The sequence below is a fragment of the Garra rufa genome, chromosome 17 (genome assembly GCF_049309525.1).
Source record: "Garra rufa chromosome 17, GarRuf1.0, whole genome shotgun sequence".
Taxonomy (NCBI): domain Eukaryota; kingdom Metazoa; phylum Chordata; class Actinopteri; order Cypriniformes; family Cyprinidae; genus Garra; species Garra rufa.
The window spans coordinates 41,347,485-41,419,573 of NC_133377.1; the positions used below are offsets into that span (position 1 = coordinate 41,347,485).

The 72,089-nt window shown below is 34.5% G+C and overlaps 2 protein-coding genes across 2 annotated transcripts; both read right to left on the minus strand.

The window, feature by feature from the left end:
• Positions 1 to 3,991: 3,991 nt before the first annotated feature.
• Positions 3,992 to 15,290, minus strand: LOC141290194 (DNA-directed RNA polymerase I subunit RPA43-like). The gene is made up of 4 exons (XM_073822392.1): positions 14,992 to 15,290; positions 12,747 to 12,888; positions 5,759 to 5,967; positions 3,992 to 4,452 (listed from the first exon to the last, which is right to left on the minus strand). Exons 1-4 carry the CDS (start codon positions 15,288 to 15,290, stop codon positions 4,041 to 4,043), a joined length of 1,062 nt encoding a protein of 353 aa, XP_073678493.1. The 3' UTR covers positions 3,992 to 4,040.
• A 1,709-nt stretch (positions 15,291 to 16,999) lies between these two features.
• LOC141290299 (transmembrane protein 196-like) lies at positions 17,000 to 30,655 on the minus strand. Its single transcript, XM_073822479.1, has 4 exons — positions 30,339 to 30,655; positions 28,452 to 28,508; positions 21,447 to 21,716; positions 17,000 to 17,569 (listed from the first exon to the last, which is right to left on the minus strand). The coding sequence occupies exons 1-4, from the start codon at positions 30,501 to 30,503 to the stop codon at positions 17,501 to 17,503; spliced, it is 561 nt and encodes a 186-aa protein (XP_073678580.1). The 5' UTR covers positions 30,504 to 30,655; the 3' UTR covers positions 17,000 to 17,500.
• Positions 30,656 to 72,089: the final 41,434 nt, after the last annotated feature.

A 72,089-nucleotide genomic window follows, 5' to 3' on the forward strand; every position in this document is an offset into this window, starting at 1 on the left:
AGCGCGCACACATGCCATATGCGGGGAAAACACAAGCTCATTGAAGAGAGGATTGCGATGCATCGGAGAATCCTTTTTTTTACCCACCCTTAATGAAACCGGACAAACGTGCAGCGCTGCGTTAACGGATAACTTGCAGGTATCAAACACACACAGGACACGTTGTGTAGTTCAAGCAGAAATCTAAAACAGTTTATTTAATCACCAAACGGGCAAATGTTTACTTCAAGAATGATAAAAAAAGCGGCAAAGGTTAGATTAAAGAACAGATCAAACGGAAAGAGAAAGTGCGATCTATATCGTTAATTGCAGCCATTTCAGAAACAATTTATTTTATGTTATACATTTATTTTTAAATATTATTTGTTTTGTTTCAGTTTAATATGTTAATTACGAAAGAAGTTTGTGTAATTTGTAAATGTCATAAAGGACGTGGTATGAATTGGACGGCAATACATCGGGAGAATTGGAGAGGGTCAGACACAATTTTTGACCACTTCGTACGTTTTTATTTGTGGAAAATCCCTTCTTAAACGAATTTCGTTTTGTATAATTTTTATCTTAATTTTTAATAGATATTTTTGTTGATTTGTTATTAAAATAAAATAAGAACAGGAAAATGGCATTGTAAAATAAAGTGCGTAACTACCATGCTTCCGCTGCCTGACGAAAAGGCTAAAACATAAATTATAGCTCTATATGAAGCATACAGACATTATTAGAGCTACAGAAATAAAAAAAAAATATTTTGCTTAAATGCAAAATACTTATCTTCCAGCCCAGGGTCAACATTAACAATAATTTGGGACAGATCTGCAATCTGTAAAACTATGGCGCGCTGTGACTCGGCAGGATTCTGTGGCTGAATGAACACAGTTTGCTTTCTCACATCACGTCCTTAAATCTGCAACTTTGCTGGCTAAGAATATCACCAGCTGGATATAAATCAATACAAATATATGGTAACAATCCTGACATTAAACATTGGTCTGGGGCTTAACCTCTCATACACTATGACAGCGGAGCGGAGCGTGAGCCGCTTCAGCAAAGAACACAACCCGGGAAAACTATCGGCAAGGATTTTTGCCGATAACCGATAGGTCGGCCAATCAACTATCGGTGCCGATTAATCGGCAAAACCGATACATCGGTCGACCTCTAATCCCAGCTGACTAGAACTTGAACCGAGTCCAGATCGAGATGTTTCTCCTCACACCCTGACGTGCCGTGCCGCCGGACTCGAGGGCCGCTCTGGCTGAAGACCTCAGAAACCTTCAGCAGAGCTCTGTGATTTACTGTAAAGATGCTCATACATATTTCCCATAACACACAGTTACTCATGCAGGAGGAGAGCTTTCCCACACACACCTTGAGGTTTGGGATTGCAGGATGGATTCCCAGCAGTCCGGGACGTTACAGGAATCGAGCGGGACGCAGGCATCTTAAGCAGACCTGCTTTGGCCATTCAGCAATACCTGAGAATAAAAACAGGTCAAAGGTTCAATGAAATGTAAGAATGTCGAAACATCTAAAAATATGTAGTTTAAACACATGTGGTGACTTCTTAGAAAAACAATCTTGTTTCATGTGGTTTGGAAAAACCTTTGCACCATTTTCAGGAAATGTTTGGATTTATTAACTCTTCATGGAAAATCAAGTGGTGCAAACAAGTAAAAAAGCCATCATTTTATTTTCATATTGGAGAACTCTAATGTAAACAGCATTGGTTAATGTACTACTGAATACGTTGTTTTGCTAATTTAGATGGGGGAAAAAAAAAAACGTGTGGAAGCTGCTAAATCACATAGAGGGCTTAGTAAGCAGGAAATGGGCAATATTTTGAAAAACTACAGTAAATAGGTGTTAAAGATATGTACGAACAGTATTAATTAAGATATGAGCCTAATATTTCACCTACCTGATCGGAAATGATAAGAACAAACACGAATGTTGTCAAGATTCTTGCTCTGAAAATCCTGGTTCAGTTTGGCCAACCACACACGCCTTTTGTTCCACAGACAGTTGAGCTCTTCCCTTTGATTTGTTATACCTTTTGGTAGTCTATCATACTCCAAATGTTTTTTTTTCTGGTCTGACCGATAAGTGCAGCCCAAAACATGAAATAATTGTTCATTTTCAGCAGCAAAATATGCAAGTTTTGTTCGGTTCAGTGGCATAGTTTACGTTCTGTGCTGCCAATATAGCCAATTGATGACACAATGTGAAAACACTCAATAAACCTGCAAAACTTGCATGTGTGTTTGTATATATACAGTAGTCAACATTCGATCAACAACAAATCAAAGTTGTCCTAAAACCGAAACAATTCCCATTCTTGTTTTTGATGAATTTTTTTGATCCACTTCAAATGTTGACTACTATATAATACAGAGACAGAGCGACATACACCATAATCTGAAAACCACGCCCACCAGGGGGAAAACAACCCAATGCTCTCCATTGACTTTGTATTGCGGCAAACTGCCTCCTTGTCATTTCTGACTTATAACAATGAGTAATGAGTAAATGAGTAAAAAAAAAAAAAAAAATGCATTTTTATAAGCTGTCGACTCAAAAAACTTATATAATCTTCTTGATGTTTTAAAATAATATTATGTGAAATGAAATAATAAATGTGTTAATTTTAACCATGAGGGTGCTGCCATTCCTGGTTTCCTTTTTTGTCACATGACAAGAAAATGTTTTTAAACCTTCCTAAATAACAAAGAGGAATTATCACTGTTAAATACACTGACAATAAATCCAAGCAGAATGCATTGAAAGAAATTGAAAAATAACTTAAATATAGCAATTTTTAAAATTCAATTAAGCTTTAAAAAAAGGACTGTTTTAAGGATTTTAACTTTTTTTTTAAATGCCACAGAACTAGATATAATTCCACATTTGTGTAAATAAAACCTCATAATAAATATGAATACAGAAAGTTTGTTTTGCATGGAAATACCATGCATAATATGATATTCCTAAGCAGGTATTACTAGGTACAAAAAAAGTAATAAACTAAAGATAACGTAAAAAATATTTATTTTTATTATATTATAAAGACTTTTAGATTTCGATTTACAGCATCAAACGCAATATACAAATATATATATAATTTTAAAAAAATTACATTATGGAAATATTTATATTTAAAGCATTAAATGTAAGTGAAACCCTCAACTCTTACATTGGCTGGAACGTTGAGTCGTTACAAGTTACCAGTTTTGTTTTAATTTATCATCCTTAGTATTGAGACTGACTGTAATATAGTGGTTTAAAATCTTATGAACATTAAACAGCAATAGATAGTTTTAGGAATACTTAAGTTATAAATGTTTTATTATATGTGACCCTGGACCTCAAAACCAGTCACAAGGGTTATTTTTTTTTAAATTGACATTTCTACATCATCTGAGGGCTAAATATACAAGCTTTCCATTTATGTACATTTGTTAGGATAGGACAACATTTGGCTAAGAAACAACTATTTGAACATCAGAAATCTGAGGGTGCAAAAAAAAAAAAAAAAAAAAATCTAAATATTGAGAAAATTGCCTTTAAAGTTGTTCAAATTAAGTTCCTAGCAATGCATATTACTAATCAAAAATTAAGTTTTGATACATTTACTGTAGGAAATTTACAAAATATCTTTATGGAACATGATCTTTACTGAATATCCCAATGATTTTTGGCATAAAAGACCCCTACAATGTATTTGCTGGCTATTGCTAAAAATATACCTGTGCTACTTCAGACTGGTTTTAGTGGTCCAGGGTCACAAATGAGGAATCCTAATGGATTTTTCCCTGTTCAACACTGTTTAATGAGGAGAATTTGTGAAGTTTCAAGATTGTGTGTGGAACAGCAAAGGAAAAGGAAAGCATGCTGCCCTCTTCAGGTGAAAAAATAAAAGTGTGCAAACGCTCCAGATGACAAAAAAAAACATTTATTGTTATATTCTGTAAATATAAATCACACATAAAGTCAGTCACACTCAGCTCATCATTTATAGTTCATGACGCGTTCTGTGAGCAAAATCACTTGCTCTTTTTCTTCTTTTTGGCGGCGGGTGCATCCTGCAGGCCGTTGTCGCTCTCAGCAGCTCTCTTTTTGCTGATTTTATCGTTTATGTACCCGCTGGAGTCACTCGTTGAGAGGTCACAGGGCGAGATCTCATCCGCCTCCTGTCGTTTGTGTTTTTTCTTCTTTTTCTTCTCTTTGTGATGTCCGTTCTCGACTGTGTCGTCAGCGCTTTGGTGGTTTTCGGACGTTTGCTCCAGGCTGCTGTCGTTCAGAGACTCGTCCGCTGCAGACTCTTCTTCACGCTTGTCTTTCTTCTTTTTCTTCTTGGGTTTCGGACTGCCGATCGTATCTTCCGTGGATTCTGGTTCTGTGGTGGATTCTACAGTCGATTCCTTTTGTTCAAATTGGGCCACGAGCTCTTGCACTCTGAAAAATCAAGAAATTATTGTTAGGAGCAATACACTTACCTCCAAAAATCATTACTATTTTGGTACTTGGGTGCTGAACTGCTATCTATTGAAAAATTAAGAAATGCGATTCTACAAGAATTATTGCAATTAATGCAATATATTGTTTGCTTTTTTTAACACCACATAAAAGCTGTAAAAGATGGATTAGAGGAGTCATATTTACAAAAAAACAACAACAAATAAATCACATCTTTCTGAGTTATTTCAGGAGCGTCAAACAGTATTGCAGTATAAATTCAAAATCAATTCAAAATAAAGTATGTTTGCATACTGCATATTTGAAAAAAAAATTGTATGTATTTGCATGTAAATACTTGTATATAATTTATATTATATATAAAATATTTTACATATAAATTAAAAATGTACCTTAATATATACATGTGTGTGTATTTATACATACATAATAAATATACACAGTACACACATATGTGACCCTGGACCACAAAACCAGTCATAAGGTTAAATTTTACAAAACTGAGATGTATATATAATATGAAAGCTCAGTAAATAAACTTTCTATTGATGTATGGTTTGTTAGGTTAGGACAATATTTGGCTGAGATACATCTATTTGAAAATCTGGAATCTGAGGGTGCAAAAAAATCAAAATCCTGAGAAAATCACCTTTAAAGTTGTCCAAATTAGGTTCTTAACAATGCATTTTACAAATCAAAAATTACATTTTGATAGGTTTACGGTAGGAATTTTACAAAAAATCTTCATGGAACATGATCTTTACTTAATTTCCTAATGATTTTTGACATAAAAGAAAAAACAATAATTTTGACCCATACAATGTATTTTTGGCTATTGCTACAAATATACCCCAGCGACTTAAGACTGGTTTTGTGGTCCAGGGTCACAAATAACCAATCACAAGTAATCCACACCACTCCAGTTCATCAACTAATATCTTGAGAAGTGTAAAGCTGTGTGTTTGTAAGAAACAAATCCATTTTTTTTTCACTGGAGGAAGTGTTATTATGAATTATGAACTCATGATTTTAGGCAGAAGTGAAGCTAAATTGCCTAAATATTGTATTTTCTACCTACAAACAGTGTTGTTAACTAATGTTAACAGATGGACCGGAGTGGTGTGGATCACTTGTGGATTATTGTGATGTTTTTATCAGCTGTTTGGACTCGTTCTGACGGCACACATTTCTCAAAATCAGATAAAGACTTGCATGGCCTCAGAGTGAGGACATCTAGCAAATTCTCATTTTTCAGGCAAGCTATTCCTTGAATAGATCCATGTACCTGGACTTCTCCAGCCGTCCTCTGATCAGCAGAACTCCCGCAGAATCGGCGTCCAGCTGGAAGACCTCAAACTCCAGGTTTTGTCCGACACTCAGTCCAGAGTCCCTCCACTGCTCTGTGGTCAGCAGATTGGGCTTCAACACTGATGCGTTAAAGCAGCCGTGAACCAGACAGCCCACATGACCCACTCCCATTTTATTAATTACACCCTGAGTGGCACACATTAAACACCATCAGACAGAGCAAATATAAGAATTAAAGTGATAGTTCACCCAAATATGGAAATTTGACATTTTATCTGCTTACCCCAGGGCATACAAGATCTAGGTGACTTTGTTTCTTCAATAGAGAACGAAGAGTTTTAACTCAAACTGTCCTGCGGCTTGTGACGATACATTGAGGTCTTAACACATCAAACAATCAGTCTGTGCAAGAAACTCAACAGTATTTATATCTGTTGCGCGTATAACGTCACTCGTTGCAAGGTCATTTTCATAAATGAAAACTAAAACTAAGATGAAAACGACTGATCAGAAAACATTTTCGTAAACTGAAATAAAATAAAACGAAACAACTTTTATTGAAAACTTAAATTAAATTAAATCTAGGCTACTGCATCAATTTTAGGCAAAAGTATTTTTTTTTATGTAACAAGCAATAAATATCTCATCATAAACACCTACGACATTAATGTTGTCATATGCCATAGGAACACCTTTCAGACTGCAAAACCACAAAACAGAGAATGGCTGTTACATATTTCTGTTGAAATCTTTATTATTAAATGATGTTTGTGTAGAAGTTTTAGCTGAGTGCAATAGTTGACATTCATGATTTCAAAATATGGTCTGGGACAAAAGAGTGCTAAGATTAAACTAAATAGATTATAAACATTTAATCAAATCAGTTAATTAAAATGTGATTAAAATAAATACATTAATTAATTATTTAATACACATAAAAAATGGAACAATTCTGAAAACGTTCCAAAAGTCTCCCAAAATTTTTCAAAAGTGTCTAAACATTTCCTACCTATTCGCATCCAAAATAAAAATACATAAAAACGAATAATGTAAGGTGGTGGAAAACAAATAAATATTTTCCAAATAACGCAACTAGAAAAAATATGCAGATTTGTTAACTTTTTACCAAAATGTTTTCATTTAGCAAAAAAACAAAAATAACATTTAAGAATGAAAAGTTGTGTAAAACAAAACAACCTAGATTTGTAATATAATACATTTTAAAAATAAATAATAATTACGATTACATATAAATTATTAAAATAATTAGAAAAATAAAATTATAAAATAAATCCCATGTGATTTTTTTTCTTACGTCACTCATTGCAAGGTTATTTTCATAAACGAAAACATTTTTGTAAACTAACTAAAATAAAATAATAATTATCAAAAATAAGTAATCGTTTTTGCAATCAAGAGTTCTCTCTCTTATTTATTTTTTTATGGAACACAAGAAATGTAACCGTTAAAAAATGCATTTGTCGTTGAATAGAGAGATCTTCATTCAAAAACGCTGATCCATCCAGTAATGTTTTTATGAGTAAAGTCATTTAGGCTATGTCCACACTAATACGTTTTCGTTTGAAAACGCATCTTTTTCTCTCCGTTTTGGCCTTCCGTCCACACTGAGACGGCGTTTTTGTCACGGAAAACGGAGCTTTTTGAAAACGCTCTCCAAAGTGGATACATTTGAAAACGCCGTTTTCGCGTTGTAGTGTGGACTGTGAAAATGGAGGCTTTTGAAAACGATAACGCATATTTAGTCATGTGACGCATATTGTACCAATAGATATCTGTTTACACCGGTAATTGTGCCTGTGCTGTTCACTGCCACACTGCTGCTAGAGAAATTTACCTTGTAAGTTACATTCTTCAAATTACAGTCCTAAAATGATGACAGAAAATTTACTCACAGTCGCTGTCCTGCAAAACATGACGAAAACTGCTTTTCAGATAAAATATGAATGAGCGCGATATAGACGCGTCAGTGGATGACAAGATATTTCCGTAAATGATCCCGCCAGAAGAATTGTGTGAAAACTTATTATGCCTCTATAATTTTGGAGGCTTTACGCATGCGCAGTAAGGAGAATTCGATGTTTTCCTACGTTTCAGTGTGGATGAGAAACTTTTGGAAAACGCTTGGAAACGCTAGTGTGGACGGAGAGCGTTTTAAAACGAAAACTCCGTTTTCAAATGTATCCGGATTAATGTAGACGTAGCCTTATTCATTCAAACAAACCACTTTTTCAAAAATTTAATATTAAGGATTGGTGTATTAAACATATTATATTTTAAATTAGGGCTGTGCAATTAATCGCAATCGCAAAAAAAAATCGCGATTTAAGCACATGCTATTTCTAAACCGCACAAGGCTGCGATTTTATCTATCCCCCCAACGGCACCCCCGCCCCCCTTGAACGTCAAGTTCATTTTATTTTCGATATAGCGCCAGATCACAATAGAAGTCATGTAAGGTAATCTTTCCTATAGAACAGGTCTATACATAGTTCTTTTATTAAACATCCTAAATTGCCTTATGTTATTTATCTTATTTACACGAAGGCATGGCATTTCTGTCTCTTCATGGTCGCGTGATTACAATGTCTCCTCCAAGAAAACACGGACTGGATCGCGGACTCCATTCATAAAAACCTAATCTACTATAGCGCGGAATGCCACGTAATTCGTCGATTTCTGGATGAATAAATCAAAAGTTGGTCTGTCACTTAATTCAAATCGCGATATGGACTAGTGTCTGTGAAAACTGAAATGCAGAAAGACCGTTTTAATATGAATCCTGCATGTTTCGTTTGCTTCTGTATGTATGAATGGTGGGGAGCGTTTTATTTCTTTACTACATGCAGACTGAAGCACACGTGACGCTCCCGCTAATTTTTGGCATTTGCATCTCACATGAACAGATAAACTCAATCGCCAAATCGCTGCTGTGAGTTTCACTTTTACCGTTTCATTTGAGAAAGCTAGCATCATATACACACAGAAACTTCACTGCAACCTGTCAAAATAAAAGTACGGTTTAACATGTAACAGAAGAATATTAGTCCTGTATTACTTTTGTACAGTATAATGTAGGTGTTTATATATTCCTATTTAAATAATTTACATAAAACAATATATATGATAAAAAAAATATTACAACAAGATGAACCACTTAACTATTATTTAAACGTTTTAAACTGAATATAATTTTTGTTCCACGCATTGATTTTAACAGTACATTTCAGTTTGTTTGGCAAAAATGAAAAGGGTTTATTTTTCATTTGATTAAAAATAAATGTTTATGCTTTTTCATTATCAGAAAAATTAAAACACATAAGAATTTCAAAAAAAAAAAAGCAAAAGATTTTAGAACCCTCAAAATGTTAAAATAGAGAGTTTTGGACTTATTTTTCCACTGAAATTAATGTATTCGTTATTGCACAAAGTAGGCTAAAGTACCAGGGAAAAAAGTAAAATGGCTTATTTATTTTATGTTGTCTGTTTTAAAGACAATTTTACTACAGTTTTTTTTTTATTAAACTTAATACTGTTATTTCATGGTGAAATGTTTTGTTATGCACTTCTTGTGCACTGAATACATTTAGAATGTATGTAGCTTGTTTGAAAAAGCAAAAAAAAAAAAAAAAAAAAATCGCAATATTTGTTCTAAAAATCGCAATATGATTATTTTGTCCATGTTGCACAGCCCTATTTTAAATACAAATATCATGTATTAAATGATTAATAATTCATTCAAATTAATTAAACACTTTTAAATAGACTGCAGCAATTGATATTTTGTCTCACATTATTCTGCTTAGTTTAGAACTGCGAGGAAATCGTGAGCTCTATTTGATCTCTAAAAAACTAAAACTGAAACTAAACTATATAAAAACTAAATAGAAATGTGTTCACAAAATAAAAACTAAACTAAAACTAACAAAATTTTATTGCAAATTTGCAAACTATATATATATATTAGGGGTGTACCGGTACGCTAAAATCGTATTCGGTTCGGTACAGTGTCTTGGAGAGCTCGGTTCGGTTAATTTTCGGTACAAAAAAAATAAGAACTTACAAAATCTTTATTTTGAAAAGCTGCCAACACACAATAGAATTCTTGCATAAAATAAAAGCGACACATTTGGGTCATATTTTAAATAAATTGCACTCTTTATAAAGAAATACACATTTTTAAAATAAAAATTTAAATACTGCAACTAGTTAGGACCTGAAAACTTTTAACACTTCGGGTTGTTTAAATGCCGACGTTAGCGGTACTTGCACAAGGCTGCTTTTCTTCTTAGTAGAAGTGATATTCACATTCGGATGATGCCGTTTTAAGTGCGTTAACATGTTAGATGTGTTGCCTGCCACATACCCGATCTCCGTGGAACAATGTCGGCATACAACTTTGGATTTATCCACTCGTCTATCCCTGTTATGTATTTTAACAGGGAAGCCAAAGTGTTCCAAAACAGGAGACCGTAGTGAGGTGGGAGGGCTTCAAGCTCTGGCTTCTCTTTCGCTGTTGCCATGATGCCATTTCTCACGGCTACTCGTGCAGCTCTACTGTGCGTCACTCAATAGCGTCCGTGCGGAAACTCGCCTAGGAACATTGTTCCGCTGCGCTTAATATCACGCTAATAATAAATTTATATTATTTAATGAAAAAAATATACCGAAACGGTACGCAAGTGGACCGAACCGAACAGGCCGCACCGAAACGGTTCAATACATCCCCGTGAACAGTTACACCCCTAATATATATATATATACAGTGTTTCCCCTAGGTTTCCAGTGTTGGGGGGGGGGGGGGGGCTTAGGGGGTTGGGTGCCGGTAGCCAACGTTACTTTTTTTTTTCCCGGTACTTTACCCTACTTTGTGAAATAACGAAAACATTATTATAGACTTATTCAGAGGAAAAATAAGTCCAAAACTCTCTATTTTAACATTTTGAACAATAGGGCTCTACCAACTTTTGCTTTTTTTTTTTTTTTAATTCTTGTGTGTATTATTTTTTCTCATAATCAAATTAAAAGTATAAAAAATTATTTATTTTTAATCAAATGAAAAATAAACCCTTTTAATTTTTGGCAAACAAACAGAGGTTTACTGTTAAAATCAATAAATAATAATAATTTAACATTTAAATAATAATTGTAGTATTTTTTCTACAATTAAGTGGTTAATCTTGTTATATTTATTTTTATCATATATATTGTTTCATGTCAATTATTTAAATAGGAATATATAAACAACTACATTATACTGTACAAAAGTAATACAAGACTAATGTTCTGTTACATGTTACTTTTATTTTGACAGGTTGCCTTGAAGTTTCTGTGTGTGTACAGCATGTTATGATGCTAGTTTTCTCAAATGAAACGGTAAAAGTGACACTCACAGCAGCTTTGGATATTGAGTTTATCTGTTCATGCGAGATGCAAATGCCCAAAATTAGCGGGAGCGTCACGTGTGCTTCAGTATATGCGTGTAGTAAAAGCGCGTCTCCACCATTCATGTATACAGAGGCAAACGGAGCATGCAGGATTCATATTGAAACGGTCTTTTTGCATTTCAGTTTTCACAGACACTAGTCCATATCGCGATTTGAATGAAGTAACAGACCAACTTTTGATTTATTAATCCAAAAATCGACGAATTTACGTGGCATTTCGCGCTATAGTAGATTCGGTTTTTATGAATGGAGTCCGCGATCCCGTCTGTGTTTTCGCAGATGAGACATTGTAAACACGCGATCATGTAAAGACAGAAATGACATGCCTTCGTGTAAATAAGATAAATAACACAAGGCAATTTAGTTTGTTTAATAAAAGAACAATGTATAGCCCTGTTCTATAGGAAAGATAACCTTAATGACTTCTATTGTGATCTGACGCTATATCAAAAATAAAATGAACTTGACATTCAAGGGGGGCGGGGGGTGCCGTTGGGGGGGCGGGGCGCCCCCCTAAGATAATGGTAGGGGAAACACTGATATAAAAAAAAACTTTTTTAAACGAATAACCTTGAACCACTGTTTACACGGCGAGATCGTGGATACAACGGCTACTCAAAATGGTAATTACTTGTGCTTATTCTGATTGTTGCAACCAATTAAACACTAAAATATTACGGATGCGCAAACTCATCCGGGAGTGTTGAATTTGAACCTTTTCAACTTTTGATCCTTATCGACTGAAGTTATGGTTGCTGGCTGTTGTGAACGCGCTCAGGACAGTTGGACAATGCGGTGGATCAGAAGTAAAAAATTATATAAATACAGTTCAGTTTCTGGCACAGACTGATTGTTTGGTTTCTCAAGACCTGAATGTATCATAACTTTTTTTTTTGGACTCCTAAATCCGTGAAGCCCATCGACTGCCATTATATGACTGACAGACTGCAACAGTTTGAGTTAAAAACTTTAGTGTTCTACTGAAGTAACAAAGTCACCTACATCTCGGATGCCCTGGGGGTAAGCAGATAAACCTCCAGTTTTAATTTCTGGGTGAACTATCCCTTTAATTTATAATCACACACAGAATATGATCTGTAGCTCATAAAGATCTTTTAAAGGGATAGTTCACCCAAAAATGAAAATTTAATGTTTATCTGCTTACCCCGAGGGCATCCAAGATGTAGGTGACTTTGTTTCCTCAGCAGAACACAAACCAAGATTTTTAACGAAAACCGGTACACGTTTCGTGTCTTAGGACATCAATGTATCGTCACGAGTCGCAGGGTGCAATTTGGATTTGTCTGTGCATGTTTTTGTTTACTTTTAAAGGTTCGGTGCTCATCCACTCATATTATTTGTCTGGCAGACTGCACCGGTTTTAAATCTTTGTTTGTGTTTTTCTGAGGAAACAAAGTCACCTACATCTTGGATGCCCTGGGGGTAAGCAGATAAACATCAAATTTTCATTTTTGGGTGAACTATCCCTTTAAGACGTACCTCAAGCTTCAAACCTTTCTTAGGTTTGAAGACCACAAACGATGCCTCGATGTTGAAGTGAATGAATCCTTGATCGTCATAAATATCTCCATGCTGTCCTACAACTTTAATGTTGTCATACGCCATAGGAACACCTTTCAGACTGCAAAACCACAAAACAGAAAATGGCTGTTAGATATTTTATGTTGGAATCTTTATTAATAAATTATGTTTATATAGACGTTTCAGCTGAGCGCAATAGTTAATTATGATTTCAAACTGTGATCTGAGACAAAAAGAGTGCTAAGATGAAACCAAATAAAATATATTAGAAACATTTAAATCAAATCAGTTAATAAAATTTGATTTAAATAATTAAATACATACATAAATTGAAATACAAATAAATGGAATTTTCCAACTTTTTGCAATCCTAATAAAACACATAAAAAGTAATTATGTAAGGTAATAGAAAATAATTAAATAAAATATATATATTTTTAATATATTTTATGTTGTTTTGGTTAATATAAAGATTAACTAAAAATATATGATTAGATATAAATAAATATAAATAATTAATTAGAAAAATAAAATGATAAAACAAAATAAATCCCATGTTTTTTTTTGTTTTTTTTTTTGCTGTTAATCAATAGTAAGAAAATATTTAAAAGTAAAAAAAAAATAAAGGTCATTAATTATAAATTATAATTAACTAAAATGTAAAAAAGATTATTAAATATAAAAGATAAGTTCTTTGAAAATATCTAAATAAAAGCGTTAATTTGCTTGCATTTTTTCTTCAGTTTTTTTTATAAAAGCATCTATATTATTTACAATATTAATAGTAAAATAAATACTATAGTAATTAAATATAAATTACAATTAATGAAAAATATTTAAAAAGAAAAGGTAAAAAAAGAAAAAGGGAAAAGGAGTTAAATATTAAATAAGAAGAGTTTTAAACATCACATTTTTACTTATATAATTATGTTTTTACATCGATTCATTGTTGTAAACATTTTAACAGTGTGTGTACAAAAACAATTCACAACAGATTTTTTAAAACTAAGTAAAGTTTTTTTAAATAAGTAAGGAACACATTACAAACAGGTATATAAATTATATTTAAATATAAATATATAATGTATTATAAAATTAAATATAAATATATAATACTATAATTGTATTTATTAATTTATTTTTAAATATCTCTCTCTCTCTCTATATATATATATATATAACTAATTGTTATTTTATTTATTCATTATTTTTTAAATTAAATTACTTAACTTCCATTATTGATTTTTACTTTTAATTAATTTAATTTTTTATATATTAATTATTTATTTTTAAATCTGTCTATATATAAAAAACTTAATTGTTATTTTATTTATTGATAAATTTTTTAATCTCTCTCTCTCTATAAATTATTTTATTTATCTACTTAATTATGTTTATTTCTTTCTCTCTATATATACATTGTCTTTTTATTTCTCTCTCTATATAACTTAATTTTTTATTTATTCATAAATTTTTAAATCTCTCTCTATTACTTAACTCCTTTATTGATATATTTATTTTTAAAATCACACTTTTTCTATATATTTTTCAATATATAAAGAAAATTATTAATTAATTTATTTTTAAATGTCCCTCTCTCTCTCTCTACATATATATTAATTATTTGATTTATCTCTCTCTCTCTCTCTCTCTCTCTCTCTCTCTATATATATATATATATATATATATATAATTTTATTTTTTAATCTCTCTTTCTCTGTATAACTTAACTATTATTTTATATCTCAAATTAACTATTTTATTTATCTATTTATTTTAAATCTCTCTGTCTCTCTCTATACATGTACACACATTTTCTTTTGTAATCCTGCTGTTGTTGTAATTCATTCATTTCTGCCCATAAACTACATGCAAGTCACAATCAAACTAGTGCACTAGTCCTATTCTGTCTTTATAAGTTGACTGTAACGTTACCTGCATTAGATTCAACTGACTTTATGACAATATTACAAAGAGTACCATGGTATTACCGCACTTCTATATCAAATTTTACGCAGTAGCAGCAGCAAAACATACTGACAATTTTACAAAAAGTACTATAATGTTTTTTTAATGCATTATGGTTTTACTTACTGTATCATAATAGTGAAATACAAGCACTAGAAGCATAATAATCATGTATAAATAATACAGCAGCATACTGTTAGTATCTAAATTCCATTAATGATGATCTTTTCTTTACCTGCCGGAGTATTTGAGCAGCTCAGCGTTGAGTTCCTCCTGTATACCAGTGCGTTTCTTCCGCAGGTATACCGGCGGCAGTGAGATGTGTCTGCGGTGTTTGTCCAGAACTAGACACGAGTACCGCGCGTTTAGCAACTTTACCGCGTCCGCGAACGACGGGATGAGACACGGAACCGGCGCGGCGAATCCACCGGGTCTGACCGCGACATTTCCACTGGATGTCTGCGCCTCCGTCGACACATCCGTAGGGTTTGTGATGGGTTTAGGAGCTCCGTTCTCCTGCGTCCAGTTCGCCATGCCGAACACATGTGGAGGAGCACGTGGTGCGTTTGCTCGCGTGTTCGCATGTGAAATGTGCGGAGTGACGCGCGACCACTGGCGGACAGGAGGGGAACTACACATTAAAAAAAAAAAAATAAAATAAAAAAATAAAATATATATATATATATATATATATATATATATATATATATATATATATATATTGTTTCTTTCGTTAATAGTAAGGAACTATTTAAAAATTACAAATAATTTAAATGAAATGTATTCTCTTAATAATTATAATTATAAATAGGTCAAATAAAAATGTATAATTATGATAAAATATTAAATATTATATATAATATTAAATATAAAATTATTAATAATTAGAAAAATATTTTTTTTATGTTGCTTTGGTTAATAGTAAGGAACTATAAGTTAAAGGTAAATATAATTTAAATTAAATGTAATTTATTAATTTATGATTTACATTAATTATAATTAAAATTAACTATATTAATTCTAATTATAAATAACTAAAATTAATTTTATGGTCAAATATACATTTTAAATAATTAGAAAAACTAAATACTTTATGTTGTTTTGGGTTAAAAAAAATTTATTAACAAAAATAAATAAATAAAATAAATTAAATAAATTCACTTTATTAATTATAATTAATTAAAATAATATATATATACAATTATGATAAAATATAAACTATAAATAATTAATTAGAAAAATAAAATATAATAAAATAAATCTCTTGTGATTTAGTTTTGGAGAGGAGAGGAGAGAAGAGGAGGGGAACTACACAAAGAATAATAAAATAAAATAAAACTTGCATAATAAATAATTAAAATAAAAATATTTTCTGTTGTTTTGGTAAATAGTAAGGAACTTTAAATTGAATAAATTCACTTTATTAAAAAAAAATATGAAACAATAATTATTATAATTATAATATTTTTTTTAGTTTATTTATTTATTAACCAAAAATAAAATATAAAAATAAATTAAATAAATTCACTTTATAAATTATAATTAACTAAAACAAAAAAAATTGTAATTATGATAAAATATAAACTATAAATAATTAATTGTTTTGGAGAGGACGGGAACTACAAATAGAAAAATTAAATAAAATATATTAATAATTATAATAATTATAATTAACTAAAAAGAAAAAATAATTATTATCCTAAAATGTAAACTATAAATAATTAATTAGAAAAATAAAATTAAATATTTTTTATGTTGTTTTGGTTAATAGCAAGGAACTATTTAAAAGTAATTTTTTTTTAATTAAAATAACTTTATTAATTATAATTATAATGACCTAAATAAAAAAATAATAACTATGATAAAATAAAAATGATAAATAATGAATTAGAAAAATAAAATACAATAAAATAAATCTCTTGATTTTTTTTGCTGTTGTTTTCGTTAATAAGTAACTATTTAAAAGGTAAAATAATTAACTATTCGTTCTAATTATAATGAACTTATTTGCATCACTAGTAATACAGAAATATCTTAAAGTCAAATTAAAAATACAATTATCAAAAAATGAAATGTAAAATTATTAAATTAATAAGAAAGAGATCGTTAATTGAAAAATTTAATAAATCAAAAACAGTTGAAGAGAACAGTGATTGAAATAAAATACAGCACTTATGGACGTTTTTGTAGAGTGTCTAAATTAAGTGTTTTCGTGTGTTAATGGTTTAATCATCAGTCACAAATTACATTTGACATCTTTATTTCGTTTTCATATGAAGCCTCTATATAAAAATACTGTAAATTAATAAATATCTTTACAGGCATTTTACAGTGTGCATTTATACGATCAGGATAAAAGCATTCAGTATACCATACAATATCAGGATTACAATTTCAGATTCAACATTCCCTTTACTTAGATACCGGGAGAGAGAAAGAGATACAGAAAGAGAGAGAAAGATGGTTTGCATGCTTGTTTCGTACTCAAATGTCTGTTTTCTGTACGCTGGTCGTCAAGGTCATCAGCTCTGACCTCTCCTGAGGTCGTCAGGTAACTGGACACTGATTGGCTGTCTGTCTGCTCGATACTGTTATCTGACGCTCCGTCTACAGGATGTTCTGCCAACGCCGTCTGTGCTTCTACTGTCAGCTCCACTCAGCCAATCAGAGTGAAGAACTGTCAGCCTGACTCAGCCAATCAGGCGGAAGAACTGTGCTGTTAAGAGCGAGTGGGCAGCGAGCTGTCACGGCGAAGGGCTCCGTCCGCTGTAGGAGATTTGAGAGATGCCATTGCTGGTGTTATCCAAAACCTCCTGCAAACAGAAAAACACACTGCCGAGTTTGTGAGGATGTCTCGGTACGAGATGAACATTCAAACAGACAGGAGAGAGACAACTTCTATTTGTAGCTGCTGTATGAGTAAGATGTAGTTGAGTTTGTTTCTTCATCAGATTTGGCGAAATGTAGCATTGCATCACTTGCTCATCAATGGATGTGAATGGGTGCCGTCAAAATGAGTCCAAACAGCTGATGAAAACATCACAATAATCATTATTATAAGCGTTATTATGGATTATAGATTCGTATCTTAGCCAGAAGCAACAGTATGAAGATAAAAAAACGTCTTAAAGGGCGCATCGGATGCAAAACTCACTTTTCCATGTTGTTTGAACATTAATGTGTGTTGGCAGTTTGTGTCACAACCACCCTACAATGATAAAAATCCACCAAGTGGTGTTTTTTAGTCTTTAAAAGTAATATCCTCTTTTTAAAATCAGGTCATTCTCAGCTTCTTGTGGGTGTGACGACACACAGACAGAGGCCACTCCCACGATAGTTGATTGACACGAGCATCTTACCTTAGACCCGCCCTCATCGAGCTGAAACAGTCCGACTCTGATCGCCATTGTGAACCTCAGGTGCAGAGGAAGACATGAATGTCTACGATTGAGCGATTGAGGTGTTCTGTTGTTGGATGTAATAATGAACACAGCAGTCGTCATTTACTCCTGACATCTGAGCCGCTGAAGACGCAGAGGATTAACATTACTTTTGTTTTTGAAAGGAAAGCGACGATCCTGATCTACATATGCGTCTATGTTCGTGTGAATCATTCAAGATGCAGCTTCACCCACAGCAGAAGTGAGGATAAAGGTTTTTTATGCATCTTTGCAAATGGCCTTTCTTAAAGGGGTCATCGGATGCCCATTTTCCACAAGTTCATATGACTCTTTAGGGTCTTAATGACAAGTCAATAATATACTATGGTTAAACATTCTCAATAGTAGTTTAAAAAAACACCCTTTTACCTTGTCAAAATCAGCTCTGCAAAAAATCTACAAATTTTATTGCATGGTCCCTTTAAATGCAAATGAGCTCTGCTCGCCCCGACCCTCTCTGTGTTAAGCTGCATCAGGAACGATTCAAAGCAACATAGACGCATATGTAGATCATGATCAGCACTTTCCTTTTTAAAAACAAAAGTATCGTTATCCTCTGCGTCTTCAGCGGCTCAGATGTCGGGAGTGAATGAGGACTGCTTTGTTCATTATTACATCCAACAACAGAACACCTCAATCGCTCAATCGTAGACATTCATGTCTTCCTCTGCACCTGAGTCACACAATGGCCATCAGAGTCGGACTGTTTCAGCTCGATGAGGGCGGGGCTAAGGTAAGGCGCTCATGTCAATCAACCATCGTGGGAGCGGCCTCTGTCTGTGTGCCGTTGCACCGACAAGAAGCTGAGAATGACCTGCTGATTTTAAAAAGGGGATATTACTTTTAAAGATTAAAAAAATACCACTGGGTGGATTTTTGTCATTGTAGGGTTGTTGTGTACAGAAACTGCTAACACACATGTTCAAACAACATGTAGAAATCAGTTTTGCATGCGATGACTCCTTTAAAGGGCTCATCGGATGCCCATTTTCCACAAGTTCATAGGATTCTGTATGGTCTTAATGACAAGTCTATAATATACTTTGGTTAAAAATTCTCAATAGTAGTTTAAAAAAACACCCTTTTACCTTGTCAAAGTCAACTCATATAATTGAATGTCCCCTTTAAATGCTAATGAGCTCTGCTCGCCCCGCCCCTCTCTGATGTGGGATTATGAGCCATAATGTTTACTTTAGCCGCATTTAGCCGCAAAACTTGCCAACTAGCACATTATTTAAAAAGGCCATTTGCAAAGATGCATAAAAAACTCTTATACACTTCTGCTGTGGGTGAAGCTGCATTAGGATCGATTCTAAGGAACATAGACGCATATGTAGATCGGGATCGGCACTTTCCTTTTAAAAACGGAAGTAACATTATCCTCTGTGTCTTCAGCGGCTCAGATGTCGGGAGTAAATGACGACTGCTATGTTCATTATTACATCCAACAACAGAACACCTCAATCGCTCAATTAGAGTCTTCCTCTGCACCTGAGTCACACAATGGCGATCGGAGTCGGACTGTTTCAGTTCGGTGAGGGTGGGTCTAAGGTAAGACGCTCATGTCAATCAACTATCGTGGGAGTGGACACACTGACAAGAAGCTGAGAATGACCTGCTGATATAAAAAAGGAGATATTACTTTTAAAGATTAAAAAAATACCACTGGGTGGATTTGTATCATTGTAGGGTGGTTGTGTACACAAACTGACAACACACATTAATGTTCAAACAACATGTAAAAGTGAGTTTTGCATCCGATGACCCCTTTAAATATGTGCTAGTTGGCAAGTTTCGTGGCTTAATGCGGCTAAAGTAAACACTGCGGCTCCTCGTCCCACGGCAAGAATAGCTTGCTCTAAAAAGGGCTGATTTTGACAAGGTAAAAAGAGTGTTTTTTACACTACTATTGAGAAATTTTAACCAAAATATGTTATGGACATCTCATTAAGATCCTAAAGAATCGTATCAACTTGTGGAAAATGGGCATCCAATGAACCCTTTAATGATGGATTTGTTTCACACAAACACACAGTTTTTCACTTTACAAGATGTTAACTGATGGACTGGAGTGGTGTGGATTACTGGATTATTGTGATGTTTTTATCAGATGTTTGGACTCCTATGCTGACGGCATCCATTCACTGCAGCGATCCATTGGTCAGCAAGTGATGGAATGCTACATTTCTCCAATTCTGATGAAGAAACAAACTAATATATTAAAGGGTTAGTTCACCAAAAATGAAAATTAGCCCATGATTTACTCACCCTCCAGGCATCCAAGTTATATAAAGTTATATAAAAAATTATCCTGGCACTTCCAATCTTTATAATGGCATAGGCGGGTGTTTCTCTTCATCAGTCCAAAACAAGTCTAATAAAGTGCATCCATCCATAATAAAAAATGCCTTACATGACTCGGGTGGTCAATAAAGGCATCCTGTAGCAAATTGATGCATTTTTGTACGAAAAATATCCATATTTAACATGTAAGAATTACTTTAATCTAGCTTGCACCAACTGGTCAGGCAGCTGGAAGCAGCTTCAGGCGTTGCACATGTGCCGCACAGAAGGAACTAACGCGAATGCACCGTTGAGAGATCAAAACCAAAAAAAATGGTCACGAATTAGTAGTTTAAAACGAGGATTTGTAAAGAAAAATGTCAGAGGAATCCAGTATAAACAAACTGGGTTTCCTTTGCTCAAGTAAGTAAACTTTGCTTCCTTTGCTCCTGTAAACAAACATTGGTTTTCACAAGACTCACCAGACATACAACATCATCCGCCTGGAGCTGCTTCCAGGTATGACTTGGCGCAAGCTAGATTAAAGTAAATATTAGGTTTTAAATATGGATATTTTTATTACAAAAGGAGGCCTTTATTCACCCTCTGGAGCCACGTGAGGTACTTTTTATTATGGATGAATGCACTTTATTGGACTTGTTTTGGACTGATAAAGTGAAACACCCACCTATGCCTTTTTAAAGCTTGGAAGCGCCAGGATAAATTTTAATACAACTCTGATTGGATTTGTCTTAAAGAAGGAAGTCAAATACACTTAGGATGCCTGGAGGGTGAGTAAATCATGGGCTAATTTTTATTTTTGGGTGAACTAACCCTTTAACAAGAGAAAAAATGCTTGTATTTCTGTTTTGGAAATTTCTGTATTAAAATGGAAAAAGTCAGTTTTGATGTAATGGTGACTGTAAGTGTGTGAGATATGCCGGCACACACAGCCGCACAAACATACCAGCTCCTGGCGTACCTTCTCTGCCATTTCGTGTGAGTGATGTAACGAATGTTCTCTTTCCAGAAACATGCGCTGCTGTTCGCTGCTGGCCAGTCTGCAGGTCAGCCATGTGGACAGTGTGCAGCTGCTGATGCCCAGACACGCTAGAGACATGACGGCCAAATGAAGAGAGCGCATGGCATCTGGACGCTTGACCAGCGCACGGACAAACTGGAAGTTCAGGATTCCACCGATTAACCCACAAATGCAGCAAGAGGAAAATAATATCATCTGTGAAGAAAAAAACAAACATGCATTATGTTAGCTGTTTGTGTTTGTTTTTTACATGCATGTAACATTCAAATAATAATGCATATTGCATGCATATAACATTCAAATAATAACACAAATTGCATGTATATAAAATCAAAATAACAATGCGTATTGCAAGCAAACATAATTAAAATAATAATGCATATTGAATGCATACATCATTAACACAATGCGTATTGCATGCATATATCATTAAAATCATAATGCATACTGCATGCATACAACATTGAAATAATAATGCATATTGAATGCAAACATCATTAAAATAATAATGCATATTGCATGCACATAACATTAAAATATAACATATTGCATGCATACAACATTTAAATAATAACATATTGCATACATATAACATATAACATAAAAAACAATGCATATTGCATGCAAACTTCATTAAAATAATAATGCATCATTCAAATAATCTATATTGTATGCATACAATATTCAAATAATAATGCATATTGCATGCATACAATATCAAAATAATAATGCATATTGCAAGCATATAACATTAAAATAATAACATATTGCATGCACATAATATAAAATAATGCATATTGCATGCAAACTTCATTAAAATAATAATGTTTTTTGCATGCATACATCATTAAAATAATGTATATTGCATGCATACAACATTCAAATAATAATGCATATTGCATGCATACAATATCAAACTAATAATGCATATAGCATGCATACAATATTAAAATAAAGCATATTGCAAGCACATAATTTAAAATAATGCATATTGCATGCAAAATTCATTCAAATAATAATGCATACTGCATGCATACAATATCAATATAATAATGTATACTGCATGCAAACATTAAAATAATAATGCATATTGCATGCATTACAATATCAAAATAATAATGCATATTGCTTGCATACACCATTAAAATAATGCATATTGCAAGCATACGAAAGAATATTGTATATAACATGCATATAATATTCAAATAATAATGCATATTCTATGAATTCATCATTAAAATGATAATGCATATAGCATGCACACATTACTAAAATTTGAATGCACTATTACAAATGCTTTAATAGTTTAACTATTTCTTGTAGCCTAAAATGTAAATATCAGTTTAATAATCAAAGTGGTTTTTGCCTATGCAAAAATAATAACCAAAGTGCCACGGCATTTCCGGGGTGTTATTATGCAGTTCCTAAGGTGTTCTGATTGGTTTCCATGCTCATAAAGGTCACAGTATATTAATCAGGAAGCGTATAGCACAGCAGAAATACTGTAAACGGAGGAAGAAGATGAAACCTTTGTTTACTGGGAGAATGGATTGTGCTACTCTGTGATTTTATAATCGGTCAGACCACGTCCAGACAGTGACATTATCTGCCAGCAGAAAACTGCCACCTAAACACTTAAGGACAGATCTGACCTCAAGTTACACAAGAGACTTCTGACTCCAGCACAGTCGCACATTATCATGTTATCCTGATTCCTGGATGACACACCTCCTTTCAGTGCACTAGAACTGCTACTGTCATTGCTCGCTATTGTGCACTGCAGATATTTTAGGCTCTTATGATAAATTGCTTACAGTAATAAGAGTCTGCAAATAACTAAAAAGTTAATATACTGTTGGTAGACACTATGATCAAAACAGCATACTTCCATACTACTTGTTTTTGCAATATATGGTGCATTAGGAAGGCCTATAATAGAGAACGCATTTGCATTTCCATTTATATAAAAGGTTGCACGGATTATATTGAAAATATATACTATTTGATTCTTGTGATTTGTAATAAGACATTTATGGTAAGACACTACAGATAATGTAGTAAAAACATTTTAATGTAAAAATGTGACAATACTTTCCCCATTTAATTATTCACAATACTTTAAAGACAGTTGAAATGTTATGTATAAATATGCAAATAAGGCATCATTTGATTAAATATGCACTAATTTGCATACATTTCCAAATCAGAAATCTGAGCATTGGATTTTTTTGCTGTGTTCTTTGAGGCAATAAAAAGTTGACATCTGTCTTGTACTGTAATTTCCATATAAACATTGGATAAAAACAGGTTCAAAATTCTTGTTTCATTTTGTTCACATATTAGAGTTAAAGGTTTTTACAGAGGGTATTTTGGATTTCTCTTTTTATCACTCCGTATCAGAAAATACTGTTGACAACTAGAAAAATATACATTTTAACAATATTTGTGGTAATAAAACATTACAAAAAAGCAGGTGATTGATGTCCTGGACCACAAAACCAGTTTTAAGTAGCACAGGTATATTTGTAGCAATAGCCAAAAATACATTGTATGGGTCAAACTTATAAAACTTTCTTTTATGCCAAAAATCAACCAACTTTAAAAGATATGTACTGCAATTGAAATCTACAGATGCAAATAGATAAAGTCCAATAAAAAATCCAGGCAAATTATATATGAGGAAATCCTTCTATAAAAACCTTCAGAATAAAACTGTAAGTTTTGGTGGATGTAAGTGTTACTGAAGTGGAGAAACAAACTCATTTTGTGGACACGAATTGTAAAGATCTGCATTGTAATTGAATCTAAAGATCAGTCAGGTGAATTATATATGAACAAATACTTTTACAAAAACCTTCAGAATATAAATAGGAATAAAACTGTAAATTTTGGTGTATGTAAACGCAACTGAAGTAAAGGTGCAAACTCATTTTGAGAAACCGACTAACCGACTAATAGACAAAGTGCAATAGTAAAATGGTGACTTACCGATAAATAGATAAAGTGCATAATAAAATCAGGTAAATGATCCCTCAGTAAATATATATTTAGAATATAGATAGGAATAAAACTGTAAGTTTTGGGGCATGTATGTGTTACTGAAGTGGAGATGAAAACTAATTTTGAGAAACCGACTTTAAAGATACGCACTGTAACTGAAATAGATAAAGTGCAAAATAAAATAAGGTGAACAATGTATGCACAAACCCTTCAGTAAAATCTTTCAGAATATAAATAGGAATAAAACTGTAAGGTTTGGAGTATATAAGTGTTACTGAAGTTGAGATGAAAACTAATTTTGAGAAACCGACTTTGTATGCATTGTAACTCAAATAGATAAAGTGCAATAATAAAATCTGGTGAATGATGTATGAACAAACCGCTCAGTAAAATTCCTCAGAATATAAATAGAAATAAAACTGTAAGTTTTGGGCCATGTATGTGTTACTGAAGTTGAGATGAAAACTCATTTTGAGAAACTGACTTTATATGCATTGTAACTGAAACAGATAAAGTGCAAAAATAAAATAAGGTGAATGATGTATGGACAAACCCTTCAGTAAAATCCTCCAAAATATAGACAGGAATAAAACTGTAAGGTTTGGGGCATGTATGTGTTACTGAAGTGGAGATGAAAACTCATTTTGAGAAACTGACTTTATATGCATTGTAACTGAAACAGATAAAGTGCACAAATAAAATAAGGTGAATGATGTATGGAAAAACCCTTCAGTAAAATCCTTTAGAATATAAATAGGAATAAAACTGTACATTTTGGAATATGTAAGTGTTTAAAAGTGTAAAAGTTTTTGGAATAAAAAATGCATTGCATTGAAATTGCAGTCTACAGATGCAAATAGATAAAGTGCAAAAATAAAACCAGATGAAGGATGTATGAACAAATCCCTAAGTAAAAACCTTTAGAATATAGATAGGAATAAAACTGTAAATTCTGATGTACGTAAGTGCTGCTGAAGTGGAGATAAAACTTTTAAAAATATGCATTGTAATTGAAATCTACAGACGTAAAGTGAGATAAAGTGTAATAAATACTTAAATGTGTATTTTGTATGTTTTCTTTCCATTAGTCTGAAAGAACACGTTATGGAAGCAATATAGCCCTTCAATCACAAAACTGATTGCATAGAACCTCAACCTTATTTCTAAAATAATGTACTATTTGAACTACTACTATTCTGCCATTCTGTCATTGCCCTGAATCATTGCATTATCGATTCTGCTAAAACGGCATACCATCCCTCATATTATTTTACTGTTAACAAAAAAAAAAAGTATGCAGAACGTATACTCAGCATACTATTATGCTAGTATTCCATTCATACAGCAGCTGATATCACATTACACACTAAGGAGGAACAGCTAAAACACAGTTTTTACAGTATGTCCGCTGTTTAAGTATCTAAACCCTGCTGAGATGAGACTGCCCACTGGGACTAAAAGTCAATATGAGTTACAGATAAAATGCTTAAGTGTTCTTGAGTAGTTCCTGACGTTACCGTCAGGAATTCAGAACCATTACAGGCTGATGGGGAGGCTTTCCTTTTAGCCATACAATAACATTACAAGCAGTGCATAAAGGCCCGTGAAACAAAATCAATCAGCAGGAGAGAGCCAGAGATAAAACCAGAAACGGTAAAGCGTGTTTGCGAACAAAGTTGAAAGCTTGTATACAAGAAATCAAAGGTAAACAAGTAATGATATGAAAAGAGACAAGTGGAGAGTAGGATGGGAGAGACGTGAAACCTCTCAGACTAGCGTTTCACTTCGGTATGGATTTGTGATTAACACTCTCCGCTGGGGCGGCTCACTCCACTCAGAGGTGGCTAATTGGATCTCGTCTCTCCAGTGAAGTATCCTGGGATATTTACACACGCGCTCACTGTGAGCTGGAGCTCGGATGTGGACATTTGTCATAAAGAGAATGTGAGATAAGGACGCATTAACTAATTACATTTGCACTGATTTGCATTGATTTATAGAAATCTGAACATTTGTTAAAGCCAGGTTCAGGTTGACATATTAAAGTCTTTTTAGTATTCCGTAAATTGAATTTTGCATGTAATGTCATGTATTAAATCACAAAATTAGATGCAAATTCAAATTACAATGCAAAATGTAATATTTAATTGAAATCTACAGATACCAATAGACAAAGGTTAATAAACACTTAAAAGTGTATTTTGGATGTTTTCTTTCCACTAGTCTGAAAGAAGACATGTTATGGAAGAAATATAGCTCAAAAAATGCAATATATTAAGGTCATTTGACAGCAAACATGGCATACTACTATTTGAAAAATGCTGTATAATGTTGAACATACAATTATAAATTAAATTTCATTTTGGAGTTTTTATATTACATAGTGGATTTTTTTATCATTCCATAACTTTACTTTTGAAAATTACTTAAAATAGTTTAAAAACAGTCAAAATTATACAAATAAATAGTTGAAAATGTATACTGATAATTGTTTATATATCACAAAAATGGTTTATACAGCCACCCAAAACACACTATATATTAGAAATATGCATTTTAAGTGTTTTTTACACTCTATATTAAAAAAGCACAATAAATGTGTACTGTGTTATTATAGTAAAATGTTTTTAGAATTCTAAAGTTCATGTACTCGTATTTCTGTTCTACATTCTTAAAATTAAACCAAAAACCTGTTTACATTCCATTTGGAACACTTTATTCTTTATTATTTTGGTTTTTTTTTTTTTCCATTAGTCTGAAAGAAGACATGTTATAGAAGCAATATAGCTCAAAACAGCCAATATATTAAGGTCATTTGACATCAAACATTGCATACTACTATTTGCAAAATGCTGTATAATGTTGAACATACAATTATAAATTACATTTTTTTGTTTCATTTTGGAGTTTTTATTACATAGTGGATTTTTTTAGCATTCCATAACATTACTTTTGAAAATTACTTAAAATAGTGTAAAAATAGTCAATGTTATACAAATAATAGTTGAAAATAGTTGAACTGATAATTGTTTATATTTTACAAAAATGATTTATACAGCCACCCAAAACAAACTGTATATTAGAAATATGCATTTTATGTATGTTTTTACGTTCTACATTAAAAAAAGCACAATTAATGTGTAGAATTTTTAGAATTCTACAGTTCATGTACTTGTATTTCTGTTCTACATTCTTAAAATTTAACCAAAACCCTGTTTATTCTCATACTTTAAAGAACCCCAAACCTTAACACTGATCTGACAAACCTTGAAGATGTATTAAGCCTTTTCTAAGTTAATCGATAAAACACAGTGCGTTTGATAGTACAGAAAAGTATGTTCTAGAATCTAGAAGAATAACATATTGTATGTCTGCTAGTACATAGTACAGTATAGTACATGTGACCCTGGACCACAAAACCAATCTTAAGTAGCACGGGTATATTTGTAGCATTAGCCAAAAATACATTGTATAGGTCAAAATTATTGATTTTTCTTTTATGACAAAACTCATTTGTATAATAAGTTAAGATCATGTTCCATGAATATATTTTGTAAATTTCCTAGCATAAATATATCAAAACTTAATTTATGATTAGTCATATGCATTGCCAAAAACTTCATTTGGACATCTTCAATATTTAGATTTTTTTTGCACCCTCAGATTCCAGATTTTCAAATATTGTCCTATTCTAACAAACCATACATCGACAAAAAGCTTATTTATTCAGCTTTCAGATCATCTATAAATCTTAATTTCGAAAAATGTACCCTTATGACTGGTTTGTGGTCCAGGGTCACATATGAAGTACTGTGTACTGATTGTTTGCTGTACATTACAGGGTCTTGTTCTACAGTGGAGTAAGTGTACAGTAGAGATCTAGTACAGTGCACTTGTACAGTATATGAGAATACTGAAGTGTGTACTCACTATCAGTCCTGTCCTTTTCCGTGCACACAGCATGCCACACAGTCCACAGATCAGAAACTATGAGACAGAAAAACATGACAGTTGAGCATCTTACCAGAATGAAAAACATGCAGAGAACAGGGGGAAATGTGACACAATTATACTGAATTCAGATTACAGTAGAGTCACACCTTACAGTAACTGAACTGGACATGAACACACACAAATGAGTCAATGAAGAGCTCACATACACTCTGAAAATATCACAGCCACACAAAACACCACACAATATGTCTTATTTGGCATTTTGAGAGTTGTAGAGCAAACAGAAACAGTATTTATCTGTGAGGTAAACAATTTATGATGAATCATTAAACCATTCAAAGTTATTATTCTATGATATATAAATGCATTTTATAGTGGTTTCATGCTGTTTAATTGTATTGAATGTTGTAATTTACTTCAAGTCTTTACAGTATATTTGTTTATTATTTATTCTGGACCACAAAACCAGTCATAAGGGTCAATTTGTTAAATTGAGATTTATACAACATCTGAAAGCTAGAAAAATAAGCCTTCCATTGATATTGATGATATGGTTTGTTATGATAGGACAATCTGGCCGATATACAACTTTTAAAAAATTTGGAATCTGAGGGTGCAAACAAATCTAAATATTGAGAAAATCGCCAATATTGTCCAAATGAAGTTCTTAGCAATGCATTTTAAAAATAAAAAAATACGTTTTGATATATTTACAGTAAGAAATGTCCAAAATATCTTAATGGAACATGATCTTTACTTAATATCATAATTATTTCAATAATTTTGACCCATACAATGTATTTTTGGCTATAGCTACAAATATACCCGTGCTACTTTTATACTGGTTTTGTGGTCTAGGGTCACATTTTTAAACAACTGATTATAAGTTTATAAGTTAGTATATTTTAAATGTACTGAATTGCAATATTCGAAAGCACACTTTTCATATTTCAAAGACATAAGTATAAAATGACATAAACCGTACTTAAGACCTATTTAAGTGGGTCAAAAATGCATTTAATATTAATTTAAACTATAATACATTTTATTAAATGCAATTTACATGTAGTTAAGTATCACTACATTCAGTTTTGCACTTCTTTCAAAGCATATTAATTCCATAATAAGTACTCTTTTTAACAGTATGCTAAAGTCTACTTGTTTTAATTCACAAAGGTATGCTCCAAAACTGCTGAACGTTCCCCTAACATTCCCATATGGTTATTTTAGATGTTTTCTTTCCACTAGTCTGAAAGAAGACCTTATGGAAGGAATAAAGCTCAAAACATGCAATATATACTGTTGAACATACAATTATATATATACTTTTTATCTTTTTTTACTTTAAGGGAATTTTTATCACTCCATAACTTTCAATAATTACTTAAAATAGTTGTCAAATAGAAAAAATGATACAAATAAATAGCTTACAATGGGAAAATGAAAATAGTTTACTGATAATAGTTTATATTTTACAAAAATGGTTTATACAGCCACTCAAAACAAACTGTAAATATCTATTTTAAGCGTGTTTTTACATTCTATATTAAAAAAGCACAAACAATGTTAGTACAGTAGAATGTTTTTAGAATCCTACAGTTCATGCTACATTCTAAAAACGGTTTCCTGTTCACATTCCATTTGGAACATTTTATTCTTTTAAAATGGGAACGTTGTTTTTGTAGCCTAACCAAAAACTAACCTTCTCAGAACGTTCTGGGAACCAAAAATTGTTAGCTGGGTAGTACCATGTTACTACTTATCTGACAAGAAAACATACTGCACAAACATTAAATGCCTGAGAGTTTTGATAGAGTCTGATCAGTTATTCACGCTGAAGAAGACTAGAAAAGAGAGACGTACACACACTCCGCTCCATACCGGAGAAGCGTCGCCCTGCTGGGTCTTGTGCTCCGCTTTCGCCCGGCAGATGCCCACCGCGCCCAGGGCGATGCTGGACACCCCGAGCCCTATCTCCAACACCGACAGAACCAACAAACTCCAGATGATCTTCCGGCTGGTGCACATCTTCGCTCGGGCATCCTTCCTGGCCGGTGCGCAAAACGCCTCACTCCATGTCTTCACAGATAAACCAAACGCATACAATCCAGGAAAAGTGTGCAGATGAACATCAGCCTAAGTGATTTCTCCAAAACAGATGTATCAGTGCGCAAAGATGATCTCCATGATGGGTAAACGCCAGCAGTTAAACTTTACCCTCCTCCTCACTGTGTTTACCATGCTTCTGCTCCTGCCCCATGCGATTTCTCTCAGTTGGAGAAAAAGCTCCGCCCACTGTCAGTCATCATCGAATTTCTTTACAGTGCTGCAGTGGAATGGCTCTGAAAGTGTTCTATAATCTTTGTTTTAATACATTTGACGTAATCTGTTAGAACGGCAACTGTTACAAAATCTAACCTGGCGGGAAAAGTTGCGATTCTGTCAAACAGCTGAGCAGGTGTCCTGACGCGCGCACGCGCACGGTTATGCGCAATGGTGCCTAAAAGCGCTGATTGTGGTAAATGCGCCTCGGTCAGTTTATTGCATAAAACCAGTGAGTTGGACACCTAACGGCACATGTCAGCACAGCGCATTAACACATTCAATCACATTTTATTAGATCCAAATCCATAGTCGTGCGTGCGCGTAAAAGTCCATACACAGGATGCTGAAACAAAAAGCATGCTTTCTGTGGCGTTTGGATGCTCTGTGATTATATTTGCGCAAGTTCCTGTGCAATTGATTCCTAAAAACATTTACAGCCACAAATACAGAGAAGAAACATGAGCGGCGAACTCTTTGTAAAAGCTAATGGAAACTGCTGAGCAATGCAGTGCATTTCCTATTATCATATTATAGCATTTTGTTATCTCAGATCACTCCTACAATACATTTTTGTTTGTTTGCATTGAAATGCATGCTTTACTCGTGGAAAAAAAACATAATAATAATTTACTTTTCCATCTAAATGGCCTGTATCAATAATTTAAAACCACGGTTACATATGGAAACTTTGGAAGAATAGTAAACAAAACATTGAAAACATTGTCCAATTGCTTCGTTGAAGTCTATAACGGATCGTAGCACTTCACACGCTCCTGTATAGGAAGAAATAACATCACACAAATGCAAGCACATTGTTTATGTGGTAAATGTAAAGCCTGTCCTCACTGCAGTGTGCTGGATGTGGGTGAGATGTTTGTGTTTTCAGTGTGTCTGCAGCAAATCACAGACAGTTCATTCCTGAAGCTAAAACAGCAACTTTCTGCAGAAGGGATGTTTGTGTTACTGTAACAACTAAGGTTTAAAACAAACAGTGCAGACTGTTATTGTAGTTTGACTGCAGGTATATTTGTATTAGTTTACATTACTTTTGCATTTGATGTTCTTTAGCAGTATTTCAACAGGAGATGTCAGCAAAAAACACACAATGCAAGTGACAAACAATAGAAAGGTTTGCCCATTGCACATTGATTTCCAATAATCAATCAATATGAAGAGCTTTAAAGCATCCATCATTTTGCAAATAGCAGGAAATTAGGGATTTTCCTTTACTGATAGGATAATCAATGCTTACGATACAAAAATACAAAAAGAAAAAAAGTATTGTGTCAGTATAGCCTATGTATTTGTCTTTTATAACATTGTACTAATAGGTAAATTATACAATATAACAAAATTTATATATTTATTTATACGTTAAATATTTAAATGATATACAATACCAGTCAAAGGTTTTTGAACAGTAAGAGATGCATTTATTTGATCCAAAGTACAGCAAAAATTTTAAAATAAGTTTAAAATATGTTTCCTATTTAATATAACTGTTTTCTGTTTGAATATATTTTAAAATGTAATGTGATTTCAACACTGAATTTTTAGCGTCCTTACTTTAGTCACATGATCCTTCGGAAATCATTCTGATATTCTGATTTGCTACTTAAAAAAACATTTATTATTATTATTATTATTATGTTGAAAACAGCTGAGTAGAATTTTCTCAGGTTTCTTTGATGAATAAAAAGCATTTATCTGAATAGAATTCTTTCGTTAACATTATAAATGTCTTTATCATCACTTTTGATCACTTAAAGCGTCCTTGCTAAAAAAAAATATATTGTTTCTAATATGATTATTTTTTACTCATTCCAAGCTTTTTATTTCAGATATGTTTCTTGAACAGCAAATCAGCATATTAGAATGATTTCTGAAGGATCATGCGACACTGAGTAATGATGCTGAAAATTCAGCTGTAATAGCAAATTATATTTTAAAATATATTCAAATAGAAAGCAGTTTAAATAGTAATAATATTTTAAATTGTACTGTTTTTGCAGTACTTTGAATCAAATAAATGCATGCTTGGTGAGCAGAAGAGACTTCTTTAAAAAACATTAAAAATCTTACTGTTCAAAAACTTTTGACTGGTAGTGTAAATTATTTTATAACTGTATACAACCCAGTTTTCAATGGAAACTTGAAACAATCTGCATATAATCTTTAATTACAATGGAATTATTTTGCCATTTGCATACAAGCATGAATTTTACATCATGCAGGTTTAATTCATTTGTCAGCAAAAGCACTAATCATGCTGTGAGGATATCGGTTTCCTGTGGTATAATTCACCGCAGCGAACCCATTGTCTGGGGAACATCAGCTGTCCATAATCTCGCCAATGATTCGATAACGAGACGCCCCCGTCCGTCTGCTGACTCATCAAACTAGCGCTTCTTCCGTGTTTTCCTCCCTCTCTCTCGTGTTTGCAGGGTTTGTGGGAATGTGAAAGTGCTGAACTGATTGTCAGTTTCAAGACCCGGTTGTGACCGGCGGTCTAGAAATAGCAGAAGGGTGGAGGTATTTATAGAACCTGCAACCATGAGTAAAGAAGAAGGAAAGTACAGTATGTATTGTTTGCGCTTCAGGTACTTCTGTACTATTACACAGTTCTTTTGAGAGCAGTGTTACTACTGTTTTGTCCAATAGTTGATCACTTCTTCACATTGTCATTCTCAATGCCTTCAAGTTCCAAGTACAGAGAAAGTGCTTTTTAGGCGTTTTAGGCACGAAATGGTGTAGTTACAACATCGACCAGCAGGGGTTGGCAAAACTGCTAACCACATAAATTTATTAAGGTTTCTTTCTGGCAAAGTCAATAAGCAGCTCCAAAATGGAAGATTATTATTTTCTAAAGTACATAATCGGGTGTGAGATATTTGATATCCCTGGCTTAATTTGATGTCCCTAAGGCATAATTGCATGTCTTAAAGACGAATGCCGATGCTACTTTTAGCTTCACACCTGTAGGCCTATTTGTAAAAATGCTTTCATAATGTAGTCTAAGAGCTGTGATTCAGTGATGCACTGTATTTGCTTAAAAGTCAGAGCTTGTCAATGTTATGTTAATGGTTCTTTACCTTGAAATAGCGAGACTTGCTTTAAAGCACTGCTTCGAATCATTTGTTTCGAACTAGTGGTTCGAAGCGAATCGAAGTCTCATGATTTCACCAAATGAGGCTTCATTGCGTTTACTGAGATCGCCTCCCAGTGGTCAACCAGTGTCTATGGTTTTTACATCATGTCAAGTCAGTTTTATAAATTTGTAGACATTTTAGTGAGACTTTTGTGTAATTAAGAAGAGAAGAGGTGTCTGTTTAGATAAAACATCCATAAAAAAAAAAGCATGCAAATTATTAAAAGAACACATATTATGCAGACACTTCATGGTGTAATGGTATTTGTAGTAAAACTGTGGTTATACATACGGTGATCAATACGCAAAAAAAAAAAAAAAAAACATTGTTACACCTTAGTTAAAACCATAGTTAATTTTCTTATGTATTTAGATCTGTGGAAAGAAAGAAAAAAAACACATGAATTTCACATGTGCAAAAACACATGTGGCAACGTGTGCTTTTGGAACACTTCCATGTGCATTCTGTGTGAATTCCCATGTGGACACCCATGTGTGAAATTCAAGTGGTTTTTCTGTAAGAAAAGAAATCTGAATCAAAAGATTCACTAACCCGCTCTGAACTCCCGATCTGAATAAAATGATTCGCAAACCCACTCCGAAGTTTTGATCTAAATCAAATGATTTGCAAACCCGCAACCCGAAGTTCTGAATCAAATGATTTTGCGATAATGGTCCAAAGGCCTGATCTGAATCAAATAATTCAAGAACACTCTCTGAAGTTCGGATCTAAATCTAATGATTCGCGATACAGGTCCGAAGTCCCCATGTGAATCAAATGATTTGCCACACGTGCCTGAAGTTCCGATCTAAATCAAATGATTCTCGAACCCTCTCCGAAGTTCGGATCTAAATCAAATGATTCACAAACCCTCTCCGAAGTTCGGGTCTAAAGCAAATGATTCACAAACCCTCTCCGAAGTTCGGGTCTAAAGCAAATGATTCACAAACCCTCTCCGAAGTTCCGATCTAAATCAAATGATTTGCGAAACGCTCCGAAGTTCCAAATCAAATGGTTCGCGATACGTGCTTGGTTCCGATCTAAATTAAATGATTTGCGAAACGCTCCGAAGTTCCAAATCAAATGATTCGCAATAATGTTCCGAAGGCCCAAATTAAATCGAATGATTAACGAACCGTCTTCGATGTTAGAATCTAAATAAAAAAAATTCTGAGCTGAATCAAACGATTCGCGATACGTGCCAGAAGTTCTGATCTAAATCAAATGATTTGCGAACTCGCTCCGAAAGTTCAGAATCAAATGATTCGCGATACGTGCCCGAAGTTATGATCTGAATCAAACGATTCGCGAACCCGCTTGCAAATCCCGATCTGGGGTGCGTTTCCCAAAAGCATCGTTATCCAACTATGGTCGCAAGTTCTGTCATTACAACATAGTTCAACTATTCTGTGTTTTCCGAAACCATAGTTCTAACGAACATTCGCAAACAGCGTCGCAAACGTACGTGGTTGGAACTACAGCTCCCAACTTGTGGTTAGAAGCCTATAGTTTCTTGTTAGCAAGACATATGGGCTCAATAAATTATGCTCTTGGGCACAATAACCAAGCTAACATGCAGTATAATCAATATCGTCCATTCAATTTAAATATAAATGCATTTTAATCTATGTATTTTTGTGTGTCCTTTAAAGTGCCGTTTTTGATAAGTGGTGCATAAATGCCAAAGGGAACCCTGGGGTATGACGTAACATAAAATAAAGCCAAATGACAGGGACCAAAAAATAGTAAATTAGTCATTAGATGCCATGCTCAATATAGCTGCATTTTTGAGATCCCTAATCAGTTAAATAGCCGAAGTTATTACTCGGTGACATCATTAACAACGGCCCTACATTGTAGAACTAATGTGGTTCAAACGACGGAGATGCGACTGTGTTCGGGAAAACACAGTCCTGACTGGTAAAGTCTAGAAGGGATACAGCTAAGGCTACTGGGCATGCGCACATCAGTCTAACGTTATTTTTGTCACACTGTACAACAATAATACTTTTTTTATATTATAGTAAGGGCTAAGTTTAGGGTTGGGGTAGGTGTAGACGTTAATAAAACACAATCTAATAGGTAGAACAATTAATTTCATTGTTAGTTTCCGGTCTGAGCTGTATACCCTCTAGCCACAACCGTCCTGACTAGCTAGTGTGTTTCCACAACAATGTTGTACGGGAAACTAAATTGTACGGGGGAACGTAAATTTTTGAAATTGATTCCGATTCCGATTCTGGAATAGATTGGATTCGATTCCAGAATGGATTCCTCACTGTTGTTTCTGATTCTTTTTCGATTCTTGTTTTTAAGATCGGAGGAGGCTAATTTTGTGATGAATGCAGGATGTAAAAGTCGTAGAAAGTTGCCTTCTCACAATATTAAGCTTCATTTGTAAAAAAAAAAAAAAAAAAAAACGTTTTTTTTTGTAGCTCTGACTGATTTTAAATTGTAATTTTGTCTGCATTGCCCATGAAATTAGTCATAACCCACAGCTCAGCAGTGGACATGCATTTATTGCATGAATAAAACAAGACATGACATGTCTAAAATGACAAAATTAGCAAAATATACACTGGAACAAAATAAACTGAACTTTAACAACAACACTGATATAAGAGCTTGTGGAGTAGCTGTCAATCAGTTGCGCTCCTGCGTTTTCTTTCATTTGCTGATAGAACGGTTAAAAACATGATTTATTTAAAATGTAAATAATATCAAGACCCTATTCTGTCGTGCAGCGCTCAAACTTGTGGACAACATGAGCCAGTTCCCCGTAAAAAAAACTTAGGAATAATTTTTTGAACTGGCTCATTTAAAAAATCTATCCGAACGATTTTTTTCGTGGAAACAAATCAGACTTATAATGACTATTAGCAAGCAAGAGGCAAATTGCATGTATCCTTAAACTCAGACGAGTTTAGAAATGATTTTTTTTTCATTGGTGACCGAGATATGCAGCTTTCATGGGATGCAGCCTTCCGTTTGAGGCACCTAATTATAAGTTTTGCTGAACTGAAAACGACTCTGAATGAGGAGTCGATTCCCCTTAATGGCATCGGTTCCCAATGCCTCGGAATCGAGGAATCGATTTTTTTGGAGTCGATTCCCAGCCCTACTAATTGGAGCTCTTCGAAAAGGTGAATCATGTTGTCACGCTGTTTCACCCATCACTACGTGCTTTTTAAAATCATTACAAGCGATGGGCAAATATGAATGGCTCTTTTTAACTGGGGTTTGCTAGTGAATCTCTTGAACTGAATGATCGAAATCACGAGTTTGAATCAATCGGAGCGGTTTCAGCGTAAATGACTCACTCAATTGAATCGGTTAGTGTGTTCTCTGCTTTTGGCGTCTTTAGCCATGTTTACACGACGCCGTTAGCTCGCTAGTTTTATAATATTAATTGAAAAAAACGACAAAAGTATGATGTTTACACACAAAATATCCATATTTTCATTCCGAAGGTAACTGCTTTCCTCTACGAAGACATCCAACACAAATCTACGGACATATTCAGGTAAGCTAACCGTTTTACTGCTAACTAGTGAAAACACTCCATTAATACGACGAGGTATGATTAAAAAAAACATGCTAGATGGAAAAGTTTGTAGCTTAATTAACTGTATATTTAATAATAGTTTGACAAGTAGTTTGAAATCAGTTGTAAGCAGTCATCTCCATTGAAGTTAATGTTAAATTTGTCAGTTTATATTGTAGGCTAATAAATATTTGAGAAGTTGTTGTTGTATCTGATTGTATTAGTCTATATAGGGTGATAGTTAATGCTGAACGAGCAAATAAGAGAAGCAAATGAACACAAAACAGGTAAGGTGTTTGTTTGATTTTGACATTGGTGGGATAACAGTGATTTTAGTTTTAGCGATTTTAGTACTTCAACTTAAACTGACTTTAAGTTAGTTTTGAAGTTTAAAGGAGTAGTTCACTTTCAGAACAAAAAATTACAGATAGTGTACTCACCCCCTTGTCATCCAAGATGTTCATGTCTTTCTTTCTTCAGTCGTAAAGACATTTTTTTTATAGTGCCCTTGAGTTTGAACTTCCAAAATGCAGTTTAAATGCAGCTTCAAAGGATTCTAAATGATCGGTTATTTTCTAAAAACATTTACAATTTATATACTTTTTAACAGAGTACACACAAAGCTAGACAAGACAAGCATTTGAGGTTAAAAAGTATATAAATTGTAATTTTTTTTTTTTTTAAATAACCGATCGTTTTGCTAGATAAGACCCTTCTTTCCTCGGCTGTGATCGTTTAGAGCCATTTGAAGCTACATTTGGAAAGTTCAAATTCAGGGGCACCATAGATGTCCATTATATGGAGAGAAATCTTTAAATGTTTTCCTCAAAAGACATAATTTCCTTACGACCGAAGAAAGAAAGACATGAACATCTTGGATGACAAGGGGGTGAGTACATTATCTGTAAATTTTAGTTCTGAAATTGAACTACTCCTCTAAGCTTTTCATTTATATTTAATATTTCAATTTCAGTGAACAAAAAAATTATAAAATTAAAATAGTTCAAAATAACAGCACTGCTTTAAAAACCAGACTGATGTGGTCACTTCCAGAACAAAAATGTACAGATAATGTACTCACCCCCTTGTCATCCAAGATGTTTATGTCTTTCTTCAGTCGTAAAGAAATTGTTTTTTGAGGAAAACACTTCAGAATTTCTCTCCATATAATGGATATGTATGGTGCCCCCAAATTTGATCTTCCAAAATGCAGTTTAAGATGAGAAAAGACGAGCATTTGTGGTTAAAAAGTATATAAATTGTAATTTTGTTCTGAAAATAACCATTTGTTTTGCTAGATAAGACCCTTCTTCCTTGTCTGGGATCATTTAGAGCCCTTTGAAGCTGCATTTAAACTGCATTTTGGAAGTTCAAACGTAGGGCACCGTAAAAATCCTGAAAGGTTTTCCTCAAAAAACATAATTTCTTTACGGCTGAAGAAAGAAAGACATAAACATTTTGGATGAAAAGGGGGTGAGTACATTATCTGTATATTTTTGTTCTGAAAGTGAACCAATCCTTTAAGCCTTTATCAATGCATTTATCATTCTTGTGCAGAGAATTATGGGAAATGTAGTTAAGCAATCCAAGCCTGTTGTCTCTCAAACTGGCACAAACTTCTGTGCTCCGGCACGATTGATCACGTCTAAACTCTCTAAAACAACATTGTGCAGGTGTTCACATGCAGCCTCATAGACACAACTGTTCCAGCCTGATTGCTCTTCAAAAAGAACAGAGAATTCCCTCAAAGTGCCAAAGATCAGAATGTTTTTTGAGAGAGGGGTAATTTGCCTCCTGTGTCTCAGTTTGGCTCTTTGCACCATATTAACTTCCATTAGCATCACTGCAGTAGGACAGAAGAGCTGCTTCCTATACACACGCTCTCACATCCTCCGTCTATTTATAACCACCGCAGCGCAGTCTGTTTGTGTCTGTTCATCCTCGTCCTTTCTTTTCTTCGTTCTTTCTCTTCATGTAAGGTGGAAGGTTCTCATACTGGAATAAATCACTGTTCCTGTCCACTTGCAAACTCGGCTTTGGTCCAAAACAGTGAGCTTCCTTGCTGTTTGCTGCCTATACGTAGACGGCTACTAGTGATGCAGGGACTTGACATTTTTGGGTGATACCGATATTTTGCAATTTTGGATATTTAACAGGCCTACTTTAGACAAAATGAAGGAAAAATAATAATAATAAAAAAAGTAAATATTCTATAACATTTTCATAGAGGTTATAACTTTTTTTTTACCAACTGTGAACGAACATTACAAAATAATGGAAAACAAAGAGGTAATTGTGACTTTTATCTCGCAATTCTGCATTTATATCTTGTAATTTTGACTTGTTTTTCTCAGAGATGTGAGAAAAATTGTTTAAATTGAAATAAAAGTTGCAATTAACTTATTTTTTTTATCCTGTGGCAAAACAAGTTTACAAACAAAATATTTCATAATAACTATAAATAATTATTAAATAATATATTTCTTACCAGCAGTGTAACCATTTAGCAATTGTAATTATAATTTAAATAAATATAAATAAATAAAATATATTATTTAAGTCAATATATTTATTTAGTACAATTTAAATAAAATTAGGTAACTGTTTTTTCTCACAATTCTGCATTTATTTCTTGCAATTTTGAGTCTTCTTTCAGAGCTGTGAGAAAAATAGTCTGAATTGAAATAAAAGTTGCAGTTAACTTTTTATTTATTTATTTATTTCATTCTGTGGCAAAAACAAGCTTCCATACAAAATGCTTGCAAAAATACATACAAAAATAAAAATGTGTTTGCCTTTTATAACATTGTGCTGCTAGTGGGTGAAAATTGCTGCCATAAATATCCATTAATAATTATTAAATAATATATTTCTTACCAGCAGTGTAACCATTTTGTAATTATAATTATATATAATTTAAATAAATATATAATTTAAATCAATATATTAATTTAGTATAGTTTAAATAAAATTAGGTAATTGTGACTTTTATCTCTCAATTCTGCATTTATATTTAGCAATTTTTACTTTTTTTTTTTCTCAGAGCTGTGAGAAAATAGTCTGAATTAAAATAAAAGTTGCAATAACCTTTTTTATTTATTTTATCCTGTGGCAAAAACAATCTTCCATACAAAATACTTGCAAAAATAAAGATACAAATATTTTCTTTTATAACATTGTGCTGCTAGTGGGTGAAAATTACTGCCATAAATATCCGTAAATAATTAGTAAATTATATATTTCTTGCCTGAGTTGTGAGAATAATAGTCTGAATTGAGTTATGATTAACTTTATTTATTTAATCTTTTGGAAAAAGCAAGCATCGATACAAAATACTTGCAAAAATACAGATGTATTTGCCTTTTATAAAAATTAATTTGTCTTTTATAACATTGTGCTGCCGGTGGGTGAAAATTACTGCCATAAATATCCATCATTAATTATTAAATATTTTGACTTTTTTTTTCTTCCTCAGAGCTGTTAGGAAAAATAGTCGAAATTGAAACAAGTTGCAATTAACTTATTTATTGCCTGAGTTGTGAGAAAAATAGTCTGAATTGAGTTGTGATTAACTTTATTTATTTTATCCTGTGGCAAAAACAAGCTTCCATACAAAACACTTGCAAAAATACAGATTGAAAATACACATGTATTTGTCTTTTAATTATATATATAATTTATTAAAATATATAAAATTTTAATCAATATATTTATTTAGTATAACTTAGTATAATAATTTGGTGCAATTCTGCATTTATATTTAGCAATTTTGACTTTTTTCTAAGAGCTGTGAGAAAAATAGTCTATATTGAAATAAAAATTATAATTAACTTATTTATTTTATCATGTGGCAAAAACAAGCTTCCATACAAAATACTTGCAAAAATACAGATAAAAAATACAAATGTATTGATAATTGCTGCCATAAATATCCATAAATGATTATTGAATAATATATTTCTTACCAGAAGTGTAACCATTTTGTAATGTTATTTTATATCCTTTAAATAAATATAATTTAATTAAACACATAATTTTAATCAATATATTTATTTATTTCGAATTTCATTATATACATTTGCAAGCATCAGTCATGCAGGTTTAATTTATTTGGGTAATTATTGATTATACTGTGTACAGAAGAAGCTTTGATTGTTTGCAGATTGGTTTTATTTTATTATCTAATGCAATGGCATCCATATATATATATATTTTAAGTGTCTAAACACGTTTATAGGGCCACTGTCACATTATTTGACTTTAAACCCATGATGTTTTGACTCTTTGCATCATTATACAAGAGTTCATTTTCCCTGCGATAAGTGTGTCAGTTTTGTCACACTGGAAATGTGCCCATGTCACGGATCGCCCTGGAGCCTTGTTTAATGGTCCACAAGGGAGTGCTTGAATCCGAAGGGGTCCTGCCAGCGTGCTGTTTTATTGGCACGTAGTGAGAACATCACCGCCTGTGAACGCGTGGGACCCGGTTATAATGATACGCCGCTGCTAACAACCCGCCTCAGTTAAGTTTAGAGTTGCAACTGTAATTTTAGTGAAAAATGGATTGGTGCGTTGTTGTGTGTGCAGCCTGTAATCCATAATTGTCAGTGCCTTGCTATAAAGTGAAGCTATTTCTGTGTGACAACACAAACACTGTACTCGAGTTAAAGTACAGATACACTGTTGAAAGGTTACTCCAGTAAAAGTATAAGTACTGCTTCTAAATTTCCACTTGACTAAAAGCACAAGTGTGATAGTTGATTCACCACATAAACAACTTGTAGTTATGCCCCAAATATGATTTCCATTTAATAATACTAAACAATAACTTAACAATATTTGGTTCCAAAACACTAATTTTGATTGATTTGAGTAAAAATGTGTTTTCTTTGCCAAGAAAGTGGCAAGATGAAAACCACTATTCACATATCATCTTTAGGTTATAATAACATTTAGGGCTGTACAATTAATCGAATTTCTAATCACGATACGGATGCAAGGTTTCTTTGACAGTGGCCTTCAGCTCATCTGCATTTTGTGGTCTCTTGTTTCTCATTTTCCTCTTGACAATACCCCATAGAGTCTCTATAGAGTTCAGGTCTGGTGAGATTGCTGGCCAGTCAAGCACACCAACACCATGGTCATTTAACTTTTGGTGCTTTTGGAAGTGTGTGCAGGTGCCAAATCCTGCTGGAAAATGAAATCAGCATCTTTAAAAAGCTGGTCAGCAGAAGGAAGCATGAAGTGCTCTAAAATTTCTTGGTAAATGGGTGCAGTGACTTTGGTTTTCAAAAAACACCAGCAGAAGACACTGCACCCCAAATCATCACAGACTGGAAACTTAACACTGGACTTTAAGCAACTTGAAGTTGTCTGTGGTTTCAGGAGTGGCCTAACAAGAGGAATACAACAACTGTAGCCGAATTCCTTGAGTCCATTCCTTGTGAAGTTCCCCCAAATTCTTGAATTGATTTTGCTTGACAAGCCTCTCAAGGCTGTGGTTCCCCTTCGGGAACGTCGAGCTGCGTCACTCCGCTTTGGGAACGCCTCCAGCGTGCCCACGCTCTGAATCACGTGTGAAATCAGTCCAATAGAGAGTTACGTATGACGTCACGGACGGGGTGACGTCAGGAGCCAGGAAGCTATAAAGCACATGCGGTGAATGCAGCCGGCAGCTTCTGTCTTTCAGTCGCGCTCTGTGTGAATTGTTTGTCTGTTAACACTGTTTTTTGAAGCCAGTTTGCTTCACTTTTTGAGTGTTGACATAGATAGAGATGGGCGATAGCAAGCGTTTTAAGAAGTGTATTCCTCCGTGCCAACGTTATATCACGGCCGAGGATACACGCGCTATGTGTGTTGCTTGCTTGGGAGTGAGGCATGCCCAGTCAGCCTTTGAGGAGGCTGACTGCGTGCATTGTTTGCGGCTTCCCCTCCGCACGCTTCGCTCCCGGAGGGCTCTTTTCGAGGAAGGAGCCCTCACCAGCGTTCCTCGCGGATCAGGTCCCGCTGCGGCTGAGGCTGAGCGGCGCCTGCATTCGTGGGGATCGCAACTGGATCTGGTATCGAGTTTGGAGACGGGCGAGCCCCTTTCTCCATCCTCCTCTGCCAGATCCATGCCTCTCTCTGGCGTAGAAGCCCGCTCGTCGGTTTCTTCTCGCCAGGAGGAGCACTCGCCGCTGCGTCTATCTTCCTCTGAGGAGGGAGATATGGATGTAGGCGAGCAGGCTGGGACCACGCCCGCCCAGCCACTCGAGTACGAGGAGCTAATGGAGGTGATCACCCGTGCTGTTGCCAAGCTCAACATCAGCTGGCCAGACGTGGTGACTGGTGAGCAGAAACCGACAAAGTTAAATGAGCGGTTTCTGCGCCCAAAAGCCCCACCTCCACGCCGAGGTCTGCCATTTTTCCCCGACCTCCACACTGAGGTGTCGAAGTCGTGGGGAAAGCCATTCTCGGCCCGTGTTCACGCTCAATCTGCCTTCACATATTCCAACGTGGTGGGGGCTCGTGAGCACGGTTACGGGGCGATGCCTCAAATCGAACAGACGCTCTCAAGCTATCTGTCCCCGAGTTCAGCATCGTCCCTAAAGACCTCGGCACTCCCCAGCAAGCCTTTAAGAACAACATCTTCCTTGCTGGGGAAGGGCTACTCGGCAGCAGGTCAGGCCGCAGCCTGCCTTCACACCATGGCAGTGCTGCAAGCATACCAGGCCGACCTGTTGAAAGAGTTCGATGAGGGCGAGGACGGGGCGGCGGTCGATGTCAGCGAGCTGCGTCGTACCGCCGACCTTGCTCTGCGAGCCACCAAAGAGACCGCCCGTGCCATTGGGCGGTCTATGGCAGCCATGGTGGTCGCAGAGAGACACCTCTGGTTGACCCTGTCGGAGATGAGAGACCACGACAGGGCCGTCCTGCTCGATGCCCCGCTTGTGCAGTCTGGCCTGTTCGGCGACGCGGTTCCCTCCGTCGTCGACAGGTTTCAGCAGGCTCGTCAACAAGCGGCGGCATTCCAGAGGTTTCTTCCTCGCCGCTCGAGCTCTGGGGCTGCTGGACGGGAGCAGCCCCGCCCGAGTGCCCGCTCCTCGTACCGAGAAGAACAAAAGCGGAGCGTTGCTACGCGGACTCCTCCTCGACATCAGGGGTCCCGTAGGCGCTCTAAGTCGGGGGCTTCTAAGCCTAAGGACGACCTGAGGGCCGTCCTTCAGGCGAAGAGGTCCTCGGCAAAGAAGCCCTGACGCCAGTGGCTCTGGGCTTCAGAGGGCAGGCCCCCCTGGGCTAGTAACATCTCCCCAGTGCCCTCTGGAGATCCGTTCGCTAACCCTGCCACCTCAGGTGCTTCAGGGCGCAGCGGTCTCCCGCGGTTTGTCCCCCCTGCATCCGCCCGTTCGCGTAGCGGGACAGGGGGACTCGCAAGCTCTAGTACCACCAGAGGTCAGCCTCGAGAGGCTGATTCCCTTAGTAAAGCATTTGGCAGCGTGGCAACTTCTGCCAAACGTGTCTCAATGGGTCCTGCAAACAGTAAAAAGAGGTTACAAAATTCAGTTCGGCGCTCGGCCGCCGCCCTTTCAGGGGATCACCACTACGGTCGTGGCCCGTCAGCAGGCTCTGGTGTTGGAACAAGAAGTAGAAACCCTTCTGAGGAAGGAGGCCATCGAGGTGGTCCCTCCTCATCTCACAGAGAGCGGCTTCTACAGCCGCTACTTCATAGTTCCAAAGAAGGATGGAGGGTTACGTCCTATTCTAGATCTCAGGCTGCTCAATCGCGCAGTGCTGAGACTCAAATTCAAGATGCTTACTATAAAGCAAGTCATCTCTCAAATCAGGTCCGAGGACTGGTTTGTCACAATAGACCTCAAGGACGCTTATTTCCATATCTCCATCCTTCCACAACACAGGAAGTTTCTCAGGTTCGCTTTTGGGGGCAAAGCTTACCAATACAGAGTCCTTCCTTTCGGTCTAGCACTCTCACCCCGGACTTTCACCAAGTGTGTAGATGCTGCGCTGGCTCCTCTGCGACTCCAGGGCATCCGCATATTAAACTACATAGACGACTGGCTCATACTAGCGAAGTCGAGAGAACTGGCGGTTCGACATAGAGATGTCGTTCTCGCCCATATGAAGTCTCTGGGGTTAAGACTGAACGCCAAGAAAAGTGTTCTTTCTCCAGTTCAGAGAACCACTTATCTCGGTGTAGTCTGGGATTCAACCACGATGCGGGCACAAATGTCTCCCGCTCGGGTAAAGTCAATCCTCCATGCAGTCATGAGAGTCAAAGAAGGCCGATCACTCACTGTAAAGCAGTTTCAAGTACTGCTCGGTCTCATGGCAGCTGCGTCCAACGTGATCCCTTTTGGCCTGCTGCATATGAGACCATTACAGTGGTGGCTCAGAACCAAAGGGTTCTCCCCGAGGGGCAACCCATTCCGTTTGATCAAGGTCACGCGGCGCTGCCTTCGTGCCCTGAACATTTGGAAGAAAGTTTGGTTTCTGTCCCAAGGCCCGGTGCTGGGAACTCCTTGTCGTCGTGTAACACTAACGACAGATGCTTCGCTCACCGGGTGGGGAGCGGTCATGAGTGGCCACTCAGCCCAAGGTCTGTGGAGCGAGCACCATCTCAATTGGCACATCAATTGCCTGGAAATGCGTGCTGTGTTTTTAGCTCTAAAACACTTCCTACCAGACCTCACAGGGCACCACGTGTTAGTTCGCACCGACAACACATCAGTGGTCGCCTACATCAATCATCAGGGAGGTCTGCGTTCGCGCCCCTTGAACAAGCTGGCGCGCCAGATCCTCCTGTGGTCCCAAGGGAAGCTCCTCTCACTCAGAGCAGTTTATATCCCTGGACATCTCAATGTGGGAGCAGACGTCCTGTCGAGACAGGGGCTGAGGCCCGGGGAATGGAGACTCCACCCAGATGTGGTGGAAGTCCTCTGGAAGAAGTTTGGGAAAGCCCAAGTGGATCTTTTTGCGAGCCAGGAGACAACACATTGTCCCCTTTGGTTCTCTCTGTGTCATCCAGCTCCCCTGGGTCTGGATGCTATGGTACAGGCGTGGCCGAGGCTTCGCCTGTACGCATTTCCCCCGATCGCTCTGCTCCCGGGAGTTCTGGAAAGAGTGCGCCAGGACGGGATTCGCCTCCTGCTGGTGGCCCCGTTCTGGCCGGGTCGAGCCTGGTTCTCAGACCTGAGGTCTCTCCTAGACGGCCCGCCATGGGAAATCCCAGTCAGGAGAGATCTCCTCTCACAGGCAGGAGGGGCAATCCTGCACCCTCGCCCAGAGTTGTGGAAGCTGTGGGCGTGGCCCCTGAGGGGGCACGACTCCTAGATTCCGGTCTCTCGACTGAGGTCGTTGAGACCATCCTTCAATCCAGAGCTCCCTCTACGAGAAAGACGTACACCAGGAAGTGGAATATGTTTGTCGCCTGGTGCAGGCAGCACCAAATCGAACCAGTTCACTGCCCGTTGGCTTCAGTGCTGGACTTCTTGCAAGCCCGCCTTTCGGCTGGCAATGCTCATTCTACTTTGAAGGGCTACGTGGCGGCCATAGATGCCTTCCACGCTCCCTTCGGTACTACTTCCCTTGGAAGACTTCCCCTGGTGTCACGATTTCTCCGTGGTGCACTGAGGCTGAGGCCCCCGTTGCGCTCACGTGTCCCTACGTGGGACCTGGCCGTGGTACTTGAGGCTCTTTGCAACCCTCCGTTTGAGCCTATTGAAGCAATTTCGGACAGGTTGTTGTCCTTTAAGACTGCCTTTCTGTTGGCGATCTCCTCTCTTAAGAGAGTGGGTGATCTACAGGCCCTTTCAGTGGCCCCCTCTTTTATCGACTTTGCCCCTGGAATGGTCAAAGCGTTTCTGCACCCTAAGCCAGGCTACTTACCCAAGGTGCCGTCAGCAGTGCCACGGCCCGTAGTGCTTCAGGCCTTCTGTCCTCCCCCATACACGGAACCGGAACAGCAGAAGCTTAACTGTATGTGTCCAGTGCTCGCACAGAGCTGCCCTGTGGAGGAAGACGGACCAATTATTTGTGTGTTTCGGTCCTCGCAATAGAGGTCTTCCAGCTTCTAAGCTGACTCTAAGTCGGTGGATTACGGATGCCATCTCAACTGCTTACAAGTCCTCTGGTCTTCCCTCTCCGATGGAAGCCAAGGCGTACTCGACCCGCAAAGTTGCGGCGTCCAAAGCATTCATGTCAGGGGTCCCCCTGCAAGATATCTGTAACGCTGCGGGATGGTCCACGCCGCTTACATTTGCCAGGTTCTATGAACTGGATCTCCCCTATACTCCGGGCTCTATGGCCCTCCTCTCTGACGCTCCCTCTACGAGCAGAGCTGTCTAACTGTGTTTTACTCCAGCAGACTCCTCGAAACTAACTTCCCCTTACAACTGATTCGGGCTACTTTCGCCCTCTTTGCAATGGCCGAGGCCCTTGCTTGCTCTTCATGCTTGATAGCAACAACTACACTGGGCCACTTTCGCCCTTCCCTAGGGGGGCTGGAGCTATCACCATAGGCTACTTTCGCCTTTTAAATACGGGCTACTTTCGCCCTCTACCTCGGGCTACTTTCGCCCCTTTCGCCACGGGCTACTTTCGTCCGTTGGCAAGTGAGACCCTCGTTTCACTCGGGCCACTTTGGCCCTTCAGACAAGCTGACACTATCTGCTCTGGGCTACTTCCGCCCATATATTCAGGTGGGCTAAGGCCCCCTCGTCTACCAGGGGCTACTGTCACCCCTTTTTACTACGGGCTACTGTCGCCCTCTACCTCGGGCTACTTCCGCCCTATTTCCAGCACGGCTGAGGCCGCAGTGTCATGCTTGGCAGCATTTATACTCTGGGCTACTTTCGCCCCTTACTCTGGGCTACTTTCGCCCTTTTCCACGGGCTACTTTTGCCCGCTTGCGAGTGAGGCTGAGGCCCTCGCACCACTCGGGCTACTTCCGCCCTGCTGGTATCCATTCACGGCTGAGGCCGCTTTATGCTTGAGAGCAACTATACTCAGGGCTACTTTCGCCCTTTTTGACGGGAGAGGCTGAGGCCCTCGCTCCATTCGGGCTACTTACGCCCTTCTTCTAAGACGGCTAGGGCCGCACATTACTCAGGGCTACTTTCGCCCTTTTTTCATGGGCTACTTTCGCCCTTCTCTCTCCACCCGCTCCACACAGAGCAGGGCTTGGAATTCTGGCGGCGTGGGCATATCGTTCCCAAAGCGGAGTGATGCAGCTCGACGTTCCCGAAGGGGAACGCCTCGGGTTTCGTATGAAACCCTAGTTCCTCTAGGGAACGAGACGCTGCGTCGCTTACCACAATTCTGGCATCCCTGCAGCGCTCCTGGTGGCAGAAGCTGCCGGCTGCATTCACCGCATGTGCTTTATAGCTTCCTGGCTCCTGACGTCACCCCGTCCGTGACGTCATACGTAACTCTCTATTGGACTGATTTCACACGTGATTCAGAGCGTGGGCACGCTGGAGGCGTTCCCAAAGCGGAGTGACGCAGCGTCTCGTTCCCTAGAGGAACTAGGGTTTCATACGAAACCCGAGGCGTTCTCTCGGTTGGTTGTGCATCTTTTTCTTCCACACTTTTTCCTTCCACTCAACTTTCTGTTAATATGCTTGGATACAGCACTCTGTGAACAGAGTTCTTTGGCAATGAATGTTTGTGGCGTACCCTCCTTGTGAAGGGCGTCAATGATTGTCTTCTGGACAACTGTCAGATCAGCAGTCTTCCCCATGATTGTGTAGCCTAGTGAACCAAACTGAGAGACCATTTTGACGGCTCAGGAAACCTTTGCAGGTGTTTTGAGTTGATTAGCTGTTCGGCATGTCACCATATTCTAATTTGTTGAGATGTGAATTGGTGGGTTTTTGTTAAATGTGAGCCAAATCATCACAATGAAAAGAACCAAAGACTTGAACTACTTCAGTCTGTATGCATTGAATTTATTTAATACACGAGTTTCACAATTTGAGCTTCTCCATGACATTCTAATTTATTGAGATGCACCTGTATGCCTGATTTAGTATTCCAGTGTAAGTTTGAAAAAAAAAAAAACCCTGTACCCCTTTATTTCAAAGCATGTAATGATTGTGCGTAATGATTCCTTCCAGCTGACTCATTACGAAATGGAAACATTCACAATCTCTGTTTCTTCACTTTGAAATACTTCAAGCATCTTGGGCTATGAGCTTCTCCACCTTCCTCCAGGCTCTAGGACCTTGGTTTCCAAAGAAATACTAAACTTGCTCTCATCTGAAAGAGGACTTTGGACCACTGGGCAACAGTCCATTTTTTTCTTCTCCTTAGCCCAGGTAAGACGCCTCTGACATTGTCTGTGGTTCAGGAGTGGCTTAACAAGAGGAATACGACAACTGTAGCCAAATTCTTTGACATGTCTGTGTGTGGTGGCTCTTGATGCCTTGACCCCAGCCTCAGTCCATTCCTTGTGAAGTTCGCCCAAGTTCTTGAATCGATTTTGCGTGACAAGCCTCTCAAAGCGGCGGTTTTCTCGGTTGGTTGTGCATCTTTTTCTTCCACACTTTTTCCTTCCATTCAACTTTCTGTTAACATGCTTGGATGCAGCACTCTGTAAACAGCCAGCTTCTTTGGCAATTAATGTTTGTGGCTTACCTTCATTGTGAAGGTTGTCAATGATTGTCTTTAGGACAACTGTCAGATCAGCAGTCTTCTCCATGATTGTGTAGCCTAGTGAACCAAACTAAGAGCACCCGATCACTGAAAAGAATCAATTTAGAGGTATGATTTATTATGAAACGGCCATCGTGATCGTATTCTCTACTTATTCACAGAAATTCTTTTTGAATTGATATTGTTTTTTTGTTTTTTTTTACTCATTTGCTCATTTTGAATTTGGCATGGCCAATTCAGCGTGTTACTAACATGAGACTCAGTTCAATTTGTGAATGAATCATGTACGATTTGCAAACCAATTCAACCAGATCACCGAAAAGAATCAAATTAAAAGAAAAATTCAATACAAAATGAAAACGTTCACCAATCTTGGTTTCTTAAATTTGAAATAACAAGGTAAGGAATTCATATTTTTACATTCATATTGCTCATTACTCAAATCATTTTTAGTTGGGCACGGCCAATTCAGTTGTTCATGCAAAACTAAATTACAAATTTCTTCAGCTTGAGAAATGATTAAATGAGTGGTGTATACTAGTCTATCAACTACAGTAAACAAAGAGTTTCATCAGCATTTGCCAACCACTAACCAGCCAAACCTGACCCAATGCATTGCATAATACAACATAATGCGAAAACTGTACAAATTCTGAACATACCCGCATTGCGCAACAATGATGCAAACAGGCTTGAGCAGTGTTTAATAATGAAAATATTGCAGCCTTCAATCTGTGCATGTTTAGTTCAAGTTTAACTTGACTTTCTTGTCAGCATTAGCAAATTAAGCAAAAACATATTACATCTGCAGATTCTGACAGAAAATCCCAGTTGGCCATTGACAGTTTCCACAATTAATGCTTCAACGATCCTGGAAAAAGCCCTGAGGGGACATGAAACTCTTCAACACAGAGACGTTATGAAAAAGTACCCTGGTATTACCACAGAAATGTATAATGGACTCGAACTCGATGGTAATACCATGGTATGCTAAAGTGTACAAGGTACTCCTGCAATATTGTTTCGGTGAATTAAAAAATTAATCAAAGCATAAATGTTTTTGCAAGAACTTCAACATAGAGGAAAAGGGCAATTGTTAGTTTTTCAGGAGCTTTTAGTTGTAAAAACCCCTCATTGTTAAAACGCTTAAGGAAGCTTTAAAGCTTGGTCAGGAAACAAGGACTCTGGGGTCGTTCTCGCATCCCTGAGGAAGATAAAGAGAAAAACAGCCAGTGGCGAGTTGGGCACGAGAGCAGTGTTTTATGAGCGGGAGGATCGGTGCATTGTATGCTAATTGTTTGAAAGCACCATTTTTTCTCATACTGGCGGACACTTGCTGATGCTGTAGGTTTCTTGAAGGGAATTAATGCACACAGGCGATATACAGTACTGCGAAAGACAGCAGTGAAAGTGTGAAAACACATGCACGCTGTCAGATTCATATAGAGTTTGGCTGTTTAAATAACTGATTTAACTTCCATTAAGAGGAACAAGAAAAGAAATGTTTTTAGTACTACCGGTCTCTGACAAAGCGCTTTCTCACTGCGGCCAAAAATGAGTTCATTTGCATAGGCTTTATGTGATGGCAATGAAAACTTGCCAGAAATCATTATGCGATTATGCAAGTGCCAGTGACAGTAAAAGTACAGCTATCTTTAGCACATAATGAATAAATACAAATGCAGTGCAAATATTACATTAGGATTTCAAAAATCTTAATACATTCTTGTGTTTGATTTAAGACGGAGAGATGTGTGATTTTAATTAAACAAGACAATATTGTGTCATATTTTATTTGCCACTTACCAATTAGTGAAGTTGTCAAGGCAAATATTCAGATTGAAAATAAAATGGCAATGTGTTGAAATCCAATCAAAAAGAGTTACATTCTTTATCTGTGATAGAAGCAAGTTTGCTTTTAAAGTCAACAATATAGTGCTGTTTGCAACCAATTTTACTTAAAAAAAAAAAAAAAAAAACGAAAAAAAAAAAAAACAGGAACTGATACAATAATGAAACTTTAATTAAATATAAAGAATTTTTTTCTTTGAAAAATATCATGCACCAGGGTTGTTGTAGGTAACTAAATAGGTAAACGATTAAAAAGTTACTTAAAATTATATATAATTATATACGTGTGTGTGTGTGTGTGTGTGTGTGTGTATATATATATGTGTGATAAAACTAATAACTAATAAACTAACATATTATATTATATATAATAAATATTACAAAGCACAAAACAAAATAACTAAAACTAAAGCAACATTTCTCATTTTCATTTAGTTTAACTTAAATTACTAAGTATTAACAAAAAAAATTGGTAGACATATTTAAATAAAAAACTAATAAAATGACAAAACAACATAACAAAATTACTAAAACTTGAATGGAAAGTAAAGTAAAAAAAAAAATCTAATTCCAAAATTACAGTTAAAATGATCATTAATAAAAAAATTAATAAAAAATACGCAGACATAAAAAAAATCCACACATAGCAAAATTACTAAAACTTAAACTAAAAGTAAAAAAAAAAAAAAAAAATCTAATTCCAAATTGACCAAAGCAACGTTTCTCATTTTTGTTTAGTTTAACTTGAACTCCTAAAAATAATAACTAAAACAAAATAAGCTAAAACTAATAAATAAAATATATAGACATTGTTTTAAATAACTAATAAAAATGGCAAAAACATACAACAAAATGACCAAAACTAAAATGAAAGCGAAAACAAAATCTTATTCAAAATTTGCCAAAGCAACATTGGTCACTTTTGTTTAGTTTAACTTGAATGACTAAAATAACTAACACTTAAAAACGAATAAATAAAAAAATACATAGACCTATTTAATAAATAAATAAATAAATGAAAACTAATAAAGATGACAAAAACACACAACTACCCCTACGAAAAAATAAATATACAAAAATGTATTTAAAAACACATTTATTTCATGCTAAGCACTTTAAATACAAATACATTTACTAAAATGGTTTATTTAATGTCTGCTAAATTGAAACAAATCATTTTATTCTTAATGCACTTTAATTGTGAGGAAAATGATGCTGAAGTCCAACTAAAGATATACTTAAGTATATTTGAGTGTGCTAAAGTGGAACTACTGTAAATATACTTTAGGTTCACTTTAAATATTTTGTATTTAAAGACTGATATTATATAAAGATCTCACAATCCTTATCAATAGTGACGTTAAAGTTTAATTACAATTATTATATCAGTAAGTCTCGAGCAATATGTCAATTATGTCAACAGTCTTAGTATAAAATAAATGCATTTGGAATATGTTTCTTTTTTACTAGGGTAGACATATTTAAAAAATAAATAAATAAAGATGACATAAACACACAACTGCATTACTAAAACTTTCTAAAAATATTAACAAAAACTATGTGTCATGCACAAAGTCCAGGAACATCAAGAAAGGAAACAGCTTTACTTTTGGCAGTGTTCTGGAGAAATGTATGGCGTCTCCATCTGATGTAACACCATTGATCGGCTTCTTCCTGAGCCACACACAAAATCCCTGAAGGTTCGACTTCAGCCATTCAGATGGACTGAAGGAGAGGATGAGGAGGATGAGGAGAAGTGTCCTGTTACAAAAGCCTCTGTGTTTGATGACTTGGAGAAAGTCACTTAACCTGAGATGGAGAAGAGACGCAGCAAAGACAGCAGAGATCAATGGGTCGGGAACTCAGCTGGGCCAAAATCAATCACCGCAACACCCAGAACCTCCAGCTCAGATTAAAACAGCCTCCAAATGCTTTCCCAGCTAACAAAGAACGTTCTCAGAACATTCGGCCAAGGTTTTGAACAATAACAATCTTCTGGTAATGTTAGTGTAATGAGTTGGGTCTTTAATAAGGTTCTCAAATTTTATTTATAGGGATCTAACAAAAGATGTGTTTTGCGCCATTATGCTTTGACACAGTATCTGTCAAACAAGCACAATATATAAAGATCTCACAATCCTCATAAATAATCTCCTAACCAAGTGTCTTTTCGCTGCGTGTTTCAAAGTGAAGTGCGCACTTCTTTCAGGCGATCAACTCGTGCTCCGGTGTTTTCAGCACCTCAGAACAGCTCTGTTTATAATGAATGCATGTGCTGTGAGTTTAGCGCACGTTTGGAAATGCAGTGGTCATCAGTTATGCTTTATTTTCACGGCAGATGATTCCAGCATTTCATTACAAATGTAAGCCTGTTTTCACTGTCAAAATGATAAGCGCTTCTGCCATTTCCAACAAAAATAAAAGCTTAAAAGTGCAGTAATTATAAAAGTATAAAAGTGTAGAAATTAAGAAAGAAGTATCGTAATTTCCCTGCTAGTGTAAAGCAAAAATAATATACTTATGAAATATTAATTTATTTTACAGTGCAGTTGTTTTACAATATGTGGCTATTACTGTCATAGGAATAACAATGATATGCAATTGTTATTATTATTAAATTCTAATTTGTCTGGCTTCCTAAAACACCAGTGTGAATGTAATTTAGACTAAGACAGTATATCACAAATGAAAAAGTTGAGCCCCCTTTAAAGTTCAGGTATACTGACTTTTTTTTTCGGACTTTTCTTAGTTATGAACATGGGTTGGAGATCTTAATTTTGAACTTTCAAAGTGCATTAGATATAAGAATTTAACTTTAAAATGAAAAAAAATCTCTTTAAATATCACAATAAATATGGGATTGTGGACTTCATATCGTGATATTATCGTATCGTGAGATTTTGATATTGCTACATCCCTAGTTATTTATCATTATTCATGGATCATTTTATTTCTGAAAGTTATGTTTATCTAACGAGTTTTAAATGTTGCTGTATATGTTTCAGAACATTCTAAAAACATTTCAAGATAACATTCCAATATGAATGTTTGCAAAATTCTAAAATGGAATGTTCTCACATAACCCAAAACATTTTTTTTTGAACGTTTAGAGAAATTCTAAATTATGTTTTAGTACCTTGATGAGAATGTTAGGAAAACATTCTTATGGTGTGTGTGCACCAAAAGTGAAGCAAATATTCAGATCACTCTAGATTACTCACAGAATGTTTTTCGTGTCACTGGCACAAATAAAAACATGCCAATAAGGACATGCCAAAAAGCTGTTTGCTGATTGGTTTGTGCAACAACGCTAATTTTTCTCTCAAGTTAAAAATGTTCAACTTGCACAAAGACATTGAGTCATTTGTGTCTATCCACGACTTTGCATTGACTTTGTATGTAAGCTACTTGCGGCAATAATTAAATTCACTTTGGGTGTGCACACACCATTAGAACATATTTTTGTTTTTGGGTTAAGATCAATGGCAGCCCAATTCTGCCACTGAATAAAAAAAAAAGTTAATTGTGGCTTTTTATTTCACAATTCTGATGTTTTTTTTTCTTCTCAGAATTGCATGATGTAATCTCACAATTTTTGTTTTTGTTTCCCTCAGAGCTGCAATATATATATATTTGCAATTGCAAGTTACAGAGTCAAAATTGCAAGATAAAGTCACAATTTAAAAAAAAAAAATTCTTAGAATTGGACTTTATTACCTGCAACTGCGAGTTCATATCCCACAATTATGATGAAAGAAGTCAGAATTGTGACAAATGCAAGAAAAAAATCTGAATTGCAAGATGTAAATTTGCAATTGTGAGGAAAAAAAATTGAGATAAAAAGTCGGTGCCTTTTTATTTTTTATTCAGTGGCTTCCACACAAGCTAACAAAAATGTTCTAAGAACATTTTAAGTTATAAAAATGTTTCCTTTTTCCTTTTAACATTTTCTTATAGTAATGTAAACGTTAGAGGAACATTCCATTGTTAAATTTTTTTTAAACATTATGGGAACCTTCCATCCTTCTAATGATTTAAGGACTTTCCGAGAATAATGTTTAAAAAAAAAATCTCTCAAGATTTAGTTCACCCTTATGTATAATAATCCAAGAATTTTCTATTTCTACTACTAATGTTCATCAAAGACAAATAACATCATGTGGATGGTACATGAACATTGTCACAATGTTTTCTGCTAACATTTCAAAAACATTCAGGAAATATTATTGACATCAATAAGCAATAGCCCAAAATACATTGTACGGGTCAAAAATATTTAATAATTTTTCTTTTATGCCAAAAATCATTAGGATATTATGTAAGGATCATGTTCCATGAAGATATTTTGTAAATCTCCTCCTGTAAATATATCAAAACTTAATTTCTGAGTAGTAATATGCATTGCTACGAACTTAATTTGGACAACTTTAAAGGCTTTTTTCTCAGTATTTAGATTTGTTTTCTTGCACCCTCATATTCCAGATTTTCAAATAGTTGTGTCTCAGCCAAATACTGTCCTAATTTAAAAGAATATTGACCCTTATGACTGGTTTTGTGGTCCAGGGTCACAGCTAACATCATAATGACGTTCTGAGAACATTGGTCAAAGAACATTTCTTCTCAACGTTACAAGAATGTAAATTGAATATAAATAATGTTTTAAGAATGTTCCATAAACATTATTTTAGGAATCTTTTGTCCTAACATGTACATTTAAAATCGTACGTGAATGTTCATTGTATGTTGTCTCCTAAAAGTCTTTAAGAAGGCAAACATGAATCATTAGTTTTATTGATAATTTATTTGGAAATGTTAATATTGAGATCTCTGACTTTTGATTGCAGACTTTGCTATCTTGGAAAAACCTGAGCAGACTGACATGTCTTTTGAAACTCCAGATGGGAAACGTGAGATAATGTGGTCTTTTCCACTGGAGAAACATCTGAGAAGCAGCAAGCAATTGAGATGGTAACTACTGCAAATTTTCTTTATGATGGCTTGAATGTGAGCTGGAGTGATGATTTTGGTCTGACCTCGGTTTTTATGCTTTCCCAGCATCTCTTGGCAGTGAAATAGCAGTCTAAGAAAGAGAGCTGACAGCCTGTCAACAGACGTCCAGACGTGTCAGATCCTCTCAGCGGGACCGAGCTCCATATTCTGACACACCAGTGACTGTGATTCCATGTGAAAGAGTGAATTAAGAGAGACCTTTACACGACCAAACCTCATTCGGTGCAACTTCTTTCAGCACAACAGAGCAGACATGCTGGACGGTAAATAATAAACACTGTTTTGACATCTCCAGCATGCTATAAAAATACTTTCACATGTTCATGTTGAGTGAGACGGAAGACAAAAAAATGTTAGAGACAAGTAGGGCTGAAACGATTGAAACAAAAATTAATTGAGGCAAATTATTTGCCTTGAGACTTCGTTTAGTCCATTTACTGTAACTACACACAGAACACTGTGTTTCCCCACGGACCATTATTACTGACACACAACCAGATAAATGCTGGACATATTTAAGACCCTAAATCAATATGCTGGCTATATGATGTCCCTTAGTTATCTGTGTTTTGTGAAAGACTAAGCGCCATTCGTGTTGATTGTCTGATACTCTCTTTGTAACACACAGAAAGTTAGTCGATATCACACGAGTGCCAGTTTTCACCTCTAAAAATCAGCATATGACACTGATTTTATGCAACAGTTCAATAAACAATAAGTTAATATTAAGAGATTTACGTTTTAGACACCATATTGGCTGTTTTTGCTCTATTTTGCCAACAAAAAATCATTCCAAACACAGCCACAGTACTGTTTTGCATCTTTCAGCAAGATGACAGTGTTTCATTCACCCGTTAAATGATTCGGTTTGATCACAGTGACTCACTTATTAACAGTGACTTGCTGCCACCTACTGGCAGTTTTAGTTTTACATTTAAAGTATCTTTTATTTTATTTTATTTTTTTAAATAATTGCAAATGTCAGCAAGGCTCAACGCTAAGGATTTTTTCTACTAGCCCTGTCGGGCCAATGGTTTAAAGTTTTACTTGCCCTGCCGAATTTATCAGTGACCCCACAAAAAAAAAATAAAAAAAAAATAAAATACAATAGTTTTCATTGTTTCTGATAAATATAACCTTTACAAATATGGTTATGACACCACAAACTACGTAACTTTATTAACTTAACTCATTTAAATTTTAAATTGTTAGTCAAGTGAACACACTACAAAGTGTTCACTGTACAAATATGTTTTTTTTAGTTGTTCAGAAAAGAGCAATTACAGTACAAATGCAAATTAAGCTGCAAGCAGCAATGAAAGGGCCCTCGCACCCGGGCTCACTGCCGTTAATATAGGAGAAATATGTCAAAGTCATTTATATGTGGCAAACTTCCTGCTGCCAGCTGGAGCTATGCCTATAACTGATTATTGGCATGTAGATGTGTTCAGGCCGGCACTTTTATCAAACATAGTTGGTAGGCTATATTTAAGTTAGTGCAAAGTATGATGTATCCCGTTGCCAAGAGGTGGCACTATGATTATAACTGAATATTGGCCTTTAGGTGTCTTCAGGCATGGACTCTTACCAAACCTGTGAAATTTGGTGCAGATTGGACATTGCATTTTTACGTTAGTGTCAAACAAGTCATTTCCTGTTGCCAGCAGGTGGCACTATGATTATAACAGAATATTGGCCTTCAGATGTGTTCAGGCCAGGACTCTTATGGAACGTGTGAAGTTTGAGACTTTTATTTCCATGGCGAAACATAAAAAATTGTCAGGCCACCACAAACACGCCCTTCAACGAAAACCTTAAGATCTTTGTAATATAACATCGCTACGGCCTTTAGATTAGACTGACCAATTTTGGTGTTGATCTGTATAAATCTCTAGGAGGAGTTTGTTGCAGCGTAAAGCATGTAATTTCTTGTCGCCAGCAGGTGGCGCTATGACTGTAACTGAATATGGGCATGAAGATGTCTTCAGGTCAGGAGTGTTATCAACCATGTGAAGTTTGGAGCAGATCGGGCATTGTATGCCTGAGTTATAGCAACTTTCTGTTTCATGGCGAAACATCAAAATTTGACAGGCCGCTACGGACACGCCCTAAGACAAACTCTAGATCTTTGAAATTTAACGTCATGTGGGCCTTTAGATTAGACTCACCAAATTTGGTGTTGATCTGAATAAATCTCTAGGAGGAGTTTGTTCTAATACAATGCCTGAAAATGGCTGAGAAGCTTAAAAATAACCGTCTTTCTGTTGGGTTTTGGATTTTGCTCCAAGAGACTTTTTTGTAGGTATTGGTGTGTTACATGTGTGTACCAATTTCCATGCATGTACGTGAAGCGTAGTTCAGAGCGCACACTGCTGAATGTGTATAGGTGGCACTGTCGAGCCATTTTGCCACACCCACTTCTGAAACCCATATCAGATGGAAATTTTCGCCAGTAGGCGCCAGCAATTCACTGTTAAAACGTAAGTCATTGAGTTTTAATTGATTCTGTCAAGCGAATGATTCATTCAGACAAATTCATTCCAAAAGCTGATTCATAGTGTGTAAGTTGCTCAGAAATGCAAAACATTGTCTTTATCTTTGTTTGGAGCTATTTTCATTGGCGAAGTAGAACAAAAATGCACAATATGGGGTCTAAAATGTAAGTCTTTTAATATTATTAACCTGTTTATCGAACTGTATAAAATCAATATCAATACATGTGATCTTGCTGATATTTAGACTTCATTCTCCAAATCCTACAACTTTAATCTCGTAATCTTTTTATTTTTTTTTTACGTGGCACTTAAACGTTGCCGTACAAATAAATGCTGTTCTTTTGAAATTTATATTTATTGTGACGTGACACTGAGGACTGAAGTAATGATGCTGAAAATTCAGCTTTGATCACAGAAATAAATTATTTTTTAACAAATATTTGCATATTGCTTTTACTGCATTTTTAATCAAATAAATGCAGGCTTGGTGAGCCGAAGAGACTTCTTTCAAAAACAAAATCGTGTTGACCCTAAACTTGACTCGATTTAAGGTAATCCAAACTATTCTGTACAGTTCAGAATGACCTCGTTTTAAAGTGTCCTGTCTGATCTTGTCCATCTTATATAACTGTGGGAAGCATTAAACACAACCTGACATGGTCAAAACATGATCGGTGTCACGTAACTAGCAGAAGTGCTGAGCAGGAGGGTGGCGTACGTGCTATTCGCTCGTGGCCTCGTCCAGAATCGCTGTCTGAAGGGCAACGCGATGTCGTGCCTGTGCCGCTTTGCTGTTACGATGAGACATTGCGGCTCCACGGGGCTGAAGAGATGAGACTGGCAAAACAGAAGTCCTGTTGATGACATCCTTGGCTCTGCTGTTGGACCAGTTGATTTTAATGAGGCCTGAGTCAATGCAACCCACCCACAAACTCTCAGCACTGAGAGAAAACAAATCAGATATTCACAAACTAGAGTATAAAACGTGATCATAGAGCATCAGAAATACAGACTTTAGAGGAACAGTTCTCCCAATAATGAAAATTTGCTGAAAACTTTCTCACCCTAGGGTCTTGTTAGATGTAGATGAGTTTGTTTCTTCATCAGATTTGGAGAAATGTAGCACTCCATTAATTGCTCACCAATGGATGTGAATGGGTGCCGTCAGAATGAGAGTCCAAACAGCTGATAAAAACATCAAGTAATCCACACCACTCCAGTCCAAATTTACTTAAGCAACATTGCTGATTTGCATTAAGTTAACCTTTAATTACTAAGGTTCAAAGTACTGAGAAAAAAAAAAAAAAAACATATTAAAAGAAACTAATATGTTAAACAAATATGTAAAACAACATAAATTACAAAATCTTTAATTAAAGGAAAAAAAAAATCTAATTCCAAATTTACCGAAGCGACGTTTCTCATTTTCATTTAGTTTAACTTGAATTACTAAGGTTCAAGTATTACCTAAAAAAATAAAAATATGTAGACATATTAAAAAAACAACTTGTATACATATAAGAAAATGAATAAATATAACAAAACAACATAACAAAATTACTAAAACTTTAATTGAACTGAAACTTAACTTAAAACTTAAATTTAAGTAAAAAAAAAATCTAATTCCAAATAAAGCAACATTGCTCATTTTTATTTAGTTTAACTTGAAATAATAAGGTGTAACTACTAAGAAATAATAATAATAAAAAACATTAAAAAAAAACTAATAAAATTGACAAAACATCATAACAAAAATACTAAAACCTAAACTTAAAGTTCAAAAATATCTAATTCCAATTTTACCAAAGCAAGATTTCTCATTTTTGTTTAGTTTAACTTGAATTACTAAGGTTCAGGTACTAACTAAAAAATAAAAAAAATATGTACTCATATTTAAAAAAGAACAACAACAACGAAAAAAACAAAACAAATTAAAGCAACAAAACAACATAAAATTACTAAAACTTAAACTTAAATTAAAGTTAAAAAAATCTAATTTCAAATTTACCAAAAGAAACATTTCTTATTTTCATTTAGTTTAACAACAAGAAAAAAAGGAATAAAAATGACAAAACAACATAATTACTAAAACTTGAACTTAAATTAAAGTTGAAAGAAAATCTGATTAACTTGAGTTACTAAGGTTCTGGTACTAACTAAAAAAAATCAGTTTAAAAAAATTAATAAAAGTAACAAAACAACATAACAAAATTACTAAAACTTGAACTTATATTAAAGTTAAAAAAATAAAAATCTAATTCCAAATTCACCATTTCTCTTTTTTGTTTAGTTTAACTTGAATTACTAGGGTTCAAGTACTAACTAAAAAATAAAAAATCTGTAGACCTTTTTAAAAATAAATAAATAAAAATGACAAAACAACATAACAAAATTACTAAAACTTAAAGTAAAAAAAAATATTGAATTACTAAGGTTCAAGCACTAACTAAAAAAAATGTAGACATATACAGTATATAAAAATAACTAATAAAAATAACAATACAACATAAAATTACTAAAACTTAAACCTAAAGTAAAAAAAAAAAAAAAAGAATCTTATTCCAAATTTACAGAAGCAACATTTCTCGTTTTTGTTTAGTTTAACTTGAACTCCTAAAATTAAGAACTAAATTAAAATAAAATAAAACTAATAAATAACTAATAAAAATGACAATTAGTTGGAAATGTACTCCCTCTCAGACCATCCAAGATGTAGATGAGTTTGTTTCTTCATCAGATTTGGAGAAATGTAGCATTCTATCACTTGCTCTCCAATGGATGTGAATGGGTGCCGTCAGAATGAGAGTCCAAACAGCTGATAAAAACATCACAATAATCCACACCACTCCAGTCCATCAATTAATGTCTCGAGAAGCTAATAGTTGCGTGTTTGTAAGAAACAAACCTACTAAAAATGTTTTTATCAGCTGTTTGGGCTCGCTTTCTGACGGCACCCATTCACATCCATTGGTGAGCAAATGATGTTATGCTACATTTATCCAAATCTGATGAAGAAACCAATTTATCCACATCTTGGTTGGCTTTCGAGTGAGTAAAATCTCAGCAAATGTTTATTTTTGGCTGAACTCGTCCTTAAATATTTCTATCACAGCTTGTCTATTGTGAGCACTTTTTATGAAAGGATGTTCATTAACGGAGAGATGATGTGACTGGAGAAGTGGGGAGCCTGAAGCGTGTGGCATGGATTCAAGTGGACATTTGTGCTTGGAGATACTCAATGAGACAGATGCATTATGGGAACACACTGTATGCTTTATTTGGGTCAGCTTTATTTAGTGTTCGGATCTCTATTCTGACAAACGTAAAAATAGGCATACATTATTATCCAGAACGCCACAGTTTGATCGGAGCATGTTTAAAATGGGTTTCCACTAAAACACGGTGAGCAGACTTAGAGAGTATGAGAGCTGATTTACAGGAAACTTTACATTTGTTATAGATTATTGAAGTGCTAGCTTTGTCTCAGAGGTTTCTCACAAAGTGAAGTAATTTACAATAGAGCCATAAAATTAATGTGGACAATTTTGTCCTGGAAATGTTTTTTTGAGTTCGTATCGAGCTCTTATAGTTATGCATATATACATGCATATGCATTTATTTATTTAAATGAATAAAAAGGGCAAAAATACATAAGTAAAAATAAATAAATAGTGCAAAACCAAATGTATAAAAATATATAGGTGAATGCATAGATGCAAAAATGAATGCATAAATAAATAAATGCATTATTGCGACTAAAGTTAAATAAGTGCAAAATAAACGCATGAATCAATTAATTGTATAAATAAATAAGTGCAAAACAAATCCTTAAATAAATAAATGCATAATTGCAAAAATAAATGCAGAAATGAATTTATAAATAAATAAGTACTCAAATAAATATATGAATCAATAAATGTATAACCAAATGAATAAATGCAGAAATAATTGTCTCAGAGGTTTCTCACAAAGTAAAATTATTTACAAAAGACTCAAATGAGTAAAGAGCCATAAAATTAATGTGGACAACATTTTGCCCTGAATCAAACTCTTATAATTATGCATATATACATGCATATGCATTTATTTATTTAAATGAATAAAAGTGCAAAAATACATGAATAAGTAAAAATAAGTGAATAATTAAATAAATAAATAGATCCATGAGTGCAAAAAATGTATAGGTGAATGCATAGATGCAAAAAATTATTGCATAAATAAATAAATGCATAAATAAATGCATTATTGCAACTAAAGTTCAATAAGTTCAAAATAAATGCTTGAATCAATTAATTGTATAAATAAGTGCAAAACAAATCCTTAAATAAATAAATGCATAGTTGCAAAAATAAATGCAGAAATAAATTTATGAATAAGTGCAAAAATACATTTATAAATAAATGAATATGTGCAATAAATGTGCATAAATAAATGTATGGGTAAATGCATAGATGCAATAATAAGTGCAAAATAAATGCGTTAATCAATTACTTGTATAAATAAATTATTGCAAAACAAAAACTTAAATGAGTGCGTACTTGCAAAAATAAATGCAGAAATAAATGAATGAATCAATAAATGCATAAACAAATAAATAAATGCTGAAATAAATGCACAAGTGAAAAAATAATTAAATATGTGCAAAAATAAATGTATAAATAAATGCATACATGCAACAAAACATGCATAAATTAATACATGTAAATAAATAAATGCATGAGTGCAAAAAACAAATGCAAAAACAAATGTAAAAAAAAATATGTGCAAAAATAAATGCATAAATAAATGTACAAAAAAAAGAATAGGTGCAAACTAAATGCATGAATCAATTAATTGTATAAATAAATAAGTGAAAAACCAAAACCTTAAATAAATGCATAGTTGCAAAATGAATGCGGAAATAAATGTATAAATAAATGAATGCAGAAATAAATATGTGCAAAAAATACATTTATAAATGAATGCATGAGTGCAAAAACAAATGCATAAATGTAGAAATAAATGCATAGGTGCAAAAATAAATGCATAAATCAAAAAAGTATAAAAACATGTATGCACAAGTACAAAACAAAATAAATATGTGCAAAAATAAATGGCTACATAAATTTATAAATAAATGCATTAGTGCAGAAATACATGCATAAATTAATAAATATAAATAAATAAATGAATGAGTGCAAAAAGAAGTGCATAAATAAATGAATAAACAAATAAATAAATGCACAAGTGCAAAATAAAATAAATGTGCAAAAATAAATGCATACACAAATTTATAAATAAATGCATTAGTGCAGAAATACATGCATAAATTAATAAATATAAATAAATAAATGAATGAGTGCAAAAAGAAGTGCATAAATAAATGAATAAACAAATAAATAAATGCACAAGTGCAAAATAAAATAAATGTGCAAAAATAAATGCATACACAAATTTATAAATAAATGCATTAGTGCAAAAATACATGCATAAATTAATAAATATAAACAAATAAATGCATGAATGCAAAACAAATGCATAAATAAATGTATAGATAAATCCATAGGTGCAAAAATAAAAGTATAAATCAATAAATATATGTGTAAGTAAATGCATACATGCTAAAATAAATAAGTGCAAAACATAAATGCATAAATAATTGCATACATAATTAAGTAAATGAACTCTGTATGAACAAGAAAAAACTTTCTTATAACTTCAGTTTAGTAAGACAGTGTTTGGCTTCTAGATCTAGCGGCTGCAGAGGTTTGGGAGGAGATGAAATCAATGGCATCTATTCTGATAGCTTCCCTATTGATTTCTGTGAAATGTCGGTGGCCTTTTGGAGAAAATGATGTCCTAATTTGCTGAATGGGAGTCGGGAGAGATGGAGGTTGTGACTTTAGCTGTCGACTGTGGGTCGCGTGGGCGTCTGTGAGGCCCTTAGCGGATGTTTGATTCACGGCGGCCCTTTACAAAACTGAGACTGTTCCCCGCATCCAAGATGAGAGTTAGACTTGATTAGGTCTCTGGTGCCTATAAAAAGATTTTAGGTCACAGATGAGAGATGACAGTATGGGCTCTCACAAACATCTCACATTAAACAATGAGAAGCGACAAAGGTTTGCACTCTAGTGTGGAACAATTTCAATCAATTTGAGTTGTAGTGGGACTGAAAATAAAATTAAATGAAATGCCTAATTGAAAGAATTTAGCTTGAAAGTTTAGCTTTGAGTCGTAATGCTACTAAAATAAAATGAAATAAAATAAAATGTTAAAAGTAATAATGGTAAAATAGTTAAAATGTCAAAAAGTGTCACTCCTGACTAAGCTCAAAAATCAGAAGAGACAATTACTCTTGAAATATTCAATGAGAAATTCATTATGCAAATCCATTTCTAGAAAACCAAAACTTAAAAAAGAAAAGCTAAAGTAATTCTCAATCAATTTGAGTTGTCAGATTATTGAAACGAAATAAAATAACATAAAATTAAAAAATTGATTAAAATAAAATTGAAAATGAATACATAAAAATAAGATCAAATAAAATGCCTAATAATACAATATATTATATATTATATTATATTATATTATATGATTACTCTTGTTCAAATATTCAATCAAAAAGTCATTATGCACATCCATTTCTGGGAAAATTTAATTGCTTAGAAAATAAAAGCTAAAGTAATTGTGGAAAAATTTAACAAATAAATACAAATAAAAACAAAACAAAAAATAAAACAAAACAAAACAAAATAAATAAATAGAAATAGGAAAAGATAAAATGCCTTATTATTATTTTTTTTAAATATGTGTTACTGAAATAAATAGTAAAATAAAATAGATAAAAATAAGATAAAATAAAATGTCTAATAATACAATACTTTTAAATATGTTAAAAATCACATGAATACATAAAAATAAAAACAAAATGCCTAATTATAAATGATCAATTTGGGTTGTCAGGTTACTGAAATAAAATCAAATCAAATAATAATAATAATAATAATAATAATAATAAAAAAAAAAAAAAAATATATATATATATATAATGACTACATGAAAATAAGATAAAATGCCTAATAATAAAATAAATATATTTACATATATGATTACTTGTTATGCACATCTATTTCTGGAATGCAATTGCTTAGAAAAGAAAAGCTAAAAGTAATTGTAGAAACTTTTCAATCAATTTGAGTTGTCAGGTTACTGAAATAATATAAAAATAAGATTTAAAAAATATATATGTATTATGTCACTGAAATAAATAATAATAAAATAAATAAAAATAAGATATACTGTGTATATATAAAAGATTACTCTTCAAATATTCAATAAAAAAAATTATGTGCAACCATTTCTGGAAAAATGTGATTGCTTAGAAAAGAAAAGCTAGCAAGTAATTGTGGAAAATTTTCAGTCAGTTTGGGTTGTCATGTTACTGAAATAAAATAAAATTTAATTAAATAAAAAATAAAATGCCTAATAATATATATTTTTTTCCAAATATGTGTTACTGAAATAAATAATACAATAGATACAAATAAGTAAATGCAAAAAAAATGCATAAATGTATAGATAAACGCATAGATGCAAAAATAAATGCATTAATGTATAAACAAGTAAATGCACAAGTGCAAAATAAATGCATAAACATATTTATAAATAAATGCAGTAGTGCAAAACTACATGCATAAATGAATAAATATAAATAAATAAATGCATGAATGCAAAAACAAATAAATAAATGCATAGGTGCAAATTTTCTGAAAATAGATACAAATCAGATCAAATAAAATGCCCAATAATAACATATTTTTCACAAAAGAAAATACTCTTGTTCAAATATTCAATAAAAAAAATATTTGCAACCATTTCTGGAAAAATGTGATTGCTTAGAAAAGAAAAGCTAACAAGTAATTGTGGAAAATGTTCAGTCAGTTTGGCTTGTCATGTTACTGAAATAAAAAAAAATGTAATAAAAAAATTTTTTTTTTCAAAATGTGTAACTGAAATAATAAAATAGATAAAAATAAAAAAGGGCCTAATAATAACATGTTTAAAAAAAAAGATTACTCTTTAAATATTCAATGAAAAAAATATGTGCAACCATTTCTGCAAAAATGTGATTGCTTAGAAAAGAAAAGCTAACAAGTAATTGTGGAAAATTTTCAGTCAGTTTGGCTTGTCATGTTATTAAAATAAAATTAAATAATAAAAAATAAAATGCCTGATAATATATATTTTTTTCAAAATATGTGTTACTGAAATAAATAATAAAATAGATACAAAAAAGATCAAATAAAATGCCTAATAATAACATATTTAAAAAAAAAAAAAAAAGAGTACTCCTCAAAGAGTCAATGAAAAAATTATGTGCAACCATTTCTTGAAAAATTTAATTGCATAGAAAAGAAAAGCTAACAAGTCATTGTGGACAATTTTCAGTCAAGTCGGGTTGTAATGTTACTGAAATAAAATAAAATGTAATTAAATAAATTATGTGTAACTGAAATAAATAATAAAATAGATAAAAATAAAAAGGGCCTAATAATAACATGTTTAAAAAAAGAGATTACTCCTCTTTAAATATTCAATGAAAAAAATATGTGCAACCATTTCTGCAAAAATATGATTGCTTAGAAAAGAAAAGCTAACAAGTAATTGTGAAAAAAATAATAAAAAATAAAATGCCTAATAATAAAATATTTTTCAAAAAAAAGAAAAAGATTACTCTTGTTCAAATATTCAATGAAAAAAAAAATGTGCAACCATTTCTGGAAAAATGTTGCTGAATTAAAAAAAAAAATAACATGCCAACATTCCAAAACGTGTTACTAAAATAAATAATAAACTAGTTAAAAATACGATCAAAATAAGATCAAACAAAATGCTTAATAATAAAATATTAAAAAATATATACATGTTAATAAATAAAAAAGTTTTACATATATGATTACTCTTATTCAAATTCATTTTGCACATCCATTTCTGGAAAAAAATAATTTGCTTAGGAAAAAAAAGCTAATAATAAATTGTGCTCAACAAATTACATGCCATGCATTTACAAAGAGTTTCAAAAATCAAACCAAAAGTGATGCTTTTCTTCTCTGACTGTATTTGATAGCATTTTTGTGAAAGGTTAAAAACATCCAGCGCTGAATAAAAGTGATGCACGTGCTGTAAAGGCACGTCTGTGATTTACAAGACTGCTGACGTACCATCTCTAAATGTTAGCACCGCTGTCGGCGCACAGCACATTTGTGAATATTATGCTGGCATCACATTTTTCACACAGTTAGGATCCGCACTCAAAGCACAGAGTAAGCAATGTGGAGCTGTCCCGCTGTCACTCGCTCATACTGTGTCCGTGAAGCAGCAGCGACGCGTCTCAGCAGGAGCCCTTGGTTTGTGCGGCTGATAATCAACTCTAATTGCAGGCCTGAGATGGGGCCGTTGGACTCGTACTCTTGCCGGGCGACTCTACGGGTGACTTCAGCTCCACTGAGACTCACTAACAGACCCCAGACACTTCAAATGAGTCGTTTATAGCTGTAATTAATTAGCAGGCAGGTAGTTAAATACATGGATTGAAGGTGATGAGGCGCTTCCTCACGCTGACCTCAGCTCACAATTGAATACTAATATATTTCAGACTAACGCTGTTCTTTCTAAACACTATAAACATTTAAAACAGCAGCTTGCAGGTTCAAGTTAGTATGTGGCAATTTACTAATTATCTTATTTGAAAATAAAGCTGATTTTCTAAAAATTTATATTTTATATTATCGGTAAATAATAAAAGTAACGCAACAAAAAACTAATTTATAATTAAAAAAAAAAATATATATATATATATATATATATATATATATATATATGTATGTATATATATATATATATATATATATATATATATATATATATAATATATTTAAATGTTAATCATAAATGGCCAAAAAAATGTAATTGTGTGTGTATATATATATATATATATATAGATATATATATATAGATATAGATATAGATATAGATATATACACATATATACACACACACACATATATATATATATATATATATATATATATGTGTGTATGTGTGTGTGTGTGTGTGTGTGTGTGTGTGTGTGTGTGTGTGTGTATATATGTGTATATATCTATATATATGTATATGTGTGTATATATATGTGTGTGTATATATATATATGTGTGTGTGTGTGTGTGTGTGTGTGTGTGTGTATATATACAATTACATTTTTTGGGCCATTTATGATTAACATTTAAATATATTATATATATATTTATATATATATATTTATATATATATGTGTATATATATATGTGTATATATATGTGTGTCAGGCCCGGATTGGCTAATCGGGAGGACCGGGAGAATTCCCGGTGGGCCGGTCCGTTTTTTTGGCCGCGAGGGCCGGTGTCCCTAGCTGCCTGCACTCACAGCAGTCGCCAGGGGCGGACTGTCCATCGGGAGAATTTTTGGCCCGCTACCCTCCAATTTTTATTATTATTAGGCTATTTAATATTGTTGTTGTTGTTTTTGTTGCCGGCCTAATGTACTAAAGTGGTTATTTCAGAATTAGCCATTCAATAGTAAAACTCTAATAAATCATAAATCGGTTAGTCTTGACTGGCACGCGTTTCGTCTCGCGCGCGCTCCGCGCATCCGCGCGTCCGCCGTCCGCCAAAACGACGCGAGACTGAAGTAGAAGTGCCCAGGTGGAGCAGAGAGACAAATCTGTCCTGTTTAGGACCTAAAGCGCAGGTCTGTTACATCTGTAAACAGACTATTGTAGTTTTGTCTTTGTTTACTTAAGTATTGAACTGCTAACAAATGTTAATCTATAAAAAATATCGTTTTAAAACAGGTTTAGGGAGCTACCCTTATAAAAATTAACTGTGGTTTTACAAAACATGTTTACTATAGTTATACAATAATTATACAATATACAATGGTTTTGCTACACTATACTTTCACCATGGTATAAAATTATGATTATACTAATGGGAATCAATCCTAAAAAAAACCCAAAAAAAACATGGTTACTATGTTTACCATAGGCTCAATAATATCATGGTTAATTTTCCTTAGGGCCAAACATGACCCATGATAATGCAAAACATGTTTAGTTTTAAGATTTTTTAATAAAGATATATTCAAGATGTAGCTAATTTTTGTTGTTTTAATTTTAACATTACGACAATAACACATGGTCCTAATGTAGTGGCCCTCTTTTTTCTGTTGCCCTTTTTTCTATCAAATGTTTTAGTACTAATCATAAATTATATATAATTTTGAAAGCTTAGAAGCTCAAGAACCATCCTGGTGGCTGTCTCCTCCCCCTTAGCAGCAATGTCAAGTGTCATTTTACAAAATCACAACTTTTTACAATCTTGACAAAAACATGTCTTTAAAAAGGTCTCAGTATTTCTGCAATAATCTGCTGATTGTCTTCTTTAAAAAAGACCAACCTTAGATCTGTACTGTATAGGTGGTTGTAAAGGTCGAGATGTGTTTATGAAAAAAGTGACACAAGATACAAGAAAATTTGTTTAAAAAGTAAACACACATGAGAGACAGAGAGATTAAAAGAGATTAAAAGGCAAATTGGAAGTTCATGAGATAGCATTTAATTATTTTACCCAGTTGATTTCAACTTTTCTTTATGTGATGATGAAAAATATTGTTGTCCAGGGTTTCAAATTTTGGTGTGGGATGGCCTGGATAAGTGTGAGATTTCCCGGCCTGAAATTTTGTCTCAGTCCGCCCCTGGTTAACGTCAAGCTAGGAGCAGTGCAAAACAACGATGTCTGCAAATCACCGTTCATGTTTATGTATCAAACCTTTTCTTGTACTGTTGCTCTTCAGCAGCAGCAGCCTCTAGTCCAGTTTGCTGCTAAGAGTGAAAAGCCAGGCCCCGTAACATTAACAAGCACCAGTCATGAGCCCAACACACTAGAATGGGCAGGTAGGACAGTGCAATACTTGTTCTATTCTTTATTTGTGTTTAAGGACTGAACAATTTTGCACAGAATATATATTCAGATATTGCAGAAAAGGACATTGTGATGTTTAAAAGAATAGTGTTAGACATTTACCCTTTAATGTTCTCATTTATGAAAAATATTTGAACTTATAAAGCAGCTGTTTACTTGAAAAAGACATGATAGTGTCATTAGAAAGTTTAATACATTTTATTTTAATCTTTATTTTATACATATAGCTTAATATACATTTGTATTTATTTGATATTTTTTCATTTCAAGGTTTGGATATTTATGAGCACTAATTCTAACAGAAAATAGATACTGATACTGTTAAACATTATATTGTGTTAACTGTTCAAATAAATCTTCACTGTGAAGCAACACTTAGGCTACTGTATTTGCACGTCATTGGAAATGACGTCATTTTAATATAGTCAGTCGTGAACTAAAGTGGGCCGGTCTAAGGCTTGAAACTCCAGGGCTGAAAAGGAGTCCCACTCCGGCCCTGATGTGTGTATATATATATATATATATATATATATATATATATATGTGTGTGTGTATGTATTATGCACAACCATTCCTGAAAATTGTGAAAACAT

Coding starts and splice junctions, on each gene's coding strand:
- LOC141290194 (XM_073822392.1), bottom strand. CDS start 15,290: ATGGCGAACTGGACGCAGGAGAACGGAGCTCCTAAACCCATCACAAAC. Junction 12,889..14,991: donor CTGCTCAAATACTCCGGCAG/GTAAAGAAAAGA, acceptor GTGGTTTTGCAG/TCTGAAAGGTGTTCCTATGG. Junction 5,968..12,746: donor AGAAAGGTTTGAAGCTTGAG/GTACGTCTTAAA, acceptor TGTGCCACTCAG/GGTGTAATTAATAAAATGGG.
- LOC141290299 (XM_073822479.1), bottom strand. CDS start 30,503: ATGTGCACCAGCCGGAAGATCATCTGGAGTTTGTTGGTTCTGTCGGTG. Junction 21,717..28,451: donor GGAAAAGGACAGGACTGATA/GTGAGTACACAC, acceptor TTTTCTTCACAG/ATGATATTATTTTCCTCTTG. Junction 17,570..21,446: donor AGAAGGTACGCCAGGAGCTG/GTATGTTTGTGC, acceptor TTCTGTTTGCAG/GAGGTTTTGGATAACACCAG.